This window comes from Bufo gargarizans, chromosome 6 (genome assembly GCF_014858855.1).
Source record: "Bufo gargarizans isolate SCDJY-AF-19 chromosome 6, ASM1485885v1, whole genome shotgun sequence".
Classification (NCBI taxonomy): Eukaryota; Metazoa; Chordata; class Amphibia; order Anura; family Bufonidae; genus Bufo; species Bufo gargarizans.
The window spans coordinates 49,297,289-49,369,377 of NC_058085.1; the positions used below are offsets into that span (position 1 = coordinate 49,297,289).

General features: G+C 43.5%; 1 protein-coding gene across 1 annotated transcript; it reads left to right on the top strand.

The window, feature by feature from the left end:
• Window positions 1-37,751: 37,751 nt before the first annotated feature.
• SSTR2 (somatostatin receptor 2) lies at window positions 37,752-46,889 on the top strand. The gene is made up of 2 exons (XM_044297736.1): window positions 37,752-37,990; window positions 43,632-46,889. The coding sequence occupies exon 2, from the start codon at window positions 43,717-43,719 to the stop codon at window positions 44,827-44,829; it is 1,113 nt and encodes a 370-aa protein (XP_044153671.1). The 5' UTR covers window positions 37,752-37,990; window positions 43,632-43,716; the 3' UTR covers window positions 44,830-46,889.
• Window positions 46,890-72,089: the final 25,200 nt, after the last annotated feature.

The window sequence follows — 72,089 nt, forward strand, 5'->3', positions numbered from 1 at the left end:
ATCACTAACTATGAACAAAATTCTAGACTATGTACTTTATAGAATATGTAAAGAGATGGCATTAGTTGATGTATGGCAATTTTTGCATGGAGATAAACGTGTTTTCTTGTGCTTTAGTAACACATACAGGTCTATGTCTCGAGTTGATCTGGCCCTCTCCAATGCCGAGTTCATTGATAGGGTTAAGAAAATGAATTATGAAAGTCACGGCATCTCTGACCATTCTCCGATTATGGTATTAATTGACTGTTTGAAGAAAATTAATATAAATAGGAGTTTTAAAGGGCTTCTGTCACCCCCCAAAAGTCATTTTTCGTTTTTTGGCTACTTAAAATCCTTATACAGCGATCTTTCAATATATAGTGCTCTTAGTCTTTTTCATTCACTAGTTTCTTTAAAAAACAGACTTTTATAATATGTAAATTACCTCTCAACCAGCAAGTAGGGCGGTTACTTGCTGGTAGCAGCCGCATCCTGCTTTCAAAAAAGCGCCCCTCCTCCTATTGATTGACAGGGCCAGCGAGTGCTCTCCTCCTCCGGCTGGCTCTGTCTGCGTTCAAAATCTCGCGCCTGCACCGTACCGGTCTTCAGTCGGCGCAGGCGCACTGAGATGAGGACGCTCGCTAGGCCGCTCCTTCCTCAATGCGCCTGCGCCAATGATGTCACATCTCCACCCGGCGCAGGCGCACTGAGGAAGGAGGGGCCGAGCGAGCGTCCTCCTCTCAGTTACTTGCTGGTAGAGAGGTAATTTAGATATTATAAAAGTCCGTTTTTTAAAGAAACTAGTGAACGAAAAAGGCTAAGAGCACTATATATTGAAAAATCTGTGTATAAGGATTTTAAGTAGCCAAAAAATGAAAAATGACTTTTGGGGGGTGACAGAAGCCCTTTAAGCTTAATCCCCACTGGATAGCATTAATGGATGATACAGATCTGATTAACACTGAGATTGAACACTTTTGGAACAGTAATATCAACTCTACACATATGCACATGGTCCGAGACTCGCTAAATGCCTATTTACGAGGCTTTTATGCCTATCAAATTAAGAAACAAAAGAACATTTTTGCGCAAACACAAAAAAACTTAGAAGGAAAGATTACTCAGTTAGAACTAGGAATTATTCAGGTAAACACCTCAGAAAAACAACAACAACTAAAAAACGCTAGAGATAAATATAAACAATATTAATATAAAAAAGCCCAAAATAAAATGTCTTTCTAGGTCAGAGAAACTTTAGTGAGTCCGGAGGACCAAGTAGACTACTATCCACACTAATAAGAAAATCAAAGAGGGAGTAACAAAATTAACAGCATTAAGACCGGTTCAGGGAGGGTTCTGCGGGACCCTGATGATATCCTAGGGGAATTTACCACATACTTCTCGGGGTTATATCAGACGGGGCCTGCAGACCTTGGAGAGAAAATGGATCAATATCTTAATAACATTGCAATTCCCGAACTTGATAAACAAGATACTGAATGGTTGAACAGACCGATTCAACTGACAGAGTTACAATCCACTTTGAGATCTATTAAGGGCAATACATCCCCAGGGGCAGATGGCTTTCCGTTCGAACTATATCGTAAGCACGAGGGAGTGATTCTTCCTCGATTGCCGGAAGTATTGAATCATCCTGGAAGGCAGGCTCTCTGCCCCCTTCCTGGATGAATGCAATTATCACTTTAATCCCTAAAAAGGGGAAGGATCCACAATTAACAACATCATACCGCCCGATCTCTGTTGAATACAGACTATAAAATCCTAGCTAAACTCCTAGCCAACAGATTAAAAACCGTAATCCATAAAATCATCCACCCTGACCAAACTGGGTTCATCCCTAAAAGGAATATACAGGACAATATAAGGAGAACCTTCCTGAATATACAGGTGGGAGAGGGGGAGGACCGCTCCATCCTGTCTTTAAACTCAGCTAAGGCCTTCGAAGGGGTGGAGTGGTCCTTTCCTTGGAAAGTGATGACCAGAATGAAAATGGGCAGTTATTTCTCTGAATGGGTTCAGATTCTATACCAAAACCCTGTATCCAGAATTCAAATCAACAGGGAATACTCACCGCCTCTCTCCCTAACACGAGGAACACGTCAGGGATGCCCCCTTTCCCCTCTGCTCTTTTCGTTGTTTATTGAACCCCTTGCATGCAAAATCAGAGCAGATTAGGAAATATTAGGCTTTGGGTGTAAGGGAGATGTTGATAAAATAAGTCTATATGCGGACGACATTCAGCTTTTTTTGAAAAAGGGATATGTCACCTTACCCAGGCTTATGGAAAATATAGATGACTTTGGATATCTATCAGGCTACGAAGTAAACTGGGAAAAATCTAAAATTTCTTCCGTTAAAACGTCTGGTTCCTTCGGGCCATAATTTTAGGGTTTGTGTATTAAACCCAGCTGATTCTCTGCTGTATCTGGGTATTCACATGGGGACGAAATTGGAGCACTACGCAAAATTGAACATCTCTCCAATGGTAAATAAAGTAAAGGGGAAAATCAGAACGTGGCTAAAACTCTCCCTGTCACAAATTATTCATATAGCTCATATAAAAATGACTCTACTACCAATGTTATTATATGTACTGAACGCAAGCCCAATAATGATTGAAGACATGTTCTTTAACAAACTTGAGAGCCTTTTTAACGAGCTAATATGGGGTCGCAAAAGGGTTAGAATTAAATTACAGTATCTATATAATAAAGAACAAGAAGGAGGACTATCTGTCCCCTTTCTTAAAGGATACTATATTGCCGCACAATTGAGATGGTGTATAAGAAATCGGAAGAATGATTGTGTTCGGTTAATTTTCAAGGATCGTTGTAGACCCCGGGAGGACATCTTCCATATCCTCGAAACTGGAACCCCGGATAAGAGAGCACTAGAAGGCCCATTTAGTAAAATGCTCAGGGGAATCTGGAAACAGGTCAGGCTCATTGTTGGACTATCCCAAGCGGTTCAGTTCACCCCGCTCTGGGCGAACGCTAACTTACCGCATGTTATGCAGTTATTGGATGTTGAATATTGGGAAAAACGGGTGATATTTTTGATTTCACAGGTTTTTCACAAGGGGCAGGTAAGACTATTAACTGAAATCCTCCCGGACACTACATTAGGATTCATCGACACATTTCGATACGAACAGTTACGACACGCTATAAACTATACAAAAAATAAGAACTACTTAACAGTCGCACATAACACTTTTTTAGATTTTTGCTATGAAAGAACACTAAACAGCTCCGTCACATCACATATCTATGCAAAGTTAAAACATGAAAACACAAAACTTATCACATTTAAAAGTGAAGTTTGGGACACCGTTTATAGGAATATAAAAAAATCCACAGTTTCTCTTGCTCACATTTGGACTATTATACGCCACTTTTAATTTCCATTATTTACAAAGATAAAGAACTAAAGTGTTATAAATGCCACATGGATAGAGGGGACTATAAACATCTATTATGGGAATGTTCAGGTATAAAAGATTACTGGTTTAAAATATTTAGTAAAATACAGAACAGTTCCCCTCTGAAATATGAAGCTTGTATTGAATATGCGATCCTTGGCAATCTCCCAGAGATTAATAAACATAAAAAGGAGCAACTACTCTGGCTTAGGGGGATCTCCCTCGCTAAGATTATAATAGTGAAGTATTGGGGCTCGTGCAAATACCCATCTTTCCAGGAATGGAAAGAGTATATGGATAGGGTAATGGAATATGAACTTGGTCTTGCTCGGACAGAAGGGAAGAAATCAACCTGGTTACGGACATGGGGTAATTGGAATTAGGTCGCACTCAGAAACACGACAGTGGCTCAGCAGAAATGGGGGTTGTTGGGAGGGATAGGGGGTTAAAGATAATAAGAAAATTCAGTCTGTGATGATATTATGTTGCAGTATATTCTTAAAAAGTTTTGTACACTGTGAATCAAGAATAAAAAAAATAAAAAAAAATAGTAGTTATATTCTTGTACATAGAAGCAGTATTATAGTAGTTATAGTCTTGTACATAGGAGCAGTATTATAGTAGTTATATTCTTGTACATAGGAGTAGTATTATAGTAGTTATATTCTTGTATATAGGAGCAGTATTATAGTAGTTATATTCTTGTACATAGGAGGCAGTATTATAGTAGTTATATTCTTGTACATAGGAGGCAGTATTATAGTAGTTATATTCTTGTACATAGGAGGCAGTATTAGAGTAGTTATATTCTTGTACATAGGAGCAGTATTATAGTAGTAATATTCTTGTACATAGGAGGCAGTATTATAGTAGTTATATTCTTGTACATAGAAGCAGTATTATAGTAGTTATAGTCTTGTACATAGGAGCAGTATTATAGTAGTTATATTCTTATACATAGGAGCAGTATTATAGTAGTTATATTCTTGTACATAGGAGCAGTATTATAGTAGTTCTATTCTTGTACATAGGGGTCAGTATTATAGTAGTTATATCCTTGTACATAGGGGGCAGTATTATAGTAGTTATATTCTTGTACATAGGAGCAGTATTATAGTAGTTATATTCTTGTACATAGGAACAGTATTATAGTAGTTATATTCTTGTATATAGGAGCAGTATTATAGTAGTTATATTCTTGTACATAGGAGGCAGTATTATAGTAGTTATATTCTTGTACATAGGAGCAGTATTATAGTAGTTATATTCTTGTACATAGGGGTCAGTATTATAGTAGTTATATTCTTGTACATAGGGGGCAGTATTATAGTAGTTATATTCTTGTACATAGGAGCAGTATTATAGTAGTTATATTCTTGTACATAGGGGGAAGTATTATAGTAGTTATATTCTTGTACATAGGATACAGTATTATAGTAGTTATATTCTTGTACATAGAAGGCAGTATTATAGTAGTTATATTCTTGTACATAAAGGCAGTAGTATAGTAGTTATATTCTTGTATATAGGGGGCAGTATTATAGTAGCTATATTCTTGTAAATAGGAGCAGTATTATAGTAGTTATATACTTGTAAATAGGGTTAGTATTAGAGTGAACATATTCTTGTGCATAGGGAGTAGTATCATAGTAGTTAGTACTGGGGTGATACAGCTGAATGGTTTGAACTTTGATAACCATTTTCTGAGCCTCAAATGTGTCCATTATTAATACTATTACCATATTAATACTATTACTATTACTAGATCAAAGTTATGGGGTTGGGCTGCTGTGGAGGTCCCATTTTAAAGTGGCGGGGCACTGTTTGAGTGGTCCGTGTTAAGGGGTGGGGGACTGTGGAGTTCACTGTTAAAGGGGTGGGGTGCTGTAGAGGTCACTGTTATGGGGGATACTGTCGATATCTTTTAACCACACACACAAATATAAAATGAAATAGATTAAATATACCCGCTGTGGAGGATTAGCTCTCTTTCGGGGGTCATTCTCACAGATATCTTCGCCAGACACCAAGTTTAAGGTCCAAACGCTGTGCTTTATTGCGGCACATCTGCGTAATCATAAACATTTATACAAAATAATAAACACTCGCCCGGCATATCCCTGACTCACCTAAATCACTGTTCACACACGGTCATAACATGCAGCTTTCCCAAGCAAATGTCCATCAGCCTCCTGGTTGTACAGAGCACCTTTATGGGGGAGTGGGGCCCAGTAGTCCTCCTGGCTGCGGCCTCGTGACCCTTGCGCCCAGGTGTCACGGCATCCCCCAATGTTCCGGCTAGCACCTAGCCCCGTGGCCCCTCAGCCAGCCTGGCTGAGACCACTCGTATAGAGCCTCCAGCAGGACTCTGTTTCACAAAGACTCTCTCTCTGACTGACAGTCTGGACTGGGCTCTTATCCCAGACTGATTGTGGCACCTGGTGCTGCCTCAGACCTGATGACTGACGGGGAAGACATAGAAACTCCTGCCATGAATCTCCCCTAGCAGCTATGAGGCCTGTCACTGCCTCACACCGCGCGAAGCCAGGTCCTTCTGCTAGTATAAATATAAAAACTTTTCATAATTATGGTTGTACATCTTTAATGATAATGTTTTTTACACTTTTCTTATAACCTGGGGGTCCAGAACATGCGCTGTATTGTGCATGTTCCTTTTACAGCAGCTGCCTGGCACTAGCTGCTACAGATCTCTTCTCTGTCTAATGTCAAATTAGTCTATCACCCAAATGTATCCCACTTAAAATGTAATTAGGGCATTTGTTATCATATCATAAGTGCAAAACCACACTGAATTTCATTTTCTATTTCCCATCATATCCTTCCAATTTCGCTAAATCCCTCTGTAGCATGATAAGCTCTGGGCAATTATATCATCTGCAGTTGTGAAAATTTAACTTTCTAAGCTATCTACCAGGGCATGATAAATACATAAAAAAGGGACATAATTCAGTGCTATTCCGTCTAATACCCCAGTACTAAATATAGATGATAAACAGAGAGACAGATACTCTAGATAGAAAGGCAGATAGATACTGTAGAGAGATAATAGATAGATATAGATCGATAGACAGATATGAAATAGATAGATACATAGATAGATATGAGATAGTTAGATAGATAGAAAAAAAACATGTATTTACCAGAATTTTTTATTTCCTGTAGTCCGTAGGCAGCACAGTCAAGAATGGGTTAAAACTCCCTAGGTACAACTAGACAGAAACAGGTTAATAAGCAGTAATGATCAATCAATCAATTAACCCATCACCCTGGACCCTATAAAGTTTAAACCAGTGTATTTTAATAAGGAAATATTGAATTAAAGGGAGGGGAAGTTGCGCTGCCTACGGACTACAGGAAATGAAAATTTCAGGTAAATACATTTTCCTGGACGTCCTACGGCAGTGCTGTCAATTCAAATATTATTTGGTAAATAGAGGCCTATGCAGAGAGGATGCCCAGCTTGTAATTCCTCATCAAGGGTTAAGACACTGACTGTGCGGTAGCGTTGCAGATTTGCTCCAGTGGTATGTGTCCAGTGGTGTACCTCCAATCTCCATTCATTGCTATGGAATTTTGAAACATAAGAGAGCCAGTAATCAGCTATTATCAGAACACGCATAGCATAATGGAGGATGGCCATGCATGCACACTGTGCTCTCCCTTCACTTCAGGGGCCCGGATGGAACAGCCCCTTTTTTTTTAAGCTTGTGGTTTTATAAACTGCACCATGGAAAAACAGAAGTGCCCTGGCCATTTATAACGCGGGGTCCATGTCCAGAATTCCCATTGAAATTAGGAAGGAATAAAAATCCACACCAAAACTGCATCAAAAAGTGTTTTATTAAATTAGTCAGAAAAAAAACACATAAAAAAACTGATGTGGATTCTGCATTAAGTTTTTTTTTTAAGCACAGAAAATACTCTGTGTGAACATACCCAAAGAGGCTGCAGGATCAGTAGTTTACAGTGGAAAGGCTAAAGAGAGATAATGTGGCATTCTACACTCAGCTGCTGTGGTTGCAACCGCTGTCCGTGCCTACAAAGTTCTGTTAAACTGCTAGTCCAATATTTCAGGATTTGGGGCCCCACTTTCAATTTTGCCCAGGTTTACACCTTGTCTAAAACCGGCCCTGCTGCTATCATCAGCATCACAGGTCCTGTACATCTAGTAAAGGAGATGCTCAGAGCATGGTGTAGTTCCTAGGTTAGATAGGAGCATCTGCCAGGACCTCTGATGAAATAATCATCACAGGTCCTGTACATCTAGTAAAATAACTGCTCAGAGAATCATCACAGGTCCTTCAACCCCCAACAGCATAGAGAAGAACTGCAGGATGAGCTGTCCACTGAGACTAGAATGAAGTTGTAAGAGGAGGTCCTCCTAATTTTTCCTCATTTTCTCTGCCATTTTAACCCAATCAGCCTGACATAATGATCTCCAGCCTTGTGCTCTTCAACATTCTCACCTGAGTTAACAAGACGATTACTGAAATGATCTCAGCAGGTCCTTTAATGATAGCAATGAAATGCAGTGGAAAGGTTTTTTTGGAATTAAGTTAATTTTCATGGCAAAGAAGGACTATGCAATTCATCTGATCACTCTTCATAACATTCTGGAGTATATACAAATTGCTATTATAAAAACTTAAGCAGCAACTTTTCCAATTTCCAATATTTATGTAATTCTCAAAACTTTTGTCCACGACTGTACTTCTCACATCAGTACACTGCTCTATATACTATATATACAGTATCCTCTATAATAAAATCCCTCTGTGCCTGCGATGTGTCCGTGCGTGTGTGCTGATGTTAAATGCGCATGCGCAGCGCGCCGGTCAATAGAATCGCGGCGCACCACACGCAGCCGCACCGCTCACATCAGTGCGCCGAGGAACAGAATCGGGAGAGAAAGAAGCACTCTCCTCTAATTGGTGAAAGAGGCAGTAAGAGGGCATGGTTTTGAATCCCCATCATTGCAAGGGGGTTACCTGAAGCAGAGACCACCTCAGCAGGGGGACGACAAAAGGTGGAGGTGGCATGAGCACAGGCACCAGAGGGAGGAAGGGCATCTGGAGCAGGAGCCCTAGAGATGGGAGGCAACTGAAGGAGGGGCACTGAGGGGGCATCTGGAACTAAAGGAGAGGCACTTGGAGCAGGGGTACTCGGGGAGGGGGGATCCTGGATGCAGGGAGTAGGGGCTCTGGGGCACAGCTGCAGCAGAAAGGAGGAAGCTGGAGCAGACAGCAGAGCACCTGGAGCAGGGGCAACTGATGGGAGTTGCCTGGAGCAGGGGCAACTGATGGGGTTTAACTGGAGCAGGGGCAACTGATGGGGGCTACCTAGAGCAGGGGCAACTGAGGGGAGTTACCTAGAGCAGGGGCAACTGAGGGGAGTTACCTAGAGCAGGGGCAACTGATGGGAGTTACCTGGAGCAGGGACAACTAATGGGGGTTACCTGGAGCAGGGGCAGGATCACTAATGGATGGACACTAGAGCAGGAGTATTACTACTAGAGGCGAATACCAAGCCTGCGGCAGCCCCCTACACTTAGCACCTGATGCCGCCGCCTCTATACACAGAACATCCTTCTCTGAACTCCCCTCAGAGCTGAGCCCCGGGGAGCGAGTCCTTCGTCGGGTGGCCTCACGCAGAAGTGCCCGGGCTCTGGAAGAGAGGGGGCAGAGTGCAGGCCACAGAGATCGTGGGATCTGGTGATGGCGCCGCTGTGGATGCTGGAGCTGTACAGCTGCATCGCAGGCATGCACTGTGGCCTGTCAGGTAACGGGAGCCCCGGCTCTCCGTGCGGACACCTGGTGCAGGGTACAGCTGTGTAATGAGTGGTGCGGGCGGCGTGTGTAGTGCTGTGTGATGCTTTGTTGGCGCGCCACGCATGTTTAATTATCGGCACACACGCACACAGGGCTTTTATTATTATACATTGTGTTTGAGGAAATTAATGGTACAAGCCATCTCTTATAATAAAAGCCCTGTGTTCGTGCTCACTGTCTGTGAGCGTGTCGGTGAGCCAACCGATCATCACATGGCGCTCCCTCTTTGACTTACACAGCTGCTTCAGCCGAGCACGCTTCTTACGACTCGACTCTTTTTGTCTCTTTATCTTAACAGCAGATTGTACATTTCTTTTTCCTTTACTCTTAGAATTTCGATCTCGGCTTCTGGAACTCCCTTTAGAATATATTTTTATGCAAACGACAGACTCTCTGTTTGACTTCCCTGGCTCTTGCAGATGCTTAGGCCTTTTCTTCTTGTCGTTGCAAAGCTCCATCAGCAGAGCTGGCTTGCCCCCGCTCTCTTCTTTTTTCAGCAGTGGTTTTCTCAGATGGTGCCTCAGTTTCAGGGTCCGCTGCCTCTTCACTGTCTCTCTCCACTTTGGCTTTACCCTTGATCTCTGGAACATCCAAGGATTTCTCCCACTTCAAGAGCTCGGCCTTAGCTTCCTTGGCCTCCATCTCTTTGGCGTCCTCCTTCACTTTATTAGCCTTCTCACCATCATATCCTTGCTTTCTTAACTCCTCCTCCCCTTTCGCATCAAGGTTGGAAGCACTGGGGACAGGGGGGGTTCACCAGACTCGTCATCTTCTGGCAATCCCTTTAGAGGTTCACCAAGGATATTCTTCCCCATCAGACCCCTGGCTTTCTGGAATGCATTGACGGCAGAGGGGACAACTTTCATGCCCAGGCCTGGGCTGCTCACTGTCAGGAGCCTCTTGGCTTCTGTATGCACATAAGCCCCATCAACTGGTTCAGCCGATACCTTTTCCACCGTCTCTGCCTTGGCCAGCACCCCGGCACCACTATCTCCAGACCCACTCTTACCAAGCTCTGACTTCTTGGCACCTTCCAGAGGATCTTCCTCTTCCAGTTTCTCATTTTCTTCCACCTGCTGTGCAGGAGCACGCTTAGGCTTCTCCAACTCATAGATGTCATCTTTTGAGCTCATGAGAGCTTCTATCTCTTCTCTAAGTTGCTTGTTCAGCCTCTCTAATTCATTTCACTCCTCAAGCACTTCTTCAATTGCTCTAGCCAAGGAGAGGGCATTGGACTCTTTCTCCCGAGCATCAGCCTCCGCTCGGTCACGTTCTTCGGCATACCGAGCCGATATGTATTTCTCTTCAGCCAGGAGCTGGCCAAACTTCTGTTTCTTCTTAGTTTTTCGCACTAGCTTGTTGGAAGCGCCCCACTCTTGGGCCTCCTGTTCATGTGGCTCTTTACTCTGTTCTGCTGCCGCATCAGACAAAAGGAGTACCACCATTCTCCTTTAGATACTTTGTGGGATTTCCACCCAGGGACTCTTCAAGCCTATTGTCGATGTCTACTACAGACTTCCGTGTCTTGCTGGAGTCTTTCCTCTTCTCCGGGACACCAGGCAGTAGACCCTTCAGTTCACTCATCTTTTCCGGGGTCTCTTCTTTTGACCCTTCTGCAGCCTTCTTCAATGTCTTTATGATTTCAACTAGTCCCTTCTCTATCGTATCTAGGGACCGTGTGGAGAGAGAGAAATCATCTTCAAGATTGCAGCTGTACTGACAGGTCAGGTCATCTACCGCTGCCTGAATGTGGATCTCAGACTCTAGGCTGGCGTCTCCCCACTCATCTCTAGTCACATCAGATACAACTATCGTCTGGTGCTACCCGTAACTACGTAAATTTGGCAAGACCTCGACATGGCAGCCTCTCTCTCTGAGTTGCTATCGGCCACGGCACATGCGTCACTTATATTACTTGTGTCATCATTATCAGTTCTGACCTCTAGGGGCACTGATGCACTAATCCCCACATTGGACACTTCCCCAGCAACCATAAAACCCTGTGGGTACTGCATATCCACCTCTTGTACGTGTGGTACACCCTCTGGGCTCACAACATTAACCAGCATTTTTGTATCACATATATTTTTAGCAGGAGGGGGCACTTCTCTCCTGATCACATCCTGAAAGGGAAAAGGCATGTCATCATCATATACTTCACATGACCTCACATTTTCATTTTTCACTTCAACTACATCACTGTTTTCAATGGTCCTTTTCCTTACACGTTCACTTAAAGGGACAGGTACAAGTTCTGCAGGAGTTTTTGTGCTCTCTGCAGAAGTGTCTCCATTACTCCACAACTCCCAGCATAAGGGAAAATTACACCCCAACACTCCCTCGTGCATGAGCGTATCTGTAGCATCAAGTTCATAAGTCCCTGTTCTCATTGGAGTCTGACGCTCAGTGAAAATCAGCAGATAGTCCTTAGCCGCATGACTGTCCAGCGCCTTTATTGTTTTTCCAGTCTCAGGTTTCAATATTGTGCTACCTCTTACCCTGGCTAGCATTGGATCCCGGATCCTTGTCATCCCAAAACTAGCTTTGGTCATGGGCAACTGAGGTAAGACAGAAACCTTCTGCTCAAGCGGAACCCCGAACGCAAGTGTGAAAGTAGCCTTACCCTTCGTTGTCATGGGTTCAGCAGTCTCGGGAGGAGAACATCCCATGGACATCTCTACCGAGACCATCCTCCAAAATCCAGCCTCTGGAGACCTGCCCTTGATTCCTGGTACCATGATCACCTGCAGACTCCTTACTCCAACAGTTGCTACCAGAAACAACTTGGCCTGCAGTTGAGACTCTTCCTGGACGGTCATTCCAGCCGCACCCTTTAGAATCTTGGGCACAGTCGCAGAGAAGATATGCATTCATGAGAACTGCACCGCTCTCCACCTCTTCCCGAAGGTTTCCCTTGGCAACGGCATATCTTTGCTTTTTATCAGGAGCTCCGCTCCACAACTGCCCAAACAATGGAAAGTCCTTGCCCAGCACAAATTCCACTTCCAGGGTCTCACATTTTAACAGCTCCCATTGCACAGAGCCATACTCTGTCACAAAGGTCAGAGACACAGTGGCATCCGTCTCTGGCCCTCTCTCCAGAAAGTCCAGCACTTCAGGCGTGACCCGAGACACCTGCTGGCGGGCATCTAGAGTGACCCCCAGCGGGATTGCCCCAATCACTAGTTCGCAGGCATTATCCAAGGATGATACCAAGCCGCAGCCATTTTCACAGGTCATTTATTATTATTTTTTTATATATATTTGGCCAACTGGCCCTTTAACCCCTTAAGGACTCAGCCCTATTTCACCTTAAGGACTTGGCCATTTTTTGCAAATCTGACCACTGTCACTTTAAGTGCTCATAACTTTAAAACACTTTGACTTATCCAGGCCATTCTGAGATCGTTTTTTCTTCACATATTGTACTTCATGACACTGATAAAATGAAGTAAAAAAAATTAATTTTTTTGCATAACAAAATACCTAATTTACCAAAAATTTGGAAAAATTAGCAAATTTCAAAGTTGCAGTTTCTCTACTTCTGTAATACATAGTAATACCCCCCAAAATTGTGATGACTTTACATTCTTTATATGTCTACTTCATGTTGGAATTATTTTGGGAATTATATTTTATTTTTTTACAAGGCTTAGAAGTTTAGAAGCAAATCTTGAAATTTTTCAGAAATTTACAAAAACCCAATTTATAGGGACCACTACAGGTCTGAAGTCACTTTGCGAGGCTTACATAATAGAAACCGCCCAAAAATGACCCCATTCTATAAACTACACCCCTCAAGGTATTCAAAACTGATTTTACAAACTTTGTTAACCCTTTAGGTGTTGCACAAGAGTTAATGGCAAATGGGGATGAAATTTGAGAATTTCATTTTTTTGCCTAATTTTCATTTTTAACCCATTTTTTCCACTAACAAAGCAAGGGTTAACAGCCAAACAAGACTGTATCTTTATTGCCCTGACTCTGCCGTTTACAGAAACACCCCATATGTGTCCGTAAACTACTGTACGGCCACACAGCGGGGCGTAGAGTGAAAGGTGCGCCGTATGGTTTTTGGAAGCCAGATTTTGCTGGACTGGTTTTTTGACATCATGTCCCATTTGAAGCCCCCCTGATGCACCCCTAGAGTAGAAACTCCATAAAAGTGACCCCATCTAAGAAACTTCACCCCTCAAGGTATTCAAAACTGATTTTACAAACTTTGTTAACCCTTTAGGTGTTGCACAAGATTTAATGGAATATAGAGATACAATTTCAAAATGTCACCTTTTTGGCAGATTTTCCATTTTAATATTTTTTTTCCAGTTGCAAAGCAAGGGTTAACAGCCAAACAAAACTCATTATTTATGGCCCTAATTCTGTAGTTTACAGAAACACCCCATATGTGGTCGTAAACCGCTGTACGGGCACACGGCAGGGCGCAGAAGGAAAGGAATGCCATACGGTTTTTGGAAGGCAGATTTTGCTGGACTGTTTTTTTTTTACACCATGTCCCATTTGAAGCCCACCTGATGCAACCCTAGAGTAGAAACTCCAAAAAAGTGACCCCATTTTAGAAACTACGGGATAGGGTGGCAGTTTTGTTGGTACTAGTTTAGGGTACATAAGATTTTCGGTTGCTGTATATTACACTTTTAGTGCGGCAAGGTAACAAGAAATAGCTTTTTTGGCACTTTTTTTTTGTTATTTACAACATTCATCTGACAGGTTAGATCATGTGGTAATTTTTTATCGCTTGCTATTACACTTTTTGTGACGTAAGATGACAAAAAATAGCTTTTTTTACACCGTTTTTATTTTTATTTTTTTACGGTGGTCATCTGAGGGGTTAGGTCATGTGATATTTTTATAGAGCCGGTCGATACGGACGCGGCGATACCTAATATGCATACTTTATTTTTATTTATGCAGGTTTTACACAATGATTTAATTTTTTTTTTTTTAAATCATGTTTTAGTGTTTCCATAGTCTAAGAGCCATAGTTTTTTTCCGTTTTTCGGCGATTATCTTGAGTAGCGTATGATTTTTGCGGGATGAGATGACGGTTTGATTGGTACTATTTTGGCGTACATGCAACTTTTTTTGATCACTTTTATTACCTGTTTTGAGAAGTAAGGTGGGCAAAATTTCAATTTTCTCATAGTTTTTTTTTTTTATGGCGTTCACCGTGCGGGGAAAGTAACATGACTGTTTTATAGATCAGGTCGTTACGGACGCGGCGATACCTAATATGTGTAGTGTATTTTATTTTTTTAATTTTTATTCCGTTTTTTTTTCTTAACTTTTTTCACTTTTTTTAACATTTTTTTTGACCCAGACCCACTTGGTTCTTGAAGATCCAGTGGGTCTGATGTCTGTATAATACAGTACAGTATCCTATATAGGGTTCTGTACTGTATTTTACTTACACTGAACAGATCTATGCTTTTAGCATAGATCTGTTCAGCACCATGGACAGCAGGACGCATGAGAAGGCGTCCTGTTGCCATGGGAACCTTCCCCGTCTGCCACAACTTTGCAGACGGGGAAGGGTGAGCACGGGGCTGCGGGGAGCTGTTGGGGGGCTCTCTCCCTCCATCGGGGGGCTGCAAAGGCACAGCAGCCCCCCGATGGGAGAGGGAGGGAGCTCCCTGACCGATGACAGTTAACCTTTTCCATACAGCGGTCCGTACGGACCGCGGTAACGGCTGACATCTGCACAGATGTCAGCCGTTTATACCAGAGTGTCAGCAATGTGCTGACACCCTGGTATAACCACTAGACGCCAACAAATTTTCAAGGGGAGGCGGGCGGGGGATCGCGATCCCGCCTGCCGCACTGCCCGCCTCCCGCAACGCCCACCGCCTGCGACACCCCCCCCTGCACCACCCCCCCCTGCACCACCCGCCCACATAAATCATGCTGGGGTGCAGGGGGGGTGCAAATCGGCATTTTGGGCATTTTAAAGTTTCTGATCCCTGCGGTCAGGGACCGCGGAGATCAGAAACTGCAGAAATCGCAGCAAACCGCAGGTCTGAATTGACCTGCGGTTTGCGGCGAGCGTCGATACGGGGGGGGGGGGGGGTCACATGACCCCCCCCCCGGTGTTGTGACAGGATGCCGGCTGAATGATTTCAGCCAGCATCCCGTTGCGATTAACCCCCGCGGCGCCGAAATATCTATTTAAAGTTAGGACGTACCGGTACGCCCTGAGTCCTTAAGGACTCGGGAAATAGGGCGTACCGGTACGCCCTATGTCCTTAAGGGGTTAAATCACCGCACAGCAAAATAGTAACAAGAGTCCAGAACAGCACCCGCCACAGATCCACTGGACGAAAGAGGCTTCCGACTGTCTAAGCATCACACGGCAACAAAGCAGCACTCAGTAGCACCTGCTCTTTGTCTTGTTGTTGCCCCTAGCAACCGACTGTTGCCCTTCTTCTTCCACGGACAACTTGCCCGTATCCTTCACCATATGCAAGGGATCGCTGTACTTGGGGCGTCACGGTGCCCCAGGGTCTCTCAGCCTGGCGAGCTGAGACCACGCACAGAGCCTCTGCTCTGGGTCTCTGTATCAGCGTATCTCTCCCCAGACTGACCTACTCTGAGGCGCTTTATGCCAGCCTGATTACAGCAGGCCTCACCTGCGATCACCTCAGGTAGAAAGGAAAACCCGTACTGGATGGTTGTGGACTGGGAACTGCCACTCTCTGGATTTTATCTGTCTCACCCATCTGAGGTACCTGAAGTGGGACAACACACCTTCCAGCACTGTTCACATTACCACAAGGTATATAGTATATATGGCAGTGTACTGATATGTGAGGTACGAGGTATAATAGATGCAGTGGGTACAGATATATAGTATATACGGCAGTGTACTGATATGTGAGGTATGAGGTATAATAGATGCAGTATGTACAGATATCTAATATATAAAGATGGGTGTATGTGTGTATGTCCGCTAAAGGAATCTGCACTGTCGCATTTACAATCACAGGTACACCAGGTGTCTGGGAAGGTATTGGACCGAGTCTCAGCTCTCTAGGACGTACAGTTCCTGATATATTCCCAAAAAATACATTAGCCAATAGAAGCCCGGTCACATGACCCTTATCAACCAATAGAAGCTCGCAGGCCATTAGCCTCCACATACACAGTTTTACTCCAGGTTTCCATAACAACCCAGCCATTTTTCTTCACTGCTGTGGGTGAGCTTTAAAGGAAATCTGTCACCAGGATAATAGCTATTGCAGTAAAGCCATGGCCTAATAGCCTAGTACCTTTTTACAGATGTGCCTTTGTTACAGCAATAGATGTTTTTATCCTCTGAAAATCCAGTTTATTTGGTATGCAAATGAGCCAGTAAGGTGCCCAGAGGGGCGTCACTCTTGCAGGAAGGAGCTCAGACACGCCCCCTGCCACAATGTGTCCACCCTCAAAAGATGAACTTAAAACCTCGCCCCCGTGTCTCGCTAAGCCACAGCCATGATCTAATTATACCACGCCCCCTCCCACTCCTCAGCCGACGGGGATAGAAAAAATGAAAGTAAAAATCAACTTCTGTCAGCTGCACGGGAGGGAGGGATGGTGACTTTCTCCATGCAGCTCACACTCAGACAGCACAGTGCTGCTGTCTTAGAGTGAGCTGTTCAAGAGGACACACCCCCTATCCGGTTAGTCCACGACCCCTCCCACTCCTCAGCTGACAGGGATTGAAAAAATTAAGTTAAAAATCAACTTCTGTCAGCTGCAGGGGTGGGAGGGACGGTGACTTTCTCCCTGAAGCTCACACTCAGACAGCATAGTGCTGCTGTCTGAGAGTAAGCTGTTCAAAAGGACATTCTTGTGTCCTTCCAGGCTCTGCACCAGATGGAGGACAGGGAGTCTGAAAGCTGGACTGTCTGGCCTAAGACTAGACCTCTGGCCATCCTAGGGGCAGGCTGCTGTGGAGATCACAGTTAAGGGGATGGTCCGCGATGGAGGTCAGTGTTAAGGGGCAGATTGCTGTAAAGGCCACTGTTAAGGGGGCAGGCCCCTGTGGAGGTCACTGTCAAGGGGGTGGTGTGCTGTGAAACTCACTGGTAAAGGGGAATTCTTGAAACTCACTGGCAAAGGTCAAAGTTAAGGGGTGGGGGGCTGTGGAGGTCACTGTTAAGGGGGCGGGGTGCTGTAGATGTCACTGTTATAGTGGATAGTGTTGATATCTTTTAACGACACACACAAACACTAAATGAAATAGATTAAATATACCCGAGCGAAGCCGGGTCCTTCAGCTAGTATAGTATATACAGCAGTGTACTGATATGTGAGGTACGAGGTATAATAGATGCAGTGTGTATAGATATATAGTATATACAGCAGTGTACTGATATGTGAGATACTAGGTATAATAGATGCAGTGTGTACAGATATATAATATATACAGCAGTGTACTGATATGTGAGGTACGAGGTATAATAGATGCAGTGTGTACAGATATATAGTATATACAGCAGTGTACTGAAATATGAGGTACAAGATATAATAGATGCAGTGTGTATAAATATATAATATATACAGTAGTGTACTGATATGTGAGGTACGAGGTATAATAGATGCAGTATGTGCAGATATATAGTATATACAGCAGTGTACTACTATGTAAGGTACGAGGTACAATAGATGCAGGGTGTATAGATATATAGTATATACAGCAGTGTACTGATATGTGAGATATGAGGTATAATAGATGCAGTGTGTACAGATATATAGTATATACAGTAGTGTACTGATATGTGAGATATGAGGTATAATAGATGCAGTGTGTACAGATATATAGTATATACAGCAGTGTACTGATATGTGAGATATGAGGTATAATAGGTGCAGTGTGTACAGATATATAGTATATACAGCAGTGTACTGATATGTGAGATATGAGGTATAATAGATGCAGTGTTTACAGATATATAGTATATACAGCAGTGTACTGATATGTGAGATATGAGGTATAATAGATGCAGTGTGTACAGATATATAGTATATACAGTAGTGTACTGATATGTGAGATATGAGGTATAATAGATGCAGTGTGTACAGATATATAGTATATACAGCAGTGTACTGATATGTGAGATATGAGGTATAATAGGTGCAGTGTGTACAGATATATAGTATATACAGCAGTGTACTGATATGTGAGATATGAGGTATAATAGATGCAGTGTGTACAGATATATAGTATATACAGCAGTGTACTGATATGTGAGGTAGGAGGTATAATAGATGCAGTGTGTACAGATATATAGTGTATACAGCAGTGTACTGAAATATGAGGTACAATATATAATAGATGCAGTGTGTATAAATATATAATATATACAGTAGTGTACTGATATGTGAGGTACGAGGTATAATAGATGCAGTATGTGCAGATATATAGTATATACAGCAGTGTACTAATATGTAAGGTACGAGGTACAATAGATGCAGGGTGTATAGATATATAGTATATACAGCAGTGTACTGATATGTGAGATATGAGGTATAATAGATGCAGTGTGTACAGATATATAGTATATACCAGTGATGGTGAACCTTTTACAGACCGAGTGCCCAAACTGCAACATAAACCCACTTATTTATCGCAAAGTGCCAACACGGCAATTTACCTTGAATACTACAGTCCAATATAGAATATCTTCCATGTACTTTATCATTTATCTAAAATAGCCTGCCTACAGTCCATGCGCTGCCTGTGCGGTTCATAGTGCGCCCTGCGCTGCTGAATGGCAGGAAAAGTCTCAGGCATATTGGTACACCATAGACTTTTTCCAGGGTGCGGGTGCCCACAGAGAGGGCTCCGAGTGTCGCCTCTGGCACCCGTGCCATAGGTTCGCCATCACTGGTATATACAGTAGTGTACTGATATGTGAGATATGAGGTATAATAGATGCAGTGTGTACAGATATATAGTATATACAGCAGTGTACTGATATGTGAGATATGAGGTATAATAGATGCAGTGTGTACAGATATATAGTATATACAGCAGTGTACTGATATGTGAGATATGAGGTATAATAGATGCAGTGTGTACAGATATATAGTATATACAGCAGTGTATTGACATGTGAGATACGAGGTATAATAGATGCAGTGTATACAGATATATAGTATATACAGCAGTGTACTGATATGTGAGGTAGGAGGTATAATAGATGCAGTGTGTACAGATATATAGTATATACAGCAGTGTACTGATATGTGAGGTACGAGGTATAATAGATGCAGTGTGTACAGATATATAGTATACACAGCAGTGTACTGAAATATGAGGTACAAGATATAAGAGATGCAGTGTGTACAGATATATAGTATATACAGCAGTGTACTGAAATATGAGGTACAAGATATAAGAGATGCAGTGTGTATAAATATATAGTGTATACAGGAGTGTGCTATGTGAGATATGAGGTATAATAGATGCAGTGTGTACAGATATATAGTATATACAGCAGTGTACTGATATGTGAGGTACGAGGTATAATAGATGCAGTGTGTACAGATATATAGTATATATAGCAGTGTACTGATATGTGAGATATGAGGTATAATAGATGCAGTGTGTACAGATATATAGTATATACAGCAGTGTACTGATATGTGAGATATGAGGTATAATAGATACAGTATGTGCAGATATATAGTATATACAGCAGTGTACTGAAATATGAGGTACAAGATATAATAGATGCAGTGTGTATAAATATATAATGTATACAGGAGTGTGCTGATATGTGAGAATTGAGGTATAATAGATGCAGTGTGTACAGATATATAGTATATACAGCAGTGTACTGATATGTGAGGTACGAGGTATAATACATGCAGTATGTGCAGATATATAGTATATACAGCAGTGTACTGATAAGTGAGGAATGAGCTGTATTTATACCTCATACCTTACATATCAGCACACTGCTGTATATACTGGTCAGGAACAGGCAGTGGTAGGGGGCTATGATTGGGGCATGGGGGCCCAGTGATTTCCCTGCCCTTTATTGAGTCCTTGATGCTGAGAAAAAGGGCCTCAGAGTTTCTAAAAGTACCCGTCCTTTGGATATACTGCATGTTAAAACAGTCCTTCTGACATCAAGAGTGCCATTCCTCCTGTTCCTGGCCCCTTGTGGATCCTATGTCAGATAAGGCCCCTAGTATGACCACTCCTGTAGTTCACTAATACGCCTTGCAGAAGTGATGACAACCAACCAGAAGATCTTTAAAATTATCCTCTGAGTTAACACTATAGACAACCCCAAAAAGGTGAGTCAAGGTCACAGTGGCTCAACCAGCCTAAGGGTCTATTCACACATCCGTATGTGTTTTGCACATCACCGGCACTCTCATAGAAAATGCCTTTTCTTGTCCGCAATTGCGGACAAGAATAGGACATGTTCTATTTTTTTGCGGAACGGAAGTGTGGATCCGCAAATGCGGATGCAGAAAGCGCATTCCGGACCCATTGAAAATTAACTGGTCCGCACTTGTTCCGCAAAATTGCGGAACGGATGTGGACCCATTTTGCGGACGCGTGAATGGACCTTAAAATTATAGTCCAGGTGCACACTCCACGACACACCCACCGTCGACCGAGTAATTTAGGGTACTTTCACATTAGCGTTTTTCTTTTCCGGCATAGAGTTCCGTCACAGGGGATCTATACCGGAAAAGAACTGATCAGGTATATCCCCATGCATTCTGAGTGGAGAGCAATCCGTTGGCTGAACTGACTGCCTGATCAGGCAAACTGTATGCAAACGCATGTCATTTTTTCTGACTGATCAGGTATTTTTCAGACTGATCAGGATCCTGATCAGTCAGAAAAATGCATTGCAATACCGGATCCGTTTTTCCGGTGTTATCAGGCAAAACGGATCCGGTATTTATTTTTTTCTCATTTTTAAAGGTCTGCGCATGCGGAGACCGGAAGGACGGATCCGGCATTCCGGTATTTTGAATGCCGGATCCCGCACTAATACATTCCTATGGAAAAGAATGCCGGATCCGGCATTCAGGCAAGTCTTCATTTTTTTTTTCGCCGGAGATAAAACCGTAGCATGTTGCGGTTTTCTCTTTTGCCTGATCAGTCAAAATGACTGAACTGAAGACATCCTGATTAGAGTTGAGCGAACACCTGGATGTTCGGGTTCGAGAAGTTCGGCCGAACATCCCGGAAATGTTCGGGTTCGGGATCCGAACCCGATCCGAACTTCGTCCCGAACCCGAACCCCATTGAAGTCAATGGGGACCCGAACTTTTCGGCACTAAAAAGGCTGTAAAACAGCCCAGGAAAGAGCTAGAGGGCTGCAAAAGGCAGCAACATGTAGGTAAATCCCCTGCAAACAAATGTGGATAGGGAAATGAATTAAAATAAAAATTAAATAAATAAAAATTAACCAAAATCAATTGGAGAGAGGTTCCATAGCAGAGAATCTGGCTTCCCGTCACCCACCACTGGAACAGTCCATTCTCAGATATTTAGGCCCCGGCACCCAGGCAGAGGAGAGAGGTCCCGTAACAGAGAATCTGTCTTCATGTCAGCAGAGAATTAGTCTGCATGTCATAGCAGAGAATGAGGCTTCACGTCAGCCACCACTGCAACAGTCCATTGGCATATATTTAGGCCCAGCACACACACAGGCAGAGGAGAGAGGTCCCGTAACAGAGAATCTGGCTTCATGTCAGCAGAGAATCAGTCTGCATGTCATAGCAGAGAATCAGGCTTCACGTCAGCCACCACTGCAACAGTCCATTGTCATAAATTTAGGCCCAGCACCCAGGCAGAGGAGAGAGGTCCCGTAACAGAGAATCTGGCTTCATGTCAGCAGAGAATCAGTCTTCATATCATAGCAGAGAATCAGGCTTCACGTCACCCACCACTGTAAGAGTCAATTTTCATAAATTTAGGCCCAGAACCCAGGCAGAGGAGAAAGGTCCCGTAACAGACAATCTGGCTTCATGTCAGCAGAGAATCAGTCTTCATATCATAGCAGAGAATCAGGCTTCACGTCACCCACCACTGTAAGAGTCAATTTTCATAAATTTAGGCCCAGAACCCAGGCAGAGGAGAAAGGTCCCGTAACAGACAATCTGGCTTCATGTCAGCAGAGAATCAGTCTTCATATCATAGCAGAGAATCAGGCTTCACGTCACCCACCACTGTAAGAGTCAATTTTCATAAATTTAGGCCCAGAACCCAGGCAGAGGAGAAAGGTCCCGTAACAGACAATCTGGCTTCATGTCAGCAGAGAATCAGTCTTCATATCATAGCAGAGAATCAGGCTTCACGTCACCCACCACTGTAAGAGTCAATTTTCATAAATTTAGGCCCAGAACCCAGGCAGAGGAGAAAGGTCCCGTAACAGACAATCTGGCTTCATGTCAGCAGAGAATCAGTCTTCATATCATAGCAGAGAATCAGGCTTCACGTCACCCACCACTGTAAGAGTCAATTTTCATAAATTTAGGCCCAGAACCCAGGCAGAGGAGAAAGGTCCCGTAACAGACAATCTGGCTTCATGTCAGCAGAGAATCAGTCTTCATATCATAGCAGAGAATCAGGCTTCACGTCACCCACCACTGTAAGAGTCAATTTTCATAAATTTAGGCCCAGAACCCAGGTAGAGGAGAAAGGTCCCGTAACAGACAATCTGGCTTCATGACAGCAGAGAATCAGTCTGCATGTCATAGCAGAGAATCAGGCTTCACGTCAGCCACCACTGCAACAGTCCATTGTCATAAATTTAGGCCCAGCACCCAGGCAGAGGAGAGAGGTCCCGTAACAGAGGATCTGGCTTCATGTCAGCAGAGAATCAGTCTGCATGTCATAGCAGAGAATGAGGCTTCACGTCAGCCACCACTGCAACAGTCCATTGGCATATATTTAGGCCCAGCACACACACAGGCAGAGGAGAGAGGTCCCGTAACAGACAATCTGGCTTCATGTCAGCAGAGAATTAGTCTGCATGTCATAGCAGAGAATGAGGCTTCACGTCACCCACCACTGCAACAGTCCATTGGCATATATTCAGGCCCAGCACCCAGGCAGAGGAGAGAGGTCCCGTAACAGAGGATCTGGCTTCATGTCAGCAGAGAATCAGTCTGCATGTCATAGCAGAGAATGAGGCTTCACGTCAGCCACCACTGCAACAGTCCATTGTCATAAATTTAGGCCCAGCACCCAGGCAGAGGAGAGAGGTCCCGTAAAAGAGGATCTGGCTTCATGTCAGCAGAGAATCAGTCTGCATGTCATAGCAGAGAATCAGGCTTCACGTCAGCCACCACTGCAACAGTCCATTGTCATAAATTTAGGCCCAGCACCCAGGCAGAGGAGAGAGGTCCCGTAACAGAGGATCTGGCTTCATGTCAGCAGAGAATCAGTCTGCATGTCATAGCAGAGAATCAGGCTTCACGTCAGCCACCACTGCAACAGTCCATTGTCATAAATTTAGGCCCAGCACCCAGGCAGAGGAGAGAGGTCCCGTAACAGAGGATCTGGCTTCATGTCAGCAGAGAATCAGTCTGCATGTCATAGCAGAGAATCAGGCTTCATGTCAGCCACCACTGCAACAGTCCATTGGCATATATTTAGGCCTAGCACACAGGCAGAGGAGAGGTTCATTCAACTTTGGGTAGCATCGCAATATAATGGTAAAATGAAAATAAAAATAGGATTGAATGAGGAAGTGCCCTGGAGTCCAATAATATATGGTTATGGGGAGGTAGTTAATGTCTAATCTGGACAAGGGACGGACAGGTCCTGTGGGATCCATGCCTGGTTCATTTTTATGAACGTCAGCTTGTCCACATTGGCTGTAGACAGGCGGCTGCGTTTGTCTGTAATGACGCCCCCTGCCGTGCTGAATACACGTTCAGACAAAACGCTGGCTGCCGGGCAGGCCAGCACCTCCAAGGCATAAAAGGCTAGCTCTGGCCACGTGGACAATTTAGAGACCCAGAAGTTGAATGGGGCCGAACCATCAGTCAGTACGTGGAGGGGTGTGCACACGTACTGTTCCACCATGTTAGTGAAATGTTGCCTCCTGCTAACACGTTGCGTATCAGGTGGTGGTGCAGTTAGCTGTGGCGTGTTGACAAAAGTTTTCCACATCTCTGCCATGCTAACCCTGCCCTCAGAGGAGCTGGCCGTGACACAGCTGCCTTGGCGACCTCTTGCTCCTCCTCTGCCTTGGCCTTGGGCTTCCACTTGTTCCCCTGTGACATTTGGGAATGCTCTCAGTAGCGCGTCTACCAACGTGCGCTTGTACTCGCGCATCTTCCTATCACGCTCCAGTGCAGGAAGTAAGGTGGGCACATTGTCTTTGTAGCGTGGATCCAGCAGGGTGGCAACCCAGTAGTCCGCACAGGTTAAAATGTGGGCAACTCTGCTGTCGTTGCGCAGGCACTGCAGCATGTAGTCGCTCATGTGTGCCAGGCTGCCCAGGGGTAAGGACAAGCTGTCCTCTGTGGGAGGCGTATCGTCATCGTCCTGCCTTTCCCCCCAGCCACGCACCAGTGATGGACCCGAGCTGCGTTGGGTGCCACCCCGCTGTGACCATGCTTCATCCTCATCCTCCTCCACCTCCTCCTCATCCTCGTCCTCCTCGTCCTCCAGTAGTGGGCCCTGGCTGGCCACATTTGTACCTGGCCTCTGCTGTTGCAAAAAACCTCCCTCTGAGTCACTTCGAAGAGACTGGCCTGAAAGTGCTAAAAATGACCCCTCTTCCTCATCCTCCTCCTCCTCCTCCTGGGCCACCTCCTGTTCCATCATCGCCCTAAGTGTTTTCTCAAGGAGACATAGAAGTGGTATTGTAACGCTGATAACGGTGTCATCGCCACTGGCCATGTTGGTGGAGTACTCGAAACAGCGCAACAGGGCACACAGGTCTCGCATGGAGGCCCAGTCATTGGTGGTGAAGTGGTGCTGTTCTGTAGTGCGACTGACCCGTGCGTGCTGCAGCTGAAACTCCACTATGGCCTGCTGCTGCTCGCACAGTCTGTCCAGCATGTGCAAGGTGGAGTTCCACCTGGTGGGCACGTCGCATATGAGGCGGTGAGCGGGAAGGCCGAAGTTACGCTGTAGCGCAGACAGGCGAGCAGCGGCAGGATGTGAACGCCGGAAGCGCGAACAGACGGCCCGCACTTTATGCAGCAGCTCTGACATGTCGGGGTAGTTGTGAATGAACTTCTGCACCACCAAATTCAGCACATGCGCCAAGCAAGGGATGTGCGTCAAATTGGCTAGTCCCAGAGCTGCAACGAGATTTCGCCCATTATCACACACCACCAGGCCGGGCTTGAGGCTCACCGGCAGCAACCACTCGTCGGTCTGTTGTTCAATACCCCGCCACAACTCCTGTGCGGTGTGGGGCCTGTCCCCCAAACATATGAGTTTCAGAATGGCCTGCTGACGTTTACCCCGGGCTGTGCTGAAGTTGGTGGTGAAGGTGTGTGGCTGACTGGATGAGCAGGTGGAAGAAGAGGAGGAGGAAGCCGAGAAGGAGGAGGTGGCAACAGGAGGCAAAGAATGTTGCCCTGCGATCCTTGGCGGCGGCAGGACGTGCGCCAAACAGCTCTCCGCCTGGGGCCCAGCTGCCACTACATTTACCCAGTGTGCAGTTAGGGAGATATAGCGTCCCTGGCCGTGCTTACTGGTCCACGTATCTGTGGTTAGGTGGACCTTGCTACAGATGGCGTTGCGCAGTGCACACTTGATTTTATCGGATACTTGGTTGTGCAGGGAAGGCACGGCTCTCTTGGAGAAGTAGTGCCGGCTGGGAACAACATACTGTGGGACAGCAAGCGACATGAGCTGTTTGAAGCTGTCTGTGTCCACCAGCCTAAATGACAGCATTTCATAGGCCAGTAGTTTAGAAATGCTGGCATTCAGGGCCAGGGATCGAGGGTGGCTAGGTGGGAATTTACGCTTTCTATCAAATGTTTGTGAGATGGAGAGCTGAACGCTGGCGTGTGACATGGTTGAGACGCTTGGTGACGGAGGTGGTGGTGGTGGTGTTGGTGGTACATCCCCTGTTTGCTGGGCGGCAGGTGCCAACGTTCCTCCAGAGGCGGAGGAAGAGGCCGAGGCGGCAGCAGCAGAATAGGCCGAGGCGGCAGCAGCAGAAGAGGTAGCAGGGGGAGCCTGAGTGACTTCCTTGGTTTTAAGGTGTTTACTCCACTGCAGTTCATGCTTTGCATGCAGGTGCCTGGTCATGCAGGTTGTGCTCAGGTTCAGAACGTTAATGCCTCGCTTCAGGCTCTGATGGCACAGCGTGCAAACCACTCGGGTCTTGTCGTCAGCACATTGTTTGAAGAAGTGCCATGCCAGGGAACTCCTTGAAGCTGCCTTTGGGGTGCTCGGTCCCAGATGGCGGCGGTCAGTAGCAGGCGGAGTCTCTTGGCGGCGGGTGTTCTGCTTTTGCCCACTGCTCCCTCTTTTGCTACGCTGTTGGCTCGGTCTCACCACTGCCTCTTCCTCCGAACTGTGAAAGTCAGTGGCACGACCTTCATTCCATGTGGGGTCTAGGACCTCATCGTCCCCTGCATCGTCTTCCACCCAGTCTTGATCCCTGACCTCCTGTTCAGTCTGCACACTGCAGAAAGACGCAGCAGTTGGCACCTGTGTTTCGTCATCATCAGAGACATGCTGAGGTGGTATTCCCATGTCCTCATCATCAGGAAACATAAGTGGTTGTGCGTCAGTGCATTCTATGTCTTTCACCGCTGGGGAAGGGCTAGGTGGATGCCCTTGGGAAACCCTGCCAGCGGAGTCTTCAAACAGCATAAGAGACTGCTGCATAACTTGAGGCTGAGACAGTTTCCCTGGTATGCATGGGGGTGATGTGACAGACTGATGGGGTTGGTTTTCAGGCGCCATCTGTGCGCTTTCTGCAGAAGACTGGGTGGGAGATAATGTGAACGTGCTGGATCCACTGTCGGCCACCCAATTGACTAATGCCTGTACCTGCTCAGGCCTTACCATCCTTAGAACGGCATTGGGCCCCACCATATATCGCTGTAAATTCTGGCGGCTACTGGGACCTGAGGTAGTTGGTACACTAGGACGTGTGGATGTGGCAGAACGGCCACGTCCTCTCCCAGCACCAGAGGGTCCACTAACACCACCACGACCATGTCCACGTCCGCGTCCCTTACTAGATGTTTTTCTCATTGTTATGGTTCACCACAACAACAAATATATTATTTGGCCCAATGTATTGTATTCAAATTCAGCGGGATATAAATTTGAGGCCTAGTATTTAGGCGCTGGGTGACCGGTATGGATTTAGTGACAGAATTAGACTTGGAAATGCACAGAAGCGTGTGTGTGAAGTTATTCTGAATGACCCAATGTGCACCTTGAATATTATATACCCTTTTTGGGATAGATTTCAAATAGCTCTGATATAGCAGGAACCACTAAATTATGAAATTGCTAAATTGGGAATTGTACTTCAACCCAGAACAAAAAATGTGCTTTGACGGGCACTAAATAACTTTCCCAGCTACAACAGGACAGCGGTAACGAGAGATTTAGAGGGATTTAAATTTGAGGCCTAGTATTTAGGCGCTGGGTCACCGGTATGGATTTAGTGACAGAATTAGACTTGGAAATGCACAGAAGCGTGTGTGTGAAGTTATTCTGAATGACCCTATGTGCACCTTCAATATTATATACCCTTTTAGGGATAGATTTCAAATAGCTCTGATATAGCAGAAACCACTAAATTATGAAATTGCTAAATTGGGAATTGTACTTCAACCCAGAACAAAAAATGTGCTTTGACGGACACTAAATATCTTGCCCAGCAACAACAGTACAGCGGTGGGTAACGAGAGATTTAGAGGGATTTAAATTTGAGGCCTAGTATTTAGGCGCTGGGTCACCGGTATGGATTTAGTGACAGAATTAGACTTGGAAATGCACAGAAGCGTGTGTGTGAAGTTATTCTGAATGACCCAATGTGCACCTTCAATATTATATACCCTTTTAGGGATAGATTTCAAATAGCTCTGATATAGCAGAAACCACTAAATTATGAAATTGCTAAATTGGGAATTGTACTTCAACCCAGAACAAAAAATGTGCTTTGACGGACACTAAATATCTTGCCCAGCAACAACAGTACAGCGGTAACGAGAGATTTAGAGGGATTTAAATTTGAGGCCTAGTATTTAGGCGCTGGGTGACAGGTATGGGTTTAGTGACAGAATTAGACTTGGAAATGCACAGAAGCGTGTGTGTGAAGTTATTCTGAATGACCCAATGTGCACCTTCAATATTATATACCCTTTTAGGGATAGATTTCAAATAGCTCTGATATAGCAGAAACCACTAAATTATGAAATTGCTAAATTGGGAATTGTACTTCAACCCAGAACAAAAAATGTGCTTTGACGGACACTAAATATCTTGCCCAGCAACAACAGTACAGCGGTAACGAGAGATTTAGAGGGATTTAAATTTGAGGCCTAGTATTTAGGCGCTGGGTGACAGGTATGGGTTTAGTGACAGAATTAGACTTGGAAATACACAGTAGCGGGTGTGTGTGAAGTTATTCTGAATGACCCAATGTGCACCTTCAATATTATATACCCTTTTTGGGATAGATTTCAAATAGCTCTGATATAGCAGGAACCACTAAATTATGAAATTGCTAAATTGGGAATTGTACTTCAACCCAGAACAAAAAATGTGCTTTGACGGACACTAAATATCTTGCCCAGCAACAACAGTACAGCGGTAACGAGAGATTTAGCGGGATATAAATTTGAGGCCTAGTATTTAGGCGCTGGGTCACCGGTATGGATTTAGTGACAGAATTAGACTTGGAAATGCACAGAAGCGTGTGTGTGAAGTTATTCTGAATGACCCTATGTGCACCTTCAATATTATATACCCTTTTAGGGATAGATTTCAAATAGCTCTGATATAGCAGAAACCACTAAATTATGAAATTGCTAAATTGGGAATTGTACTTCAACCCAGAACAAAAAATGTGCTTTGACGGACACTAAATATCTTGCCCAGCAACAACAGTACAGCGGTGGGTAACGAGAGATTTAGAGGGATTTAAATTTGAGGCCTAGTATTTAGGCGCTGGGTCACCGGTATGGATTTAGTGACAGAATTAGACTTGGAAATGCACAGAAGCGTGTGTGTGAAGTTATTCTGAATGACCCTATGTGCACCTTCAATATTATATACCCTTTTAGGGATAGATTTCAAATAGCTCTGATATAGCAGAAACCACTAAATTATGAAATTGCTAAATTGGGAATTGTACTTCAACCCAGAACAAAAAATGTGCTTTGACGGACACTAAATATCTTGCCCAGCAACAACAGTACAGCGGTGGGTAACGAGAGATTTAGAGGGATTTAAATTTGAGGCCTAGTATTTAGGCGCTGGGTCACCGGTATGGATTTAGTGACAGAATTAGACTTGGAAATGCACAGAAGCGTGTGTGTGAAGTTATTCTGAATGACCCAATGTGCACCTTCAATATTATATACCCTTTTAGGGATAGATTTCAAATAGCTCTGATATAGCAGAAACCACTAAATTATGAAATTGCTAAATTGGGAATTGTACTTCAACCCAGAACAAAAAATGTGCTTTGACGGACACTAAATATCTTGCCCAGCAACAACAGTACAGCGGTAACGAGAGATTTAGAGGGATTTAAATTTGAGGCCTAGTATTTAGGCGCTGGGTGACAGGTATGGGTTTAGTGACAGAATTAGACTTGGAAATACACAGTAGCGGGTGTGTGTGAAGTTATTCTGAATGACCCAATGTGCACCTTCAATATTATATACCCTTTTAGGGATAGATTCCAAATAGCTCTGATATAGCAGGAACCACTAAATTATGAAATTGCTAAATTGGGAATTGTACTTCAACCCAGAACAAAAAATGTGCTTTGACGGACACTAAATATCTTGCCCAGCAACAACAGTACAGCGGTAACGAGAGATTTAGAGGGATTTAAATTTGAGGCCTAGTATTTAGGCGCTGGGTGACAGGTATGGGTTTAGTGACAGAATTAGACTTGGAAATACACAGTAGCGGGTGTGTGTGAAGTTATTCTGAATGACCCAATGTGCACCTTCAATATTATATACCCTTTTTGGGATAGATTTCAAATAGCTCTGATATAGCAGGAACCACTAAATTATGAAATTGCTAAATTGGGAATTGTATTTCAACCCAGAACAAGAAATGTGCTTGAACGGACACTAAATAACTCGCCCAGCTACAGCACTAGGGACAGATTTAGCTGGATATAAATTTGAGGCCTAGTATTTAGGCGCTGGGTGACCGGTATGGATTTAGTGACAGAATTAGACTGGGATATGGCCAAAAAATAAACAGACTATTGCTGGTTAAATGCACTTGGTGTGACAGCTTCACCCTGATGTAGGCTTTAGCCAAAAAACAACCACACCATTGAGGGTTAAATGCACTTGGTGACAGGCGCAGCTTGCCCCTGATTTTGTATATGGCCAAAAAATGAACAGACTATTGCTGGTTAAATGCACTTGGTGTGACAGCTTCACCCTGATGTAGGCTTTAGCCAAAAAACAACCACACCATTGAGGGTTAAATGCACTTGGTGACAGGCGCAGCTTGCCCCTGATTTTGTATATGGCCAAAAAATGAACAGACTATTGCTGGTTAAATGCACTTGGTGTCACAGCTTCACCCTGATGTAGGCTTTAGCCAAAAAACAACCACACCATTGAGGGTTAAATGCACTTGGTGACAGGCGCAGCTTGCCCCTGATTTTGTATATGGCCAAAAAATGAACAGACTATTGCTGGTTAAATGCACTTGGTGTGACAGCTTCACCCTGATGTAGGCTTTAGCCAAAAAACAACCACACCATTGAGGGTTAAATGCACTTGGTCGCAGCTTGTGCTGGCGCACCACAAGACACAAAATGGCCGCCGATCACCCCAGAAAAATGAGACTGACAAACGGTCTGTGCAGCCTAAAAACAGTGAGCAATTGAGGATCAGCAGCTCAATGATCCACAGCTGCAGATCGATCAGTTAATCAAGTCCTTTGGAGGAGTTAATCTGCCTAATCTCGCCCTACTGTCGCAGCCGCAACCTCTCCCTACGCTAATCAGAGCAGAGTGACGGGCGGCGCTATGTGACTCCAGCTTAAATAGAGGCTGGGTCACATGGTGCTCTGGCCAATCACAGCCATGCCAATAGTAGGCATGGCTGTGATGGCCTCTTGGGGCAAGTAGTATGACGCTTGTTGATTGGCTGCTTTGCAGCCTTTCAAAAAGCGCCAAGAAAGCGTCACAAAAGCGCCAAGAAAGCGACGAACACCGAACCCGAACCCGGACTTTTACGAAAATGTCCGGGTTCGGGTCCGTGTCACGGACACCCCAAAATTCGGTACGAACCCGAACTATACAGTTCGAGTTCGCTCATCCCTAATCCTGATGCATCCTGAACGGATTGCTCTCCATTCAGAATGCATGGGGATACGCCTGATCAGTTCTTTTCTGGTATAGAGCCCCTGTGACTGAACTCCGTGCCAGAAAATCTGCATTAAATCTCTGAAGGAATTATTGTCTACATGGATAGTTGCTGTGATGTCATAATAGTGGATATCACATCACTCCCTTCGAATTAATCAATAAGGGTTAAAAAATAAAATACTGTTAAAATATAAAAAACAGTAAGGCTAGGGCTACACGACGACATGTGTCATGCGACAAACCCCTGACAAAATAGTGGTTAGAAACCTTACTTTACAGCTGTGCCTTGATGGTGCTGAATTACACCATGAGGTTTTTTTTAAATACATTCCACAAAAATGTTATAGGCCTTCAGGCAGCTAGCATAGCTTTAACAACCTCAGTGGCAATCTTGGGTATAACAGGTTGTCCTTGCCAGCTTCCACACCACGAGCTGCAACTTGTTTGGATGAAGTAGAAGACACCCCTTCTCTAAGAGAAGGTCTGGAATGCTGGGCAGACTCCAGTAACTGTCTTTTAAGAGTGACCACAGAAATGGGAACCAGGCCATGGAACGTTATCATAGGAGAATGACTATGGCTTTTGTCTGCACACAATGACGTCACAGTGGAATAATGATTACCTTATAAGTTCCACCACAGGCATAAGGCACACCGTGATATCACAAAATGCTTGGAGATGTTCTAAAATAGAACATGTGATAAAATGCAAAAATATAATGAAATTTTCCATACACATCATCTGTAACTGTACAGAGTAAATGTCTGATTGGAGATGGGCCCTACCGCAGCTGACATGCCTGTTGTGCCCAATGATATAAGATTCTTTTCAATAGTGAATCAGCTTTCCTATCCATGGGTTCCTTCAGGTGTGGTGACTCTTCTGAGGAGAACAAAGCGTTTATGGACTGTTTTACAACTACAGAATCAGCTTTTGGGATGGCCTCTTACATTTCAGAGAATTTCTAACTAATTTGCCTATTTTGGTCATTCATTCAGTACTGGAAGGCCAAGAAAAACTCTTTCCTTGTTTATTTTTTGGAAGCAGGACAGTCTCTCACATTTTAGCTTATTCTGCACCTTTTTGTTTGCTAGATGATCTTACTTCCTTAAGCACCTGCTGAGTGGTAGGAAGAGTCTCCCATGCAAAGCAGAACATAGCTTAAGTTTGCTTAGCATCCCACATTAGGCCGAGTCATTCCTGTCCAGAGAAGTTATCTTAGACCAAAGCCAGAGGACCATCTATGACCTAAGAGCCAATATCTGGCTTTCCAACAAGCCTTGGGATTTGACTACTGAATATAGCCAAGCCAGTTATATACATCCATAGACAGGTGTTTCGGGGGGGCTTGCCCCTCATCAGTACAAAGTAGGATTCTGGCTGGCTCAGCACAATGCCTTGGACTGCGGCTTAGGCAGGGTGCTGAATCTCCTTCAAGAGACCAGTCCTGTGTAAGGAAGTACTCCATGGTATGAAGACTTATTGGCAATGCTCCATGGGATCTTGATTTATAGGGAGCCACTTCCAATAGGTGGCACTGGCGAGGTGGTTCTCTTTTTGGGAGATACCTATTTGCATATTCGTTTCCCATTGCCAATAATTCTCCATACAGGACTGGAAGATTCAGCACCATGCCTAAAGACAAAACGAAGAAATTCCTTGGTCTCATTTGGCAGAGAATAAAATCTATGTGATTACCAGGCAGTGCAGACATCTGGTAAAAGCTGCTGGCATTCCCTGCAGAGTCTGGATTTCCAAGACCTTCTGCTGGAGTTAAATACCTAATCAATACCTAGTCAACAGAACCAGGGATTTCCAGTCAGTCTACCAAGCTGCTGCTTGCAATGAGTAACAGCTGCGATTTGACGAGTGAAGGTATATTCAGCTTCACCATGAGAGGTAGACATCTAATAAGAAAACTACATAATATGAGAACTCTGGCATGCTAGCGATGGTAAAACTGCAATTCCCAGCATGCACACTGGCTTAGTTGTTCTCGGTACTCCTACAGAAGCAAATTGAGTTTCATGCATGCACCTTATCATTGGCTTCTGACTTGGAGCAGGGACACTCTGAAGTCTGGACATTTGCCCCTGTTTCCCCTATGCAAAATAATAAACTTCTTACTTTATTTCACTTGAAAGATTTAATGTGCACTGTCTAAAACTGTTTAACTGCATTTTATATGCACTGTATTTGTGAGGCTCTGCAGAAAGAGTTAATGAATACCGAGAGACTTTTGGGACTTTGAATAAGAAGCTGATTATTTTCCACAGCTACCATAAGGTTTAATGAAGAGCATGTTTTGAAGGGAAAATCTAGACTTGTTTACCACCAAAATCAGACAGTTTGACCTTTGGAATGTCTGGTTTTAGCTCTGTTGTTATGTCTGGAAACTTGTTTTTGTCTGGAAAAACTGCTGTGTCATTGACTATCATTGAAGCTGTAATGTAAGTCTATGACAGATGGAAAGTGTTACAATGTATCTGTTTGTGCTGAGCTTCTCCACTGCACCCCTCCCACTAGAAGGCCCCAGTCTAGCTAGAAATGGTATAGAGCAGTCAGAGCCTCCTAATGCTGCAGTTAGGGAACAGTGCTTGGAGGGGAGACTCATGCAAGTCTGCATGAGTGGCTAGAAAAAGACGCTGAGCCACAGACCATGGATCACAAGCCCTGTGACAAAGGAGGCACCCGGACAATTGAGCTACAGACCGTGGGCCCTTGACCAGGGTACCAGCCTTCTAAAAGAGGGACAGCTAGCTTGGGCATCTTCTGCCAGGGAGAAGACTGGAGAAGCCAGCCCGATGCCTTGCCTGTATTGTTTGCACCTGAATTTCTCCAGTAAAGAAGCACACTGGTTTACCGCAGACCCTGACTCTCTGAACTTATTTCCCATTGGGTGCACCACGCCTTACCATCCCTTGTGGAGAGCAGCAACATGTGGTGACACCTCAACGGTGTCCGGGGTCACAGCGTAGCATTGGGGCCACCCCAAACCCGGCCTCTGCATCTGTATAAGGGGTGATTAATGTTCTGCAAGAGGCACAATGTATTATGTAAATCAGAGCAAGTGCCGTTCTGCTGCTTCTTCAAGTTGAGCGACAAAGGCTATGCCCTGTATACAGCTGGGTAAGCGGCAGGCTCCTGTGATTTTGTCTCTGTCATGACCTACAGAGAAATAAAATACACTGACTCCTTCTTCCTGCTCAGCTTTATAGGGTCCTGGGTGGTTGGTTAACTGAGTGATTGACTATTACTACTTGCTAACCTGTCTCTGACTAGTTGTACCTAGGAAGATTTAAACTATTTGTGACTGTGCTGCTGTAGACATCCAGGAAAGATAGATATACAGGAGGATGGATAGATAGATGTGTAGATATATAGATAGATAGATGTGTAGATAGATAGATAGATAGGATAGACAATACATAGACAATAGATATGTGATAAGATATATGAGATAAATCTGAGATAGATAGATAGATAGATAGATGAGATAGATACATGTGTATATAGATCGATAGATACTGTAGTAGATATATGAGATAGATAGGATAGACAGACATATACATAGAAGATAGATATGTGATAGGACATATGAGATCTGTGAGTACAACAGAGAAACTAAACTCCTCCATATGTGAGTTATCCATATTTTCTGTGTAGTAGAGTACAGTCTTTCGCTCCCAGTAATATTATTATAATTGATGAGCAAAGTTACTTTTGGCTCATAGAACTGAAGTCACTTCGCTCAAAACTTCGTTTGAATGCTGCACGGGGATTTGTCTCCGAACAGTATACAAATGTATGGGCTCCGGAGAGGTGAAAGGAGTTATCACTTCAGTGAATAACTTTGGCCATCGATTTGGCTTCCGTACCACGTTTAAAAATTGGTTTTCAAGTTGAAAAATCAAATCTCGAAGTTATTTACCAAAGTCCCGTGATAACGAATTTCCCTCGCCAGAGCCCATAGATTTTAATGCTGTACGGAGGTGAATCTCCGCGAAACATTAAAACAAAGTTATGAGCGAATCGCCTTCGGACCTTGGATGTGACGCTTGCTTCGCCCATCCCTAATTATTATTATTATTACGCTCTTGCATGCTCAGGACTCCTTCCTTCTGACGCTTTATACTGATTTATGGCTTTTGGGACCTGCTCATTAGACTTGTATGTTATTACACACACGTCTGGAGACATAAACGCTCTGCTTGTCACTGACGTTTCCTTATCAGATCAAAGAATGGGGACGTCAGGATGAAAGAATGGGCAATCTGTGCCTCTCATTCAGCTCCTTCTGTTCCGTGTACTGATCCTTCAGATGTGAGGACGTCAGCACCAATGCCCTGCAGGTGCAGCCTGTGCCAACCATAGACCCCCACTCCTTCCATTATCTATATTTTTGCTTGTCATGATCTCACGCAGACCTGTCATCCCTTCTCCAGACAGAGCAGGAAACAGTTCACAAGTTATCTTGTAAACATGAAATACTCTGTGCTGCTGTGAGTGAGCATTAGGATGGGCTACAGGATAAGACATTCCTATATGTGTGATAGTTTATTAAACTTCAATCTGCTGTTCTTCATGGAAGCAATTTCACTGAAGCAGAAAATGGCAAATTACAAAAACAGCTCAACTACATCTGCATCTTTGTAGAATATGTTTGCTAAGGGTTTCCTGTGCCTGAGCTGTTTGGGCTACTTTTCTGCACCCTCCCCACCACAACTGCATCTCAGTAACTTTTTTTATTTTTTTTAACTCTGTGCTTTGCTTGTAAACCACATATATATATATTTTTTTAATATTTGCTTGCTGTCAGTGAACGGAAATAAAATCCCCTGACCTAGTGCAGAAGGTTTGCCATAGCTTATCAAATACAGGTAATCCATAGTGGGTTAAATATAGCGGTAACAGCAGAAGTCTCTTCTGTCTAGGACTTACCTGTACTGATACATTGTGACAAAACACTTGCATGGGAAGGACATTTCCAGCTTCAAGATGTATCCCTATTCATTGACAGCAAGCAGAAAAAAAAAACTGATAGCCGTTATCACCCAGATAAGATTTTATGTTAAACCCAGGTACAAGATGGGGAGGCAGGGGGTTTACAAATTGCTAAAACATACTTTTTTTTTCCAATTTGATCCCATCCTCCCGTATGTGTGTGTAGGCTGCTATATTCAGTTACATTCACATACCAGTTGGTACAGGAGAAATAATTAACCCCTTGTACATTGGAAACACATCTACAGATATAGCAGAGCTGAATATGTCATTTTCACAGTTTCCTGATCATGTTAGTACAAAATCTACTGAACGACAACCTCAGCTCTGCTACATCTGCAGATGATACAGAACCTTACCCTTAGGCTACATGCACACGAATGTTGTTTGTTTCCGTGTCCGTTCCGTTTTCTATCAATGGGTCCGCAAAAAATGCGGACAGCACACCGCGTGCTGTCCGCCTCTGTATGTCCGTTCCGTAGCCCCACCCAAAAAATAGAACACGTCCTATTCTTGTCCGTTTTAGGCATTGTTACAATGGAACTGCAAAAAAAACGGATGGCATCCTTTTTTTTTTTTTTTTTGGGGCGGCTCTGCAATTTGTGGACTGCAAAACACATACGGTCGAGTGCATGTAGCCTTATTGGGATAATAGCAGGAATGTTTGCAACAAATCTGCACCCTTACCTTTTATAAATGGATACAGTAAATACAGAAATAAGTGCAGTGACTGACGGCTGTCAGTGGTGACTGAGGTGGGGGGGGGGCTGTATTCAGGGAGCGAGCGACAGACGCTGTCTCCATCTTTCCAGCTCGCAATAGACTTGAGAGAGATTGTATGGCTTGAGCACCATCTGTGTGTGAACAGGAGGAATTCTGCAAGTCCTCCTCTCATTACTCCTGGATACAACCCTCAGATGTAGAGGGAGCTTCAGACTGAGCACACACGCACTTGGAGAGCTCTGTTGCCGAGGACCAGCTGGAGAGGGAAGTCACTATCCAAACGCAGCCAAGAGCACTACTCCCATCAGATCTCAGAAATACATCGGAGAGTTTCCGAAATCTCTCGCAGGTGAGAAACTTCAGGACAATGGACTTCATCAGGTGCACTTCTGGAGAAGACGGTGGATTCCCTGGAGCGTCTTGAACCCCTAGGTGACCCTAGACAGGTAAGCGACTTTTTATTTATTTCTTTGCACCAAAATGAGCCTATGTTTTTCTAATATCCGAGCAGATCTATTCAATCTCTCACCTCAGGGTTAGGCTATATGTGTGATGGCTAACCTCCGACACTCCAGATGTGGTAAAACTACGACTCCCAAGATGTACACTTGCCATAGAAATGAATGGAGCATGCTGGGAGTTGTAGTTTCACCACAGCTGGAGTGCCGGAGGTTAGCCATCGCTGGGCTATATTGTGAGCTATGAATATATTCTATGCAGATTTTCCTATGCCCAGGGTAAAAAGATTCAGTTTGCTACCCTAGCCCTGTATCTAAATAACCTTGCCAAGGCAGAGTGACTTGTTGACATCCCACCGCCCTGGCACGCAACACCCGGGGCAGCTACTCTCCTGATTGTATGGGGCTGTTTCCCTTTGAATTTTTCTTCAACCTGTTTGCTCAAAGTAAATTGTAACTTTGACTAATCTTATCAGCCACTTTAATGACATGGAGCAGTTCTGCCAGGACGCCAGTGTACTAGGATCATTATATTTGACATGGTAGTTGGCAGAATGCATGGCACAGAACTGATTGGCACATTAGGATGCCATGAGTTGCATATCAGCACAGCACATCACCCACTAAAAGAGTCCGGGTGTGTATTGTATCAGCCATTGTTTGTTTATAAATAGCAACAATTTGCATTTGTTACTTTGTTGCAAAGAGCTCACAATCCGCATGCAACAAGTGCTAACCGATCAGCGATTCCTCTTCCCCCTGGACTACCTATGACTTGTATTCTGTCAGTCTCCTCAGCTTCCCTGGCACCACAAGTCCTAGCATTGCTTGCCATATGGAGAAAGAGGGTAGCCATAATTTCTGGTGATTCAAAATCAAATATCAACTGAAAATTCAAGATGACATGAAGGGTTAAATAAAGGCGTAGGGCGAGAGATGATCAGGCACTACGAGTCCCAGAATGACTTATCATTCGCTAAACTAAGCTAACTGTGGACTGTAGGTGCTCACTAAATTCCACGGTCTAGGGCGTAAGATATGGGATTCATAAATGGACACATCCTTTCTTCCCCTGACTCACAAAGTGCAGATTCCTAAGGGGTTAAATAGACAAAACCAGATTTTGTAGAGTCCTTATGTGAATCAGGGCAAGAAAATCTCTGGTGCCCACTAGTATGAAGATCCTGACAAACAGCTCCCCATCTCTCAGCTTCCTGGACCCCTTAATTGTGTAACAGGTTCCTAACGGAGATAAGGCTGTGATACTACAAGTGGTAGTGGTCCTCGTATGGCAAGCCAAACTGGGTAAAATGTGAGTATTCAAGGGCAAAGCTCCTCAGATCTAAACATCACCTAAGAAGAATTCGGTCTTGCTATCTCATATGTCTTCCTGCCTCGTATCTTCTCACTACAGTAGTCAGCCCTGGACCATAAGTATAGTAGGAAACATGAGCTGATGAAATGTGGTCAGACTGGTGTACTCCTCTTCGTCTAATGAAATGATGCAGATCTAAACAGAGAGCGGCACGTAGAGAGTCACTGCGTTATGTCATCTGACAAGGACCTTGGAAATGAATCTAACTAGTAACTAGCCTCCTTACTCCAGGACGGACATAAGTGCCTGGTGTAAAAATAAGTTCCTCATTGCTTTTTGGCTATATTACTATGGGATTGTCAGTCCAAGAGCTTCTCTAGAATGTCATCACCCCTACTTGGGTCTTCAACCTTCTTAAAGACATATTCATGCTGACTTCTGCCATTGCCTCCATCAACTTCCCCTCTCTGGTCTAACTAGTAACTAGCCTCCTGGCTCTAAGAAGGACGTAACCTGGTGTAAAAATAAGTTCCTCGTTGCTTTTCGGCTATGTTACTATGGGGTTGTCAGGTCACGGAGCTTCTCTAGAATGTCATCAACACTACTTGTGTCTTCAACCTTCTTGAAGACATGTTCATGTTAACTTCTGCCATTGCCTCCATCAACTTCTCCCTCTTCCCAACTTCAATATTCAACCTCACGAGGGATTTCTAAAAAAAAACAATATTACCTTGGGGTGACAGGGTCTTCTCTCTCTCTTTATACATCCTGAAATCTCATTTCCTTCTGCAGCTGCTGCCTGACATTGAGTTCGGCTGCCTGGCTTACTTGTAAGTTGGCCCTTAGAGATAGCAACAGAAAATACCGCCCGGCGCCGAGGCCACCATCCGTCCATCATAAGGTCGTCCTTGCTCTAGTTTACGCTTCCGTAGTAATGGTTGGACATAGATTATGGAACAAACTATTTACACCTAGATGATAGAGAGCGGGTTTAGAGGCTTTAGGGAGGACCATGGATTTCCACTTTCGATGTATGACCTGGTTGATAAATGTGTCAGATAGGACCTCGTTGATACAGATGCCAGTACAGAGCATACTGGTGGCTAAACCCACAATCAGGCTTTATTAAAGTGTTTGAAATGTTTCCTATTAGAGTGAGAGCGTGATACAAAATCAATAGTCTTTTCAGACGGCTGGAAATAACCGATTGCATTCTGCGTCTGCCAGACCTCTGCAACCAGCGTGACGGATCAGGACTGGGTCATTATAAAGTGGCAAAATGTACTGTAATATCAGTATCCAGGCAATGTACGGAGGAGCGTGGGAAGTGTGAGACTAATGCATCGCTGCCTTGGTTACGTTTTACAATAATATTACCGTAATGCGAGTTACACTGAGAGCAATGACTGAAGGAATTAAAGGGGCACATTACATGGAGTTATGTGAGGACACATACAGAAAAGGGGGGGGATTCCATGGTAAGGAAGCAACATTAGAAAAAAAAATGTCTGCTCTCTTTCTTTCCAGAAGCAGCGCTTCCTATGTTGTGTATGGTATTGCAGCTCAGCTTCCTAGATAAATGCATGGAAATGATGGGAGCAAACAGAAAAAAAGAATTGTTAAAAATTTAACATATTAACATAGTTTATAAGGCTGAAAAGCCTGTTATCCTGCAAGTTGATCCAGAGGAAGGCAAAACACCCCTCTGAGGTAGAAGCCAATTTTCCCCACTTTAGGGGAAAAAATTCCTTCCCGACTCCAATCAGGCAATCAGAATAACTCCCTGGATCAACGACCCCTCTCTAGTAGCTATAGCCTGTAATATTATTACGCTCCAGAAATACATCCAGGCCCCTCTTGAATTCCTTTATTGTACTCACCATCACCACCTCCTCAGGCAGAGAGTTCCATAGTCTCACTGCTCTTACCGTAAAGAATCCTCTTCTATGTTTGTGTACAAACCTTCCTTCCTCCAGACGCAGAGGATGTCCCCTCGTCACAGTAGATACATTATATTTAGAGATCAGCAAAGTTTTAGAAAATTCAATTCGGCTGCTTCACAAAATTTGACCAAAAAATTACTTTGTCACGAAGCGCATTTTATTTTTTGTAAGTAGCAGGTGCAATGACAGGGAGCTGTGATAGCGCCGTCATTGTACCCCTCAGATGCTGCATTCATAGCTGATCACGGCATTTTGAGAGCAAAAACAGTAAAATTTGCAGAATTTTATTTTTTATCATACTTACCACCTCCATTTTCTCGTGACGGTCTGGCCGCCGCCATCTTGCTTGAAGATCGCGAAATCTTGCGTGGCCCGAGATGATATTGGCACGCCGACCAGCGTGGTGATGTTATACGTCACCACGCACGAGATTTCGCCCAAAATGTTCCATCAAGATGGCGGCGGCCGGCAAATGGAGGAGGTAATTATGATTTATTTATTTTTACACTATTTCAGGTTAAATCGATTCGCTACCACGAAGCACGAGGAAATTCAGCTTCGTGGCAAATCGAATTTATCCTGAAATTCAGATTGAATTCTTGATATTTCAGAACTGGTAGCAATTACACAGGAGAAGCCAGGTGTGGGTGTGTGAATGGAGTGTCTCAACCCACAATGCACCAAGTAGAACGGCCGCACCCATGGTCTAACAAAAGATCTGTGTGTATAAACAGCCATCTGACCTATCAATGGTCAGAAAATCTGTCAGATAATCTTTTGGTGTAAATGCCATTACAGAGGTGACAGACAACCTCCAATTCCTTCGCAGCATCACCACAAGTGATCTAAATGGTTACCTGATACCTATAGAAATCAGTGGGCTATGTGTGCAATGCACAGATTTTCTGGGTCCTCCAGACAGAGAGGGCGCTGTTTGGAAGTTATTCCTGTTCTGGAAAATAGATGAGGGCCCTGAACAGTGAACACTTTCCCCTTCCAATAGATGTTTCTTCAAAATATCATAAAACTTGGCAAATACTTGGCTTCCCCAATGATGACGTTTACATTTTCATCCAAAGATACCATTAAAGGGAACCTTTCTCAGCTGAACGTAATTATACCTTCTACTTAGTGATCTGTTGCTTCATTCTGGAGAAAAAGTACTTTTAATCCATATGAAAATGAGCAGTTGAGTGCATCGAGGGTGGGCTCAAGATCTTCTGTGCACCCTTGCTCCTCCTGCTTCCTCTGCCAGCCCCTCCTTCCACTTCTTGGATAACAGGGCCTGGCGAAATGACTATGCAGGAACCTGGCAGTGTCAATTAAGACGGAGAGGTGGGACTGGCTGAGGAAGCAAGAGAAACAAGGGAGCCCTTTGTGCACATCCCTGCTCACCTGCATATAGATTAAAAGTAATGTTCTCCAGAATGAAGCAATAAGCAATGGACCACTAAGTGAAAGGTACATTCAGCTTATCTAGCCCTACAAGGCATTGTGATTGGTTAAACTGGTGACAGACTCCCTTTAAAGGAGTTGTCTCATCATGACAGCCCTATGGTCTATTATGGAATATGGGCATCATAGAAGGGGGGTTTCTATGTCCATAACTTCTACACTGGTGGACCAAGCATGTCCATGCATGGTGTCTAGTGATACAATGTGTAGCTGCAGCTTTGCCTTATGACCAGACCTGCATCGATCAGCTGATTTCTTCATCAGACAACCTCTTTAAGGGTATGTCCACACAGGATGGATACACTGCAGGGTATCCACCACATATTGCAGGTGGAAAATCTGCAGCATTTACAGCAGCAGCAAAGTGGATGAGATTTTTCTGAAATCTCATCCACACCCTGTGGAACAGTGTAGAAATTCACTAATGAAACTTCAATTTATCTTCCAGATTTTCACTGTGAGTTTCAATGAATTGGGTAAAATCAATGGCAAATCTGCGATTAATTCACATGTAATTTATGCAAATGTTGACCCCAATTTGGATGTGTGTGGATGTTCTCTAAAGGGTTCTTCTGATGTCCAGACAGCAGGGCATTGAAGATAAGATTTATTCGGATAGGAATAAGCCACGTCATACATCTGACAACAGGTGGAGCTAAATTGCTGTCTGTTTCCAATGGCAACCAGCAGAATTTTGGAATCTTCTATGGATATGGATAGAGAGAAACGGAACATGTTGTGTAGATCTGAACTGCATAGATATACATTGGAATCGAACATTATGGTATACATGGAAAGGCAAGATCAATAATGTGTAGCCGTAGCTACGTAGGCTTGGGCAGAGTAAATAGATTTGTCAATCTGTTGTTACTTACAGTTGCTAGCTTTTAATGATTTTTGCTTTTATGTGTTTTAGTGTCCACCAGACTACAAGAGACCCAAGGATCTGCCATGAGTATTGAATAAACAAACGCCATTTGTGCTCACTAGAGAACGACAAAATGGAGCAGGATTACTCAGACTTACCCAACATCACAGAGCTATATTTTTCTCCTGTTTCCCAGGGGTACATTATGGAGACAACTAACAATGCATCCACCAACTCAACATCACACTACTATGACCTGACGAGCAATGCCATCCTGACCTTCATCTACTTTGTGGTATGTATTGTTGGACTTTGTGGAAATACACTGGTCATTTATGTCATACTCCGATATGCCAAGATGAAGACCATCACCAACATCTATATCCTAAACCTAGCCATAGCAGATGAACTGTTTATGCTTGGCCTGCCCTTTTTGGCCATGCAGGTGGCTTTGGTCCACTGGCCCTTTGGCAAAGTTATTTGCAGAATTGTCATGACGGTGGATGGCATTAACCAGTTCACCAGTATCTTCTGCCTGACAGTCATGAGCATGGACCGTTACCTTGCAGTGGTTCATCCAATCAAGTCTGCAAAATGGAGGAGACCAAGGACTGCTAAGATGGTCAATGCTGCCGTATGGGCCATCTCACTTTTGGTCATCATGCCCATCATGAATTATGCCGGGGTACAATTAAACCATGGAAGTGGCAGCTGCACCATTATCTGGCCTGATAACTCTGGCACCTGGTACACTGGTTTTATCATTTACGCCTTCATCCTAGGATTTCTGGTTCCCCTCAGTATTATCTGCCTCTGCTATCTGTTCATCATCATAAAAGTGAAGTCCTCTGGGATAAGAGTTGGCTCCTCCAAAAGAAAAAGGTCAGAAAAGAAAGTTACAAGGATGGTGTCTATAGTGGTAGCGGTTTTTATATTTTGTTGGCTCCCGTTCTACATCTTTAATGTCTCCTCTGTCTCACTCTTAATAGTGCCAACTCCAGGCTTAAAAGCCATGTGGGACTTTGTAGTGGTTCTGAGTTATGCCAATAGCTGTGCCAACCCCATACTTTATGCCTTTCTATCTGACAATTTTAAAAAGAGTTTTAAGAATGTCCTTTGCTTATCCAAGGTCAGTGGCATGGATGAAGGAGACAGAAGTGATAGCAAACAAGACAAATCTAGGTTAAACGAAACAACAGAAACGCAACGCACGTTGCTTAATGGAGATCTTCAAACCAGCATCTAAGGATACCTTAAGTTTTAAAACATAGCAAATAAAGCTGTATATATACAAGCAAATCCACCCTGAAACATCTTGACTAGATAAAGGCTATGAAGGTGAATGAACCAGCTCATGGATGTTCTTCAAAGGTTCCTTGGCAAGTAGGCATAGGTTTACAGAGTCAAGCAGTTACTCAACCAATGCTATTAATGTCACAAATAATGTACAACCTGAAGAATTTGTAGATGTTTGCACCCAGTACAGTTCCAGTCTTCAGGAGTGTCTACAACCAAGTAGCCTCCATCTAAAAATGTCACTGCCGTATCTTGTGTATAGGGTCCAAAATAAGTCAAGTTGCTAAATAACATACATATTGACTTTGTGTGGGCTCCATAGGAACAGTTCCTTCTAGGTGAAGGTATAAACTGGGGTTATTGAAGATACCAAATATGAAATTTTAAAGATTCAGTAAAACCTTGCCCAACTGCAGAAGATATCTCCCAATGTTGTTGGGTTGTGGCTGCACTTACAATATGAACTACTCAATTGTCAATGTTCTGCAGGACTACAGGTCACCACACCGTCATGTTTCATAGATGAAATATGGGATTCATTAACTTTTTTGAAAAACTGGAGTGACCTCTAGTATTTTTGGATGCCTTTCCATAACCCATACTCTTTAGAACCAGTCTACCTTTGACCTATCTTCTATTATGTTTTATATTATACAGGTGAGGCACCAACATAAATAGATGTGCCACATTGTCTCAGATATGTGTGCCCAGCTGTGTGTGCACCCATACATACAAACACACATTAACCCAATTTATCTAGTGGCTATTTTTCATTTCTAGCAATAACTTGAAAATTGGTGGTCATTTGTATGGTTTTTATCCTCTTAGCTTGGCATAAAATATTTACTTTCTTGTAGTAAGTGCACTTTATATTCACCAAGAAACACACTGCACTTTACTTTTGGGCAAAATGGCCATATCCTTGTCATGGAGGAAATGGAAAATGATGGAGAAAGTGAACATTCTGAACTGAATGTGGACAAAAAAATGGAAAAATGTAATAAAGCACAAGAGATAAGGTTAAGAAACTTCTACACTTTGCAGTTTTGAAGACAAGACCTCAAAGGGGTGGTAGAAACAACCCACCATCATCTTCATACAGCACAGGATCTCCTGTAATACTACTAGCAAGTAGTGGTACCAAATAGGCTGCTATTGGTTACGTGCTTTGAGCTGCTGATTGTTTTGTCCATGGAGGGGTTGACACCATGCATGAGGCAAACTGGTGGTCGAATGTCCACTACTGGAGTAAATGATTTAATAATTTAAAAAAAAGACAAACCCCAAGACTGGTATAAACATTTGTAGGGTAAAGTGATATTGTGCCTACATGTAACAAAACCACTGAAAGATTATCTGGTATTTCTATACTCAATATGTCACTTATGTCTACAGAAACTGGCACTTTCAGAGAAACCAAACTTACCTGATTTCAGCTAATACGAACAGAGGCCTTCTGCCTGTGGAGCAAGCCTGGAGTCTAAAGTTCACAAGAAAATGGGCATAAGAGCTTGTGCTATTCAGTGAAAATAATCTTGTGCTATTTTTTTTTTGTTATTTCATACATCCAATGTAAAGGGTGTTGTTGCCTTCTGTCGAGGGAAGCAGCCACTTTGTGAGGTGGACTAGTATAGAGGCAGCTCCTATAGTTACTATTGGGTCAGTGGTTAGCAAACAATGGAGCTGAGAACATGCCAATTGTCAAGCCACCTTTAAAGGTCAATGGGGCAAGCAGAACCTTCTGTCCAGGAAAGGATCCTGTTTTGATTTTATTTCTATTGGGGCCTCCCTTTTCTCTAAGTATTTTTTTTGTGATCCACAGCCTACCAATGTTTTGCCCACAAATTGGCTGTTTCCCTGTGGGCCGTAAGTTTACTTTAACAGAAATGTCTCATGCAACTTTCCAGATGTTCTCTATTTGTCATATTTAAAATTTGTTATATATTTTCAGAAAGTGCTTAAATTATACAAATGCTTGTGGCAACATTAAAAACCAGATATTGTATTCTTCTTTATGGCTGTTATAATAGAACATGTAAGGAAGTCCCCATACAGGAGGGGTTTTCACATTTATTGATGGTCTTTAAGGTATATTCCCAGCCCTGGGCACCTATAATGGTCAACATTATACTTTTCTGTATGTAGATTGTCTTCTTAACATGCTGAAAGAATGAATGGTGCAGTTCAGTTGTAAGTCTGGTGAAGGAGGAAGTAGCTAGCTTCTTCTCCTAAATACTGAGTTTGGTGAAGGAAGGAGTAGCTAGCTTTTCCTCCAAAATAGTGAATGCGGTGAAGGAGAAAGTAGCTAGCTTCTTCTCCTAAATATTGAGTTTGGTGAAGGAAGATTAGCTAGCATCTCCTCCTAAATAGTGAATTTCGTGAAGGAGTAAGTAGCTATCTTCTCCTCCTAAATAGTGAGTTTGGTGAAGGAAGAAATAGCTAGCATCTCCTTCTAAATAGAAACAGTGGAGTTTTAGTAAGTTGTTTTCATTTTTCCTCTAAATACTTAATTTGGTGAAGGAGGGAGTAGCTGGCTTCTTTTCCTAAATAGTGAGGAAGGAAGATGTAGCTAGCTTCTCCTCCTAAATAGTCAGTTTGGTAAAGGAGGAAGTGGCTGGTTTCTCCTCCTTAATAGTAAGTTCGGTGAAGCAGGAACTAGCTTGCTTCTCCTCCTAAACAATGGGTTTGGTGAAGGGCTAAGTAGCTAGCTTCTCCTCCTAAATAGTCAGTTTAGTGAAAGAGGAAATTGCTAGCATATTTTTGGAGTAAACCACAGCCTAACAATTTTTGTCCACAAATTGCCTGTTTTCCTGGTGGCCATGAGTATACTTTAACACAAACCTGTCATGCAACTTTCTAGATGTTCTCTATTTGTCATATTTAAAATTTGTTATAGATTTCCAGAAAGTATTTAAATTATAAAAATGCTTATGGCAGCATTAAACCAGACAACATGGCTGTTTACAGTAGAACATGTAAGGAATAAGGATGTCTATAGACAGGAAGCTTTTTCACATTTATTGATGGTCTTTGTGACATCTGCCCACTCTTTGGTCATAATTGTGCCTTTTTAACAGGTTGAAAGAATGAACTTTGGGAAGTGTAGTTCAATAGTAGTGTTGGGCGAGCATGCTCTGGCGGACAAAAATTTTACTCGAGCATCGCGATGCTCGGCACATCGCGGTGTTTGGCCAAACACTGGTTGTGCTTGAGCGCAATGCTCGAGTCTCCTCCCCGCACGTTAGTTGGCTGCTCCGCAGCAAATAAACATGCAGGTAAGTGCTGGCATTCACTGCAATTCTGTAACCATGTTGGTTACTGGCATTCAGAGGTGGCTCTAGACTTTGTGAGGCCTTAGGCGAAACTCGAATATGAGGCCCCTACGAAGATCGTTGGGATGCTCGTGATCCTCCGTACGGCGCCCCAGCTCAGTCCTCAAGAAATAAGCTGTGTTAACCACCGCATGGAGCGGTGGTGTGGTCAACACTCCCCCTCTATGTATCTCTATGGAAGACTCGGAGATACACAAGTGCTGTATCTGCGGCTCTCCCATCGATACATGGAGGAGGAGTGTTGACCACTGCTCCGAGCATAAGGAGATCCGGAGTACCATGCAGGAGATCATGGGGGATCCCATCGGCCGGACCCCCCCAATCAGACACTTATCTCCTATATTTTGGATAGGGGATTTATTTTCCTATCCCGGAGTATCCCTTTAATATGCAGTGACATCACAGTAAATGGTTAATATGCACAGTGACAACACAGTACAGGGCTTATATTCACAGTGCATATTAACACTTTGCATTAACCCTGGCTATACTGAGATGTCACTTTGCATATTAACCCTGTACTGTGATGTCACATTGCATTAACCCTGGTCCCTGGATGTACTGTATGTGACATCACTGTGCATATTAATCCTGTACTGTCACTAACAGTACAGGGTTAACATGCACAGTGAGTGACATCACAGTACAGGGTATACACAGTGATGTCACAGTCAGGGTTAAGCAGCTGCATGCTTGCAGTACATAGTACAGGGTGATCTTGTACCTTGGGCTTATATTCAATTATATTCAATAAAAGAACCTGGGCACTCTCGATATTTGGACCACAAGAAAATGTATTATTACACAAATATGTTAAATGAAAGTCAAATAAAATGTCCCCTTCCCGTACTGAACTACTACATCTAAAATACTCCTAAATACACAAACATATTAATAACATCAGAAATCCTAAAAGGCAAGATTAATAGCCATATACATTAAAATATAAAAATATTATTCAGCAATAGTACTGTCAATGAGGTAGATGGGTTCCGATTGATGTATACATCCAAAATATCCTGGAAAAATCAAGAAAGTCTGAGGAAGGGGTGACCAGATACCCCGAAACGCGTTTAGCCAGGACCCCAAAGTGTATGGCCATCCGATGCAAGTGACAAGCCTGCAGTGTGTTCCAAATATCGTCCGCCGCGCGAATGGTTGAATTATTCAGCGTAAGACTAACCACACAAGCCGGAGTCTAGCTGCATGCACCAAACAAACCACTAGCACGGGAGAACGGGGACGAAAGACGCTCGTGAGTACTGGTCTGATAACCATAGGACCATCTAACTGAGCAGCTGTGGGACATTCCTATACACGGTAAGACCGTTCTTAGGAAGTTTTCTCCAGTGGGACGCCGCTGGCGTTTTTTTATAGCGGGACGCCGCTACCTCTGAGCGTGTGTACACATTGTTTCTATTTGACATACAAGATACTATCTGTGACATTACATCAGGAACATTCTTGATTTTTTTCCAGGATATTTTGGATGTATACATCAATCGGAACCCATCTACCTCATTGACAATACTATTGCTGAATAATATTTTAATGTATATGGCTATTAATCTTGCCTTTTAGGATTTCCGATGTTATTAATATGCTTGTGTATTTAGTAGTATTTTAGACGTAGTAGTTCAGTACGGGAAGGGGACATTTTATTTGACTTTCATTTAACATATTTGTGTAATAATACATTTTCTTGTGGTCCAAATATCGAGAGTGGCCAGGTTCTTTTATTGTTTACCCATTTGATTCCTAGAGGATAGGGTGAGTCCTCTCTCCTAAGTGCACCTCAGTTTTGGTCCTAGTGAGTACTGTGCGTCACATTCACCACTTCTCTCAATTATATTCACTATACAGCAGCACATACCTGTCACATCCAGGGCCTCCGGGTGACGTCTCCTGCGATGTGGATCTTCTCTGTCATCGTCTTTTCCATTCGGTCCGGACAACTTCTCTCAGCCGCCTCGTCTCTGCAGAGTGTGACACACGGACATCTTAGCTTCCTCACTTTTCTATCATCATCCCCTAACCTGGAGTCCCCACAGTGTTATCTTGCTGCTCGCTGTGCTCCCCAATACCCCAAAATACTATCCTGAAGGAAAATGAGTGCCCCTATAGTAATAGTGCTCCTCCAAGTCCCACCCATAGTAATTCCCTTCTAGAATGCCCTCATTAGTAATACTGCCCCAAACACTGCCCCATTATGTAATTTGCCCCCCACACTGCCCCATTAAGTAATTTGCCCCCACACTGCCCCACATTATGTAATTTGCCCCCCACACTGCCCTATTAAGTAATGTGCTCCCACACTGCCCCACATTATGTAATTTCCCCCCCACACTGCCCCATTAAGTAATTTGCTCCCACACTGCCCCACATTATGCAATTTGCCCTCCACACTGCCCCCATTAAGTAATTTGCCCCCCATACTGCCTCACATTATGTAATTTGCCCCCCACACTGCCCCACATTAAGTAATTTGAGGCATTTGCCCCCCAACTTGTACTTGTTCCGCTCATTGGTTAGGCTGCTGCGCGGGCATGAGTTCAGTCACTTCAGAGCGCAATGCCGTCCTGCAGCGTGTAATCCCGTGAGACCCTTGACGGGTCTCTCGGGATCACGCGCCGCAGGACGGGATTGCGCTCCAAAGTGACTGAATTCATGACTGCGCAGCTCGCAAGAAGCGGTACTAGTACAAGGGGGGGGGGGAATAGCATTCGGGGCACTGGATAAAACATCCGGGGCTCAAGCCCCGAATGTTTTGACCTAACGACGCCCCTGGCGGTGTCGTGTGGGAGCCAGAGCGAGGCCCCCACCAGCGCGAGGCCTTAGGCGGCAGCCTAAGTGGCCTGATCGAAGAGCCGCCTCTGCTGGCATTACAGTGATTGGCTGGCCGGAACGCGTCATCGGGTGCTATATAGCACCCAATGACACTTGTGCGGCTCAGTCTTAGTCAGGGAGAGCTGTGCTGAAGAAGGAACAGATAGTGTAGCGAGTGAAATAGTACTATTTTATTGAAAAAACTTTTTAGAGACCCAAAAGGCCTTTTAAGGACTATTGTTGTATTTGGCAGCAATATATATTTTTAGCGCAACCTGCGCTAAATAGCTTGCAATTGTTTGGCCGCTGCAGACAGCGACATTATCTGCACTACATCTGCTGTGTAACGTGTGCGCAGCCTAAAAATATCTGTGACATCCAGTGTACTTTTGCTGTAGACGGTGTCCGCTGCGGACAGTTACATTACCTGCGCTACATCTCCTGTATAACGTTTGCGTATCTAAAATATCAGTTACATTCAGTCAAAAAAATTTGCTGCTGGTGGCAGTGACATTACCTGCTCTACATCCTCTGTATAATGTTTGCCCATCCTAAATACCAGTGACATTAATTCAGTGTAATTTTTTATTAGCCACTAGTGACAGCAACATTACTTGTGCTATACCTCCTGTATAACGTTTGTCAGACCTAGTGCGACCAGGTGGTTGGTTGGATTGCAGCAGATAATGCTTCCAGTCGGTTAAGCATCACCCTGTCTTCCACAAGGTCCAGTCTCAGTAGCCAAGAGTCTGGTCAACAGAATCCTCACCCTGATACTCCTTCCTCCCACCATGGAGAGTCTTAGCAAACAAGTGATCCCACACTTTCCGAGGAGCTCTTTTCAGCACCATTCTTGATTTGAGCCTCTCAACAAGCCCGCTTGAAGCATCCACAGTCACAAGAAGATGACGGTGGGGAACGGCAATTAGTGTTTCATGATGTGGATGATGAGACACTTTTGCCAATAAGTCAACCGCAATTAGTGTCTCAAGAGGTTCATGATGAGGATGAGACACAATTGTCAATTACTGAGGTTGTAGTTAGGTCAACAAGTCAGAAGGATAACCAGAGTGAGAAAGTGGAAGAGGAGGTGGTGGATGATGAAGTCACTGACCCAACCTGGGAAGGTGGGAAGCCGAGCGAGGACAGCAGTACAGAGGGGGAGGGATCCACAGCACAGCAACAGGCTGGAAAAGGCAGTGGGGTGGCAAAAGGGAGAAGGCAGGCCACACCAAAAAGGCCCGCAACTGTTCCCCGGTGCACCCCATTGCGGCAATCTCCCTTGCCAAGTGATAGGTGTTCCGCAGTCTGGCGCTTTTTTGAGGAAAGTGTGGACGATAAAAGAATTTTCATTTGCAACCTGTGCCGTACCAAAATGAGCAGGGGCATGAACACTAGCAACCTCACCACCACTAGCATGATCCGCCACATGGCATCAAAACACCCTAATAGGTGGGCCGAACTGTGTCTGCGGGTCACACCACTGCCTCCTCTTCCCCTGTGTTACGTGCTGGCCAATCCCCTGTCCAAGACATAGGCCCGGATGCCTCCCGCCATGCACCTGGACCTTCGTAAGCACTATCAGCTAGCACATCCACTTCTGTGTCTTAGCGCAGAGTACAGATGTCTATACCCCAGGCCATGAACGAAAGCGCAAATACCCAGCCACCCACTCATAGGCCATAGCACTAAATGCGCACCTTTTAAAAATGCTGGCCCTGGAAATGTTGCCATTTAGGCTTGTGGACACTGTGATGGTGGCCGTTCTGCGTTACTCTGTCCCCAGCCGCCAATATTTTTCATGGTGTGCAGTCTCAGCCTTATACCAGCATGTGTCCCGTAACATGCCCTGACCAATGCAGTTATTGGGAAGGTCAACTTAACCACTGACACATGGACAAGTGCTTTTGGCCAGGGACGCTACATTTTCCTGACGGCACAGTGGGTGAACGTTGTGTAGGCCGGGAGCGAGTCGTACCCTGGGATGCCGCAGGTGCTACCGACGCCAAGGATTGCGGGCCCTACTTCCATCAGGGTTTCCGCCACCACCTACATTAGTGGCTGCAACCCCCCCCTTCTCCTCCTCCGCCTCCTCCTCCACTTCCACCTCCAAATTATCATCTTGCAGCACCAGTCAGACATCAGTCAGTAGCTGGAAGCAGTGTAGCACTGCAGTGGGGAAGCGGCAACAGGCTGTGCTTAAACTGATCTGCTTAGGTGACAAACTGCACACCGCCGTAGAGCTGCGGCAGAGGATAAGGGACCAGACTGAGCTGTAGCTCCCGCCACTAAACCTACAACCATCCATGGTTGTGTCTGATAATGGTCGTAACTTGGTGGCGGCTTTAGAGCATGGCAAGCTCATACACATACTGTGCCTAGCCCACGTGTTCATCCTGGTGGTTCAGCGGTTTCTCAAAACCTACCCCAATTTGCCTGAGCTACTGGTGAAGGTGCGCCGCGTGTGTGCCCATTTCCACCAGTCATTGACAGCTTCTGCCGGTCTAGCAACGCTGTAGCAGCGCTTGCAATTGCCAGCTCACTGACTGTTGTGCGACGTGAGCACACACTGGAACTCCACGTTCCACATGTTGGCCAGGTTTTGCGAGCAGCAGAGGGCAGTAGTGGAATTCCAGCTTGAACATGGTCGTCGCCTTTCCAGTCAGCTTCCGCTCTTCACAAGCAATGAGTGGGCATTGATGTCTTACCTCTGTGAGGTTTTACGCAACTTTGAGGAATCAACACAGATGGTGAGCAGCGATAACGCTATTATAAGCGTAACCATCCCACTTCTGTGTCTACTCAAACGCTCGCTGCTGACAATTAAGGCAGACGGTTTGCATGTGGAAGAGGTGGAAATGGGGGAAAACAGTACACAGGGTGATAGCCAGACCACCCTCCGTTCATATTCTCAGCGCAGATTGGATGATGATGAGGAGGAGGAGGAGCAGGAGACGGTTGCCTCCGCTACATAGTGTAGTACCCATGGAAGTTTTATTTCATCTGTTCAGTGTGGATGGGTAGAGAGGAGGAAGAGGATGAGGAGATTGAGAGTCATCCTCCTGATGAGGACAGCGAAGTCTTGTCTGTTGGGACTCTGGCACACATGGCTGACTTTCTGTTATGCTGCCTTTCCCGTGACCCTCGCGTTATACGCATTTTGGCCAACACCGATTACTGGATGTTCACCCTTCTTGACCCCGCTACAAAGAGAACTTCTCATCTCTCATTCGTGTGGTGGAGAGGACGAGCAAAATGGTGCAATACCAGAAGGTCCTTGTGGAAAAATTGCTCCAAAAATTTCCAGCTGACAACGCTGGCTGCAGAGTACGTAGTTCCTTGGCCAACCGAGGAGGGGAGGGGAACACACAGCAGTTACAACAGAGGCAGGGCAACACTCTCCAAGGCCTGGGACAGTTTTATGACACCCTGCCAGCACCCTCAACCTGATGTGAAGCCTAATGTCACAAGAAGGGAAAAATTTTGGAAGATGGTGAAGGAGTACGTAGCAGATCGTGTCAGTGCCTTCAGTGATCCCTCTGTGCCTTACAACTATTAGGTGTCCAAGCTGGACACGTGGCATGAACTGGCATTCTACGCCTTAGAGTTTTGTCCGAGCATGTATTTAGTGCTGCTGGAGGCATAATATCTGATAAGCGCATCCGCCTGTCAACTGAAGATGCTGACCGGTTGACTCTTATAAAAATAAACAAGGCCTGGATTGCCCCTGACTTCTCTACTCCACCAGAGGAAAGCGGCTGAACATAAAGGCACTCTAAATGTGGCTTTTATGGTGTATTGAATACACTGTATTCCCATGCACCCCTTCCACCACTAAAAAGGGTATATAGTTCAATATAGCTCCCTTTTCTTGTCCTCCTCATCCTCCTCCATCATATCAACATGCTTATTAGGCTGCCCTCGCTCCTAATTAGAGGGTCAGCTCAGCAGCAGGCCCTCGCCCATAATTTTTTTGAGGGTCACCAGCAGGCCCTCACCCATAATGTTTTTGAGGGTCACCAGCAGGCCCTTGCACTTTATATATAAGTAAATATACAGGAAAGAACGTTTCCTAACAATTTTTCCTCTAAAATCGATTTTATCTTCGGTTTTGTATTATTGTCAGTCTGTAAAACTGGCGTACTACTTGGACAACATCGTTCCCAGCAGCAACCTGGGAGTCCAAGATGCATCCAGACATCCTCCCCATGCTGTTCCAGAACCACTTCAGTGGTGTTTCCATCAATTTCTGACCTTTTCCTGTGAACCATACACCCTCCCCTCTTCAGAGCAGGGGGTGCCTGGTTTAATGCTCGGGTTTTCCCATTGACTTTCATTGTGCTCGGGTGCTCGGTAGAGGACCTGAGCATCCCGAGGTGTTCAACCCGAGCACCCGAGCACTTTGGTTCTCGACCAACACTATTCAATAGTTAGTTTGGGAATGGAGAAAGTACAGTAGCTGGATTTTATCTTCTTAATAATGAGTCCAGTGAAGGAGGAAGTATCTAGCTCCTTCTGCTAAATAGTTTGGTGAAAGAAGAAGTAGCTAGCTTCTCCCCCATAAATAGTGAGTTCAGTGAAGCAGGAAGCAGCTAGTTTCTCTTCCAAAATATTGAAATTGGTAAAGGAGGAAGTAGCTAGCTTTTCCTCCTAAAAAATAAGTTATGGTGAAGTAGGAAAAAGCTGAAGTCTCCTCCTATATAGTGAGTTTGGTGAAGGCAGAAGTAGCTAGCCTCTCATCCTAAACAGTTTGATAAAGGAAGAAGTATCTAGTATCTACACCTATATAGTGAGTATGGTGAAGGAGGGAGTAGCTACTACAAGTGATTAGATTCTTCTCCTAAATAGAAACATAGAATGTGTCGGCAGATAAGAACCATTTGGCCCATCTAGTCTGCCCAATATACTAAATACTATGGATAGCCCCTGGCCCTATCTTATATGAAGGATGGCCTTATGCCTATCCCATGCATGCTTAAACTCATCCACTGTATTTGCAGCTACCACTTCTGCAGGAAGGCTATTCCATGCATCCACTACTCTCTCAGTAAAGTAATACTTCCTGATATTACTTTTATACCTTTTCCCCGCTAATTTAAAACTATGTCCTCTTGTAGCAGTTTTTCTTCTTTTCAATATTCTCTCCTCTTTTACCTTGTTGATTCCCTTTATGTATTTAAAAGTTTCTATCCTATCCCCTCTGTCTCGTCTTTCTTCCAAGCTATACATGTTAAGGTCCTTTAATCTTTCCTGGTAAGTTGTATCCTGCAATCCATGTACCAGTTTAGTAGCTCTTCTCTGAACTCTCTCCAAAGTATCAATATCCTTCTGGAGATATGGTCTCCAGTACTGAGCACAATACTCCAAATGAGGTCTCACTAGTGCTCTGTAGAGCGGCATGAGCACCTCCCTCTTTCTACTGGTAATGCCTCTCCCTATACACCCAAGCATTCTAGTAAGTAGTTAGCATCTCCTTAATAGTGAATTTGGTGAAGAAAGACATACTGTAGCTAGCTTCTCCTCCAAGTCAGTTTGGTCAAGAAAGGGCTAGCTAGCTTCTTCTTCTAACCACTGAGTTTGGTGAAGGAGGAAGTAAATATCTTCACTTAAATGTTGAGTTTGATGAATGAGGAAGTAGCTAGCTTTTTCTCCTAAACAAGTAGTTTGGTGATGGAAGAAGTAGCTAGCTTATCTTCCTAAATAACTTGGAGTTTAGTGAAGAAAGAAGTATCTAGTCTTTCCTCTTAAATAGCAAGTTTGGTGAAGGAGAAAGTAGCTAGCTTCTTCTTCTAAATATTGAGTTTGGTTAAGAAGGTAGTAGTAGCTAGCTTCTCCTGCTGAATAGTACGTTTTGTGAAGGAGGAAGTAGCTAGCTTCTTCTAAATAGTGAGTTTGGTAAGGGAGGATGTTGCTAGATTTTCTCCTACTTGGTTGAAACAGAAATCAATATATCCGTTGATACATACCTGCATATGCAGAGAGATAATAAGATATTTTTAGAGCTAAAAACAAACAAAAATTCAAGTTGTGCAAAATTTCAATTGTTACTGCAAACAGATAACATGTAACGATGCAATGCTGCAACTACCCGTTACCATGTAGCATCTTGTATATTAGCCTGAGGCTCCTTTCACATCACAACGGAGCCAGTGAACGGAAAGGAGAAACGGTGATGTGAAAGGAGCCTTAGCCAAAGATAAGTTAAAGAATACCACCCAGCATCATACAGGTGCAATTTTGGATAATTAGTCCATATCTCTGACATGCTATTCTATTCAGAAATAAACACTAATGTACTGTAACTATTCACAGATCAGGTCATCTATATCTAACGGGTGGAAGTCTGGCACCACCACTGACAAGCTGTTCCCTGAAGTCATCAGGGTGTGGCACTGTCACTTTGCACAGAGTCAGAAGCACAGGCCCATTCAAAGTGTAGTATTAGTGCTAGTTCCCGTACCGGCAGCTGCAGGGAACAGCTGAATGTAGGGGTGCCTTGTGTTGGACTCCCACCAATTGGATATTGATGGATATTGGGCTTAAAATGAGGAGCCCACAAAACCCCTTTTAGATATCTTTTATATATATTAACATTAGCCATTCCTGTATCTCAATGTGCCTTTAAATAACTTAACTCTTCCCCTTAATAAGAAGTTGTATCCCTATTGGAAATCTATTAATTGGGGATATTCCATAAAAATGGAGTCTGTATGTCTACGGCTGCAGCAGAGTGGTCTGGTTTTATTATACTGTAAAAGATTTAATATGGTCACAAAACACAACTGACTCTACAGTAATAGAGGAGGGAGCATGACAACGTAAATGTATAGTGGATTCTCATAAAGTTTAATGGCTTGTGTACAATCAACTGGGAATGCACTAAAAATCTATGTATCTATCTATCTATCTGTCTGTCCGTCTATCTATCTAAGCATGTGATAACTCTACTACATCTGTATCTATCTATCTATCTATCTATCTATCTATCTCATATCTATCCATCCTTCTTTAATCTCACTCTATATCTTTCTAGTATCCTTCTATGTATTACTTCTTTCTCTCCATCTAATTTATCTGTCTATCTACCATCTTTATCTATTTAATATCCTTCTATTATTTATTTCTCTATATCTATCTATTGATCGATCTATCTACTGATCAATCTCTTCTATCTTACTCTTTCTATATCTATTTAGCATCCTTCTATCTATTAATTCTTTCTCTATATCTTCTATATATCTATCTATCTATCTATCTATCATATCTATTCTCATATATATTATATACTATCTGAAGGACCCGGCTTCGCTCGGGTATATTTCCTCTATTTAATTTAATGTTTGTGTGTGTCGTTAAAAGATATCGACAGTATCCACTATAACAGTGACCATCACAGCCCCCCACCCCTTATCACTGACCCCTTCCTACAGTGCCGCATCTCCTTAAAATGGGACGTCCACAGCAGACCCCCCTTAACTTTGACCTTCACAGCAGCCTGCCCCTTTAACAGTGAGTTCCACAGAACCCCACCCCCTTGACAGCAACCTCCACAGGGGCCCGCCCCCTTAACAGTGACCTTTACAGCACTCACCCCTTAACACTGACCATAGGTTATAGTCCCCTTAACTGTGACCTCCACCTTTCCCGGCCCTCTTAACAGAGACCTCCACAGCAACGCGCCCCTTTAACAGTGACCTCCACAGCGGCAGCCCCTTTATTAGTGATCTCCACAGTACCTCGTCTCCTTAACAGTGATTTCCAAAACACCCTGCCCCCTTAACAGTGGCCTCTACAGCAATCTTCCCCTTAACACTGACCTCCATAGCAGACCGTCCCCTTAATTGTGATCTCCACAGCAGCCTGCCCCTAGGGTGGCCCGAGGTTTTAGACAGGACAGTCCGGCTTTCAGACTCCCAGTCCTCTGTCCGGCACAGGGCATGGATGGACACAGGGATGTCCTTTTGAACAGCTCACTCTCAGACAGCAGCACTGTGCTGTCTGAGTGTGAGCAGCAGGGAGAAAGTCACTCTCCCTCCCACCTCTGCAGCTGACAGAAGTTGATTTTTACCTTCCTTTTTCAATCCCCGTCGGCTGCGGAGTGGGGGCGTGGCCTAACCTGACCAGGGGTGTGACTTATCGGGACATGGGGGCAGGTTTTTAAGTCCGTTTTTTGAGGGTGGCCTGAATGGCCACCCTACCTGCCCCCTGAACTGTGACCTCCACAGCACTCCGCTCCTTTAACAGTGTCATCCACAGCGCCCTGCCCCTTTAAAGGAAATCTGTCACCAGGATAATCGCTAATGAAGTAAAGCCATGGCCTAATAGCACTTCGTTCAGATGTGCCTTTGTTCCAGCAATAGATGTTTGTATCCTCTGAAAATCGAGTTTATTTGAAATGCAAATGAGCCAGTAAGGTGCCCAGAGGGGCGTCACTCTTGCAGGAAGGAGCCTAGACAAGCCCCCTGCTAGTGCCCAAGCCCGCCCTCATGCTGGGAGCAGGGAAAAGGGGGCAGTTATGGCTTAAGAGTCCATTCACACATCCGTATGTGTTTTGCGGATTCGTAGATCCGTAAAACATGGACACCGGCAATGTGCGTTCCGCATTTGGCAGACCACACATCGCCGGCAGTATAATAGAAAATGCCTAATCTTGTCCACAATTGCGGACAAGAAGATGACATGTTCTATTTTTTTCGGGAACAGAATTGCTGGACCCGGAAGTGCGGATCCGCATTTCCGGATCCGGACAGCCCATAGTGTGGCCCCATAGAAATGAATGGGTCCGCAATTCCATTCCGCAAAATGCAGAACAGAATTGCGGACGTGTAAATAGAGCCTAAATGTGATGTAGGAGGGGTGGGTGGACACATTGCGGCAGGGGGCGTGTCTGGGCTCCTCCCTGCAGGAGTGACGCCCCTCTGGGCACCTTACTGGCTCATTTGCATACCAAATAAACTGGATTTTCAGAGGATACAAACATCTCTTGCTGGAACAAAGGCACATCTGTAAATAAGGTACGAAGTGCTATTAGGCCATGGCTTTATTTCAATAGCGATTATCCTGGTGACAGATTTCCTTTATAGCTCACCTACAGCAGTGAAGAAAAATGGCTGGGTTGTTATGGAAACCTGAAGTAAAACTGTATGTGGAGACTAAGGGCCTGCGAGTTTCTATTGGCTGATAAGGGTCATGTGACCGGGCTTCTATTGGCTAATGCATGTTTTTTTTATTTATCTCAGGAATGGTACGTCCTAGAGAGCTGAGACTCGTTCCAAAACCTTCCCAGACACCTGATGTACCTGTGTGCCAAATTTCGTGATTGTAAATGTGACGGTGCAGATTCCTTTAGCGAACATACATACACACACACACATACATACATACACTCAGCTGTATATATAAGATCTATCTATTCTCATATCTAATCTATCTATTATCTATATATCTATTATCTATCTATCTATCCATCTATCTATCGTTATATTTCTCACACATTCTCTATATATATATACAGTACATATCTATCTTACCCACGGTTATATAAGGACAGTATAAAATGAGTGCGGACCAGAATAACATTACAAGTCATAAAATATCTGAATCTCCTTTTGTGCCGTTCAGTTGATTTCAGGCTTTAATTTTCAGTTTTGGGAGATTCCCCAGCCTCTAAAAATGCAAGATGAAATATCCATAGATCCATCTGTACTGAGGATGAGCGTGTAAAGCAGAAATCACAAATAAAACCGACATTAACGTCACAAGTCCGTCTGGGGACATTGAATACTGAAAGATTAATTGAGAATTTGGTTGCATTTAATAACATTTTCTGATCAGGGAGACATAATGGACACAAGCAGATGGATCCGTGCGCACAGTGCTCGAGGCGAATATCCTGAGCGGGCACAAGTAACATGATCAACATGTCACCGAGTAACCCATCAGTGTCCTATGTCCCAGTGTAAGGCCATTGAAATAGCGCTAACTGAATGACTGTGGACAAACTCATCTCTGCTGCATCTCACCAGTGCAGCCCTGCTATATGTGTATGACTGGGATAAACTGGCGACTTCTCCCTCCTTGCAGTCTAGTCCTGGTGCCCACGTGGGAGCCTAGACCCAATCTCCACATCTAACACCTGTTCTGCAACACCTGACCAGCCCAGCTCCCTGTCCTGGTTTATAAGGAGCCGGGCAAATATTGACAGAGCCCTTTACTCTGGGTTTTGAAGCCACGCATAAAATCAAATAGTGGAAGGTGCAATAAGAGATAAGAGGAGCCAGGAAAGGCACGTGACACACCACTAAGGACAAAAATCAGGTTCTAGTTCTTACTGATAACACTGTGCATCACCGTCGCTCTCTGGGTTAAATTTGCATTGCAATTTTATGTTCTAATAAAGTTTATGTTGCAGTCATGCAGGGGAGACAAAATACTGTCACCCTGAACTCAGTGGCTTAAAGGGAATCTGTTTGCTGTTACAATTGGCACCATGCCTTGTAGGGATAGATCAGCTGAATGTAATGATACCTTCCAGTAAGCGATCTGTTGCTTCATTCTGGAAAAAAAGCTACTTTTATTCCATATGCAAATGAACAGTTTAGTGCACTGAGGGTGGGCCCAAGCCACTCTGTGCACCATTGCTCCTCCTGCTTCAGCCTCTCCTTCTTGATTGACAGGGCCAAGGGAGGTGACTATGCAGGAACCTGACCCTGGCAATCAAGGAGGCTCTGCAGTCCCTATAGCTACGCCCCTGCCTAAACTCATTCCGCCGTGGCTGGATATGCAGGAGATATAGAGCTCCCAGTAGGTAATGAAAACATGGATTATCTGTATTCATTGGGTGACTTTAAAGATTTTAGGAGTCCTGGAATGTGCATGAACCTGGTAAGTTGCATAGATGCCTTGAAAATTGATCCTTCCATAGTAAATATATGCAGCAAACCCAAGAGGAGCCAAAGCGGAGGATCGGAGTGGCAGTGGCTCTGGCTGTCACAGTCAATCACAGTGGCTTTCCTCACATCATCGCTCCCTAGAGCTGTGCAGTAAAAGGAGGGCACACCCTTTCTTCCCCCAGGGCACACCCTAATTCTGGGTTTGTATGGGTGCAAGGCCTACAGAGTACAATCAGTAGTCAGTAATCAAGTCAGAGGCAGAAGAATAAACTCTTTACTGAAATGCAAAATAGGGGTTGTAGTACATCCAATGACAAACCACAACAGTGCAATTCTTCCCAGATAACGATGTATGGATTTAGGAAAGGATAGCAGTTATGTCTCTCTTCCCTCTCTATGTGTCTCAAGTCTCTTCCAGCAGAATCTTTTCCTGGCAATCATACTCTTTCTATGGTGGCTGTAATGTCCACTAAAGGATACAAGGCTTTAATGATATGAATGGCAAGGCAATGTTCAGGTGTGAAGGGTGTCTTAACAGTATTCCCCTCACTGCAGTAAAGTCTTAGCAGCTTTTGGTAAGAAGTTACCTTACTGTCTCCAATGCTCAACCATGTACACTCTAGGTGCTCTATTTATCTTCTTTGTCTTACTGTAAATCATGCAAAGATTGGTAAGTCTCTGTATCTTTTTGGGCCTAAGAAGAGATAACATGAGGCACAGCTTCTTTTACCTTCCAAACTCTCCCTATCATTTGCAGGGGTGGAGCCAATACATACCTCCCACAAGGGCTGTCAGGATTGTAAACCCTGTCTGTGCCATCCATACCTGATTATAGTATGTCATGAAGTTACCGGTCCGGGCCCCAATGCTGTGTTCTCTGACTTGCTTTTGACCACTCTTTGCCTCGTGCCTTTTGCACTGTATCATCCTCCTCGTTCCGACCCATTCCTGTACGACTCTGCATTTGTGTGGTTTTGTCTCTGTGTTTCGTCTGTCTTGCACCTTAGTAGGGTAGGGAACGTCGACCTGTTGTGGACTTGCCGCCTAAGCCTTGCACAGCAAGTAGGCAGGGAAAGCAGGCAGGGTAATAATAATAATATTTATTTATATAGCGCCACCATATTCCACAGCGCTTTACGAATTCAACGGGTTCATGTACAAAACAAAAGTAAGTGGCTAATATACAACTGAAACGCTAGAAGTCAGGGCCCTGCTCGCAAGACCTTACAATCTATGAGGAATTGGGGGTGACACATAAGGTAGTTGATTGTGATTGATTGATAGTATTCAAGCCATTTTTGAACTGAAAGGAGTGGTGCCGGCCGATCTGCTTTGGGTTTGGGACTGTTAGAGGATCGAGTTCATGCCAGAGGAGTTGGTGGGGGAGAGGTTCACTCAGGAAATAGTCAGTTTAGGTAGCTTGATAAGCCTGCCTGAAAAGATGTGTTTTTAAGGCACGTTTGAAGGTGGAGAAGTTGTGAATTGACCTAATATTCCGGGGCAGAGTATTCCAGAGAGTAGGTGCAGCTCGAGAAAAGTCTTGAAGATGGGAGAGAGAATTATGGAGGATGTTGATCTTAGGTCACTAACAGAACGAAGAGCATGACTAGGGTGGTAGATGGAGATGAGGGAGGAGATGTATGGAGGTGCAGCACTGTGGACAGCTTTGTGGGTGAGGGTGAGAAGTTTGAACTGTATTCTGTGGTGGATGGGCAATCAGTGAAGTGACTGGCAAAGATTAGTAGCATCAGTGTAGCGGTTGGTTGGTTGGATGGATAGATGAGCCTGGGTGCAGCATTTAGGACAGACTGAAGGGGGAGAGTTTAGTGAGGGGGAGACCGATTAGTAACGAGTTACAGTAGTCAAAACGAGAATAAATCAAGGCAACAACAAGAGTTTTTGCCGTTTGCACTGTAAGGAAAGGGCGGATTCTGGCGATATTCTTGAGAGACGACAAGTGCAGACGACAAGAGCGTCCAAATGATTGAATATGGAGAACAAAGGAAAGATCTGAGTCAAACGTGGCCCCAAGACAGCGGGCATGTTGCACAGGAGTTATGATAGTGCTGCAGACCGAAATTGAAATATCATGTTTAGGTCGGTTAGTAGATGGGGGAAAGACAAGAAGTTCCGTTTTTGAGAGGTTCAGTATTAGCTACAGAGAGGACATGATGTTAGAAGCATCTGCCAGACAATTACTGGTGTTTTGGAGTAAAGCACGGGTGATGTCAGGGGATGAAGTGTATAGTTGGGTGTCGTCAATATAGAGATGGTACCGAAAGTCAAATCTGTCCGATGGGGGCAGTGTAGAGGGAGAAGAGTAGAGCTAGTACTAAGCCCTGAGCAACGCCAACATCAAGAGGAAGAGGAAAAGAAGAAGAGCCAGCAAATGATACACTAAAGGAGCAGCAAGAGGGATAGTAAGAGAACCAAGAGAGAGTGTCCTTAAAGCCAATTGTGTGGAGCATAGGTGAGGAGGAGTTTATGCTATCAAACGCTGCAGAGAGATCCAGAAGAATCAGTAGAGAATAATCACCATTTCTTTTTGCTGTCAGGAGATCATTTGACACTTTAGTAAGGGCAGTTTCTATAGAGTATAGAGGGTACCAGTTAGGGCTCTCTTGTTGTGTCCTCCCTACCGACTGCCGTATCATACTGGGTGCAATACATAAAATGACATAGCATTACATTATATAACATAAAGAAACAATTAGCAGATACCTCCTTGTGGTGGCATACTGCATATACCATGGTTGAAAGGTCTGGCTAAATAGAACAGGTGATTGATGGATTAATACATCCTCCCCTCACCCCCACTTCCACAATCTGTACATGTTGTTGGAGAAGCCACAAGATAAGTGGCCTTTTAATTGAATCAATACTTGAAGTCCATTAAAATCAATGTCTATCGGTTAATTTTAATGAATACTAATGATGCTTCAGAGAGAAGAAAGGCAACCTTCTCCGAACCCTACACCCAGCTGTGGTGCAGTTTGACTGAGGGAACCTTCATTATATAGTTTTCAAAAACAAGACCGTGAAAAAACTGGAGGTGACACACAACACAAATATGGTGCTCTATAGTGGTACACATATGACGGAAGGTGGTCCACATTTGATACATACTATAAGAGACCCACCATGCAGTGCTACCAGGCCTTTGGACTAGCCGTGGTTGGTCCACTTCTTTAGTAAAAAACCTTTTCTAGCACTCACCTCTACAGAGGAACTGCATTATTAGCAAACATAGTAGTGGGGAACAAGCTCAAGGGTGATGGTAGGTGGCAAAGCCCAGCACCATAATGAGGTGCCAATTCTGATCTTTTGCTATGGGGGCCCCTCTCTTCTACGTACAATATGCTACTGATTCCTGGTGATTGGATGACACTGGTGTTAGGATAGATGTAGACAGCAGTTATGAACATCTGCTTTGTGCAAAGGTATGGTTTATTACAGATGGGGTTTATTATAGGCATGGGTTATTATAGATGTGGTTTATTACAGATGTGACTTACTGTAGGGATGGTTTATTACAGATGTGGCTTATTATGGGAATGGTTTATAACAGATATGGCTTATTATATATGTGGCTTTTAATAGGCATGGTTTATTATAGATGTGGCTTATTATAGGCATGGTTTATTACAGATGTGGCTTATTATAGATATGGTTTACTATAGGCATGGTTTATTTTAGATGTGGCTTATTATAGATGTGGATTTTTATAGGCATTGGTTATTATATATGTGGCTTATTATAGGCATTGTGTATTACAGATGTGACTTAATATAGATATGGTTTACTATAGGCAAGGTTTATTATAGATGTGGCTTTTTATAGGCATGGTTTATTATAGATGTGGCTTATTATAGGCATGGTTAATTACAGATGTGGCTTATTATAGATAAGGTTTACTATAGGCATGGTTTATTTTAGATGTGGCTTATTATAGATGTGGATTTTTATAGGCATTGGTTATTATATATGTGGCTTATTATAGGCATTGTGTATTACAGATGTGACTTAATATAGATATGGTTTACTATAGGCAAGGTTTATTATAGATGTGGCTTTTTATAGGCATGGTTTATTATAGATGTGGCTTATTATAGGCATGGTTAATTACAGATGTGGCTTATTATAGATATGGTTTACTATAGGCATGGTTTATTATAGATGTGGCTTATTATAGATGTGGCTTATTATAGGCATGGTTAATTACAGATGTGGCTTAGATGTGGTTTACTATAGACATGGTTTATTATAGATGTGGCTTATTATAGATATGGTTTACTATAGGCATGGTTTATTACAGATGTGGATTATTATAGGCATGGTTTATTATAGATGTGGCTTATTATAGGCATGGTTAATTATAGATGTGGCTTATTATAGCTGTGGTTTACTATAGACATGGTTTATTATAGATGTGGCTTATTATAGATATTGCTTATTATAGGCATGGTTTATTATAGATGTGGCTTATTATAGGCATGGTTTATTATAAATGTGGCTTATTATAGGCATGGTTTATTATAGATATTGCTTATTATAGGCATGGTTTATTATAAATGTGACTTATTATAGGCATGGTTTATTATAGATGTGGCTTATTATAGGCATGGGTTATTATAGATGTGGTTTATTACAGATGTGACTTACTGTAGGGATGGTTTATTACAGATGTGGCTTATTATGGGAATGGTTTATAACAGATATGGCTTATTATATATGTGGCTTTTTATAGGCATGGTTTATTATAGATGCGGCGTATTATAGATATGGTTTACTATAGGCATGGTTTATTATAGATGTGGCTTATTATAGATGTGGATTTTTATAGGCATGGGTTATTATATATGTGGCTTATTATAGGCATGGTGTATTACAGATGTGGCTTAATATAGATATGGTTTACTATAGGCATGGTTTATTATAGATGTGGCTTATTATAGATGTGGCTTTTTATAGGCATGGTTTATTATAGATGTGGCTTATTACAGGCATGGTTAATTACAGATGTGGCTTATTATAGATGTGGTTTACTATAGGTATGGCTTATTATAGATGTGGCTTATAATACATATGGCTTATTATAGGCATGGTTTATTATAGATATGGCTTATTATAGGCATGGTTTATTTTAGACATGGTTTGTTACAGAGGTGGTTTATTATAAATGTATGTTCTTTCTAGACAATTTGCCTATAGTCCTAAGACTGTGTTTGCCTTATCTTTCACTTAACTTTTATTACAGCTGAATAATTATTACTGACCATTAAATCTACCCATTTAGTTGTGTTGCCTATTTTCTGTCATGGATCAATTTATACTCAGTTCACTATCTGGTCTGCAATTCAATAAGGGTCTGGAAGCTGCGCGCTGGCTCCAGACTCCCCCCTATTCTTATGCTGAATACACTTGTGTTTAGACTGAATACACTTATTGCTGAATACACCTCATTATGCTGAATACACTAGATATCTATAGGCTTCACCCCTGCTCTAAAAACACCACCAATGACTGTCCCCCGAGATGTTTCGCCAGCTAACCTGGTGTCTTCAGGGGATCGGACAGTCTACCTGGAAACAGTCTACAATAAAGGTTCAACTGGGTATTACCAATTGGGGGCGTGTCCCTTTACGACACTGATAGGATTGTATCAGGCCATGCAGGGGCATGCCCACCCTCAATTGGTATGGTAACACCTTTATTGTAGACTCTTTCCAATTCAGTATTGAACTTCTGGAAGGAATAATAGAGGAACAATACAGCCACAGCATAGTCATAAGAAGAGATTGCAGACTGTGGGCAATTCATTTATAACTCCTAGTAGGAGTCAAATAGGGACAGCGTAACATATTCATATGAATAGATGCTCCAGAAATTGTTATTACATGGGGAATGCATGTAATTATTAAATAAACATGTCGGGAGAAGGGACGTGTCCTCTTGAACTACAGCTTCAGATATTCAGCTCGAGGCATAGACTCAAACCACATTGCAAATGAAAAATGAAAACCTCCACTTATGTTGTCATGCTACATTTAAGATTTTTTTTTTTTGACCTTTTGGAAGGTCACCACCAATCTAGATTTAGCAAATGACCCGCCACCGGTTAGAGGGCGTGCAAATGTTGGGATTTCACTGCAGGGACATTAGCGGCTGTCAGTGTAAAGCTCCTGGACGGGAGGGGAAATAATTCACACTGAGAAGTGTTTGGCGGTAATTGAATGGATTGCTATGTTCACATTGTCAAAGGCTCTTAGGTTATATTTATGTGTCTCCGAGACGCAAGTCTTGATCAGCCGCCACTTACAACGAGGTGACGGTGTCACCCGCCTAGAAGGCTGATTCCTCCGGCCCTATAATCAGAATAAGTCAATAGAGATGAGTGGAGTATTGGAAAATTCAATTTGACTTCTTTGCAGAATTTTACTAAAAAATTAGCTTTGTGGCGAATTACTTCATCACAAAGCGCATTTCTTTGTAAGTAGTGGGTGCAATGACCAGGAACGGCGATTACACCCCCACCCCCCGTTCCGTCATTATACCCCTAAGATGCCGCGTACAGTGTAAAATAAAAAATAAATAAATAAAATCATACTTACCTCCTCCATTTGATCGCGACGCCCGCCGCCACCATCTTGATTGAAGATCCAGCAAGAAATCTCGCACGGCCCCTGATGACATCACCACGTCATGCGACATCCCTATGAACCGGTGACAAAAATGAGTAAAAAATTTCTCTAAGCCAAATAAACTCCAATGCTGAATTAGAAATTGAAATAGTATTACAGATACAGTAATTAGAGTTAATGTATTTTTTTCAGCAACAGCGCCACTCCTCTCTCTAGGCTGAATCTGGTAATGCAGGTTAGTTCTATTTAAAGGGGCTGTACAACCATTAATTGCTATCCAGCATAAAAACCTAGTTACTTTTGTGATTTACTTTATGTTACAAAAGTGCTACTGATGTACAATATTTTCTTTTCAACATTATAGTGGCCCCACCTGGTGTTTGTTTAATGTGTATAGTAAAGTGCATGTCCACCGACAGAGGTGGTCCCAGATGCTCAGCTCCATTCTTCACCTGCCACCAGCCTGATCTACCAGCCAGATACGCAGATTATCAGAAAAAGTATTGGGATAAAATGTGAATGCCCACTCCTCCATTTTTTAACATAACTGGGAAGTGCTGTCGAAAAAAAATGTATCCGCAGGGGGATGAACGATCGCAATGGCGATCATTCATTTCCATATAGATGAGATGACTGTTGCATGTAAATGTGGCTTTAATGAACCGCTGGTGGCAAGAGATCCGGCTGTTGGAAGCTGTGACAGTTACAGGGTAAGAGCTGTAGCAGAAAGCACACACCTCCTGCTACAGGACACACCCCTGAGGTGCTAGCCTGAAGAAAATCTAGCAGAATAGTTGGAGCAATACATGGGGAGATCTCTGGATCCATGTGAGGTACAGGGCTGGTTCTAGCTTTGCAATTCAGTCCTACCTTCTCCTTCCTGCATCATCATCTCACCCAGCCCTAGCAATCAAGAAGAAGAGAAGGGGCTGGCAGAGGAAAAAGGAGGGGCAAGGGTGCACATAGTGGCTTTGGCCCACCCTCGATGCACTTAACTGCTCATAGTCATTTGCATCAAATTGAATTAAAAGTACTTTTTCTCCAGAATGAAGCAATGGGTTGCTTAGTCAAAGGTATCGTTACATTCAGCTGATCTAGCCCTACAAGGCATAATGTCTGGTTTAACAGTTGGATCTGGTAATTTCTAATGATACAGAGATTGTTGGTAATGTTACTGTTCGAGAAACATTAGATAATAGTGACCACAATATAATTATATTCCCCCTAAACTATGAAAAGCAAACTCTGTCAGGCAGAGCAAAGACACTGAATTTCAAAAAGGCTAATTTCCCTGGGTTGAGGGCAGAATTTCGGGGCATAGACTGGGAGCAGCTACCGTCACATAATAATACTGAGGATAAATGGGAGAGCTTCAAATCCACATTGAGTAATTGCACTAAAATATGTATCCCTTTAGGTAACAAGTATAAACAGCTAAAATTAAACCCCCCATGGCTTACAGCTACTGTAAAAAGGGCAATAAAAAATAAAAAGAGAGCATTTAAAAAAAAAAATCTGAGGGGTCAGCTGTAACTTTTGAAGATTACAAAGGGCTTAATAAAATCTGTAAAAAGGAGATAAAATTAGCAAAAATACAAAACAAACAATAGATAGAAAAAGAGAGCAAACAAATCCAATTTTTTTTTTCAATATATACATGCTAAAACACCTAGGTCTGAGCAGGTAGGTTGTCTAAATAATGGTAAAGGCCTGTGTGTGGGGAGGGGGGGGGGGGGGTAGTCACTGAAGATAAGGAAAAGCCAGAGTTACTAAATGGGTTTTTAGCTCTATACATACAAAATAAGAGAAAGCAGCTGCTATCTGTGGTGCTGGGGCTGTTAGTACATCAGATAATATACTCAATTGGCTAACTGTAGATATGGTCCAAGATAAGTTAAATAGGGTCCAGATGGATTACACCCAAGAGTGCTTAAAGAGCTCAGTTCAGTCATTGCTGTGCCCCTGTTTAGAATTTTTAAAGATTCTCTAGGTACTGGTACAGTGCCAAGTGATTGGCGCAAAGCAAATGTGGTGCCCATATTTAAAAAAGGATCAAGGTCCTCCACAGGTAAATATAAACCTATAAGCTTGTAAAGTATAGTTTGTAATTGGATTGAAAACTGGCTGAAGGACCATGTCCAGAGAGTTGTGGTCAAATAATGAAAAATATCACATGATCTAACCCCTCAGGTGAATACCATAAAAAAAAGAAACTGTGTAAAAAAGCATTTTTTGTCACATTGTATCACAAAAAGTGTAATAGCAAGTGATCAAAAAGTCATACGCACCCCAAAATGGTGCCAATATAACCGTCATCTCATCCTGCAAAAATCATACCCTACCCAGGATAATCGCCCAAAAACTGAAAAAACTATGGCTCTCAGACTATGGAGACACTAAAACATGATTTTTTTTGTTTCAAAAATGAAATCATTGTGTAAAACTTACATAAATAAATAAAAATTATACATATTAGGTATCGCCGTGTCCGTGACAACCTGCTCTATAAAAATACCACATGATTTAACCTGTCAGATGAATGTTGTAAATAACAAAAAATAAAAACGGTGCCAAAACAGCTATTTCTTGTTACCTTGCCTCACAAAAAGTGTAATATAGAGCAACCAAAAATCATATGTACCCTAAAATAGTACCAACAAAACTGCCACCCTATCCCGTAGTTTCTAAAATGGGGTCCCTTTTTTGGAGTTTCTACTCTAGGGATGCATCAGGGGGGCTTCAAATGGGACATGGTGTCAAAAAAACAGTCCAGCAAAATCTGCCTTCCAAAAACCGTATGGCATTCCTTTCCTTCTGTGCCCTGCCGTGTGCCTGTTCAGCAGTTTACGACCAGATATGGGGTGTTTCTGTAAACTACAGAATCTGGGCCATAAATATTCAGTTTTGTTTGGCTGTTAACCCTTGCTTTGTAACTGGAAAAAAATTATTAAAATGGAAATCTGCCAAAAAAGTGGGTTTACAAAGTTTGTAAAATCAGTTTTGAATACCTTGAGGGGTGTAGTTTCTAGAATGGGGTCATTTTTGGGTGGTTTCTATTATGTAAACCTCACAAAGTGACTTCAGACCTGAACTGGTCCTTAAAAAGTGGGTTTTTGCAAATTTCTGTATTTATTTATTTTTTTACTACATTTTACCAGTGTCATGAAGTACAATATGTGACAAAATAACTTTCTCAGAATGGCTTTGATAAGTCAAAGTGTTTTAAAGTTATCACCACATAAAGTAACACTGGTCAGATTTGCAAATAAATGGCCTGGTCCTTAAGGTGAAAATGAGCCCGGTCCTTAAGGAGTTAAGGACCCTGGGATTTTCCATTTTTGCGTTTTAGTTATTCACTCGCCGCCTTCCCATAGTCCTATCTTTTTAATTTTTCTATTCACCTAGCCTTATGAGGGCTTATTTTTTGCGGTTGTACTTTCTAATGGCACCATTTACGTTTGCATACCATGTAGTAGGAAGTGGGAGAAAAAATTCCAGGAAACCTTAGGCTACCACCAT

Bases quoted from the DNA above. Each gene is read 5' to 3' on its own strand.
- SSTR2 (XM_044297736.1), top strand. From the start codon at position 43,717: ATGGAGCAGGATTACTCAGACTTACCCAACATCACAGAGCTATATTTT.